The 72,089-nt window shown below is 44.9% G+C and overlaps 2 protein-coding genes across 2 annotated transcripts; one reads left to right on the forward strand and one right to left on the reverse strand.

The window, feature by feature from the left end:
• The first annotated feature begins 3,558 nt into the window (after window positions 1–3,558).
• LOC307090666 (uncharacterized protein) lies at window positions 3,559–16,159 on the forward strand. Its single transcript, XM_079757411.1, has 8 exons — window positions 3,559–3,633; window positions 3,743–3,805; window positions 4,789–4,890; window positions 5,559–5,675; window positions 8,093–8,194; window positions 8,834–8,950; window positions 11,203–11,356; window positions 12,671–16,159. The coding sequence occupies exons 2-8, from the start codon at window positions 3,769–3,771 to the stop codon at window positions 12,915–12,917; spliced, it is 876 nt and encodes a 291-aa protein (XP_079613537.1). The 5' UTR covers window positions 3,559–3,633; window positions 3,743–3,768; the 3' UTR covers window positions 12,918–16,159.
• Window positions 16,160–23,734: 7,575 nt separating this feature from the next.
• On the reverse strand, window positions 23,735–27,059 carry LOC307090539 (UDP-glucuronosyltransferase 2A3-like). The gene is made up of 2 exons (XM_079757237.1): window positions 26,960–27,059; window positions 23,735–26,074 (listed from the first exon to the last, which is right to left on the reverse strand). The coding sequence occupies exon 2, from the start codon at window positions 26,063–26,065 to the stop codon at window positions 24,464–24,466; it is 1,602 nt and encodes a 533-aa protein (XP_079613363.1). The 5' UTR covers window positions 26,066–26,074; window positions 26,960–27,059; the 3' UTR covers window positions 23,735–24,463.
• Window positions 27,060–72,089: the final 45,030 nt, after the last annotated feature.

The raw sequence follows: 72,089 nt of genomic DNA on the forward strand, positions 1-72,089 counted from the left end.
CATCTCTCAGTTCACCACACAACAAAACTAGGGTGTTACCTTTTAGTTAGGGGCTGGCAGATGGTGTGCATGTGTGTGTGTGTGCGCACACAACTGTGTGTCTTTGTGTGTGTGTGTGTGTGTGTGTTTGTGGTGATTGTGGTCAGGGTAAGGTTCTCGTTGCTCCCCACAGACCATGCACTGGGGACAGCTGGGCTAAGGTGTGGCCACTCTCATCTAAATCATGGCTCTCGTGTTCACTCAGCTCAAGTTAGTAACAAACGTGCAACACCCACCACACCACAACTGGCTCAGGGCCTAGACTCAGTGCCCACCATCCCTCTCTCTGTGTGGGAAACAAGTTGTTGTTTAATCTTGATCGCTGGCTGTTGGTAAACTCAAGGCGTGCCGGTACACTCTGGGTTATGTTTACCCGGAGATCGACAACCAGGTTACATGGAGAAACAGTTACCTTGGGAGAACAGTTACCCGGAGAGATACAGTTAGCCAGAGAGGGACAGTTACCCAGAGAGGGACAGTTACCTGGAGGGAGATAGTCATCTGGAGAGACCATTAACCGTAGAGAGACAGTAATCTAGAGAGGGACAGTAACCCAGAGAGCAGCTGTTACCAAGAGACAGGCAGTAACTCTAACCTGGAAAGACAGTTACATGGAGAGACAGTTAACCAGAGAGAGACACTTACCCAGAGCGCTGAATTAACCTGGAGAGAGACAGTTACCAGAGAGCAGAAGTAACCTGGAGTAAGTGTCTTTAAAATGATGATGTGAGAGTAAAACACTTAAAACATCTTGTTATAGCAAAGCAGTTTAGTTTAAATAATTCAGCTGAATGACAACACAATGCAGCCATCAGTAGCTGGCACATTAAATAATATATTTACCTAGAGAGAACAGTTACTGGATAGATATTTACCTGGAGAGTGTTTACCTGTAGAGAGACAGTTAATTGGAGTGAAACACTTAGCTGGAGAGACATTTACCTGGAGAGAGATGGTTACCTGGAGATAAACAGTTATCTGAAGAGAAAGTTACATTGAGAGAGTTACCTCAAGAGATATTTACCTGGAGAGAAACAATTACCTGGATAAATATTTACCTGGAGAGAGACAGTCACATGGAGAGATATTTACCTGGAGAGAGACAGTTACATGGAGATATTCACCTGGAGAGAGACTGTTTCCTGGAAAGAGTGACAGTTACATTGAGAGATATTTACCTGGAGGGATACAGTTACATTGAAAGATATTTTCCTGGAGAGAGACAGTTTCCAGGAGAGAGACAGTTACATGGAGAAATATTTACCTGGAGGGAAACAGTTACCTGGAGAGTTAGCGGGTGGGGCAATCAGGTCTGGTCCCAGTCAGTCAGACTGGCAATCAGTCTATCTGTGTACAGTCAGTCTGTCTGTGAACAGTCAGTCTGTCTGAGGTCAGTTAGTCTGTCTGTGGTCAGTCTGTCTGTCCACAGTCAGTCTGTCTGTGTACAGTCTGTCTGTCTGTCTGTCTGTGTACAGTCTGTCTTTGTACAGTCAGTCTCTCAGTCAGTCTGTCTGTGTACAGTCAGTCTGTCTGAGGTCAGTCTGTCTGTGGTCAGTCTGTCTGTGTACAGACAGACTGCCTCAGTACAGTCAATCAGTCTGTCTGTGGTCAGTCTGTTTGTGTAGATTCTGTCTGTGGTCAGTCTCTCTGTGTCCAGTCAGTCTGTCTGTGTACAGTCAGTCTGTCTGTGTCTGTCTGGGTACACTCAGTCAGTGTCACATAGGAGCCTCATGGTAAAGCACAATCTGAGATATTATAAAGTGGTTGGTTTTTTCGCAATATACTTTCTCTCTACTTTCAATTGCATTAATAAATTAATTGCTATGCTGTTTATTATCTGTTAATAATAATATTTGATATGAAATTATATATCATTTCTTGTAGTCTAGTAATCCTGCAGGAAGCATTTAAGTGTTTGTGTTTGTATTTTGTAAAACAGGCTATTTCTAAGCTACAAACTCTCTCCCACATTTATTTTCCCCCTCCTCACGTTATCCTTAACGTGAGCTTTATTTTTTGTTCTGTAAACTGTGTTTGCCAATCATGCTGTTAGCATGGCCAGTGTAATAGACATAGGCGGGGGCCTTTTTATACTTAAAATATAAATAATTATATTTAATATTTAATAATTATTTTATTATCTAATTATTATGTTAATTTATAACTTACTTTCTTGTAAATCTTGTTCAAATTCAGTATATATATATTATTTTATTATTATTTTTATTTACAAACATAAAGTACAATAGTCTACGTATGTTATTTCCCCAATTTATATTCCTTTAGAGACTAGCATTGGTGCACTTAGGGGCCCCCACATTTTACCAGTGTTACACCAGTTCTTTACTCCACAACAGATACATCACAAGATGACTGTTCGTGCTTTGCTAAGAATGGGATTAAAACACATTATCCAAGAGTAAAATTGCGATGAATGAGAAATAATAATAGATCAATAATACAATAATAAAATATTATGAATTCATATAATAAATACAAAATAGAAGCAATGTGTACAGAGGTGGATATCCTGCCTGGCCATGGAGGATATGGCGCATTCAGTAATCAGAGTTGTGTCATGTGTTCCCCGGTGTACAATCACTCCATCAACAGTTTCCTCAGACAGGAAGCTGTGCCCACTGTGTTTTCCTAGCCCCGCCCTACTCATTCACACACACACACACGCACACACACACACACAAGCACACGAACACATGCACTCACGCACACGCACGCAAGCAATCACGCACACGCAAGCATGCACACACGCACGTACACACACAAACATACACACAGACACAAACACACACACACATACACACACACACACACACACACACTTATACACACACACACACACAGACACACACAGACACACACACACACACACACAGACACACATACACACACACCCACACACAAACAGTAGTCCATAGGGACAACCTAGGAAAAGACAAACAATCTGAAAAATTGCCAATTTTACAGCGCTTCCATTTTAACCGTAATCAGGTTAAAACTTTCACCGCAACCCATAAAGATAGACTTCAAACGTTTTGAAAGAACCTAATGACTGTATGTTCTAGTGTCCTCTCTCTCTGTGTATCACCGTCTCTCGCCCATGCCTGGTTCTATCTCCTCTCTGGATTCTTCTGTTTTATCGTTTCTTTCCAAATAAACATTGCTGTGGCATTTTTATTGAAACATTCTATTGCATTACTTATATATGTAAATATCAGATTTATTATATTATAACATAATCCATGAAATACTTCCAACACATTGAAATAATGAAAAAATAAAACACAAAAAAATTAAAACACAAGACAAGTCAAAATTGCAATTGGAAAGTTAGAATTTCTCTCTGTCTCCCCCTCTCTGTCTATCTTGCCTTCTCTGCCTCACACACAAAACAACACACACACATAAACACACAACACTTCCCCCAAACACACACACATATGGCTAGGCATACGAGTGGTGCCAACAAAAGCAGGGGTGGACTAACTTCAGACCCACTCTGCTCCCAAACCCCGAGGACAGACGTCTTGGACAGGATATTGACCTTATTTAAGACTGACGGACTCAGGGACTGAGGTGACTACTCACAGATCGACTGCTGCCTATCAGTTCCATGCCTGATCATTTCTGCCTTCTGACCGGCTGCTACTGCCACTGATTGACTCCTTACTACCTGATTCAACAGTCATCAACAGCCATCTATCAACCACCATGCTTGTCCACCTGCTCTTTACCGCTCTGTTCTCAGGTACGATTTGCCTATTGCTAATTTACTACAACACACGCTCTCTTACACACACGCACACACACAGGTACAGACCCGGTGTAATCTCAGTTGAGATCAGTGTGCTATCAACCAGGTTTGGTGGGCATTTCCGGCCAGATTCCTTTGAGAGTTTGAGTAGGACTGCGTGTTTGTGTTGCTGTTTTCCTCTGAGGAGTGACCCACTGGGGCAATGTGGTTCATGTTAGAGAGATTACTTTTGATTTGTCAGTCATTGACTCATTAGTGATTAGTCCTAAGGCCTTCATAGGTCTCTGTATCTGCATTAGGCGCGTCTAGAGAGTGCCACTTCAGTAATGAAATGACTTTCAAGGGACCCCGGAATTCAGAGTTATCTACTGAAATCAGGGGTTTGTTTTTAGCGGTTGAATTTAGAACTTTGATATGTTGTTGATATGTTGCACAACGAGCATAAAAAGCACTTGACAAACACTAATGATAAATAAAGAAAATGACAAACTTTGTCTTTCTGGTTCATGTAGCTTCTCTGCCCACCGTCCAGAGGTTTTCTAATTATTATTTTATTTTGTAAGGAGGTGCACCAAGTTTGACTGTTTGCTTTGATTGTTCTGGGCCTCACTTGTAAGCTGCTATATAACTTCATGCATTGAAACCCATCTAAAAGTATCCTTTATAGCAGGGACTGCCACTTTAGAATGTTTAAAAATAATTCAAAGACCCCCGTTATGCCTGTAACAAATTTCATAATATGCATTTATTTATTTATTGCTTTACTGTAGCTTCTTGTCTCCCTGTCTAGAGTGACAATGCAAAAATATCGTCTACACACACACACACACACACACACACACACACACACACACACACACACACACACACACGCACAAAATAAAATGTATTAAAGCCTACAGATTGTGTGCGGCCCCTGTCAGGGTTGCCGACCCCTGCTTTATATTCTAATGAAAAACATGTTTTTCTCCTGGCAGGTATTCGCTCAGGCAACGTGACGAACAGCTCAGGGAGAGAGGAGCTGAGGTTGGAAGGGTCCTTAGAGGAGAGCAACTTCACCTCGGTTACAAAGCATAATGGTGAGCAGAAATATGAGCAGAAAAAATGTATCAGTCTGGCCTAGATCCTGTTGAAAGCCTTTTCAAACATTTTTTTAACGGTACGACCAAATCTCAGTTCATAATGAACAGGGAGCACCACAGTCTACCCTAATTAAAAAACGTTCCTTGCCTAAGGAAAGGTTAGCAATCTACGGAGCATGGCAAACCACGATATACCATGGTTAAAAGATTAACAGAAATCTATGTGGAAGACTTTTCTAAGAGTATGTTTTTGTTTACTTCCAACCAGATTCAGTAAGTGCCAATAGGGCAAAAACATCACTCTGATCGGCTGAATTTCTGAACTTCAGATAAGGCTGCAGCCATTTTTTAAATGAGTTGCTGCCCAGCAAGGCCCAGCCTGAGGTTTTACCAAATGCAAACATGAATATCTCATATTCATGTTCATGACGCGACACCACTTGTAAACTGTTTTGCACTGAAGATGCCCCTACCCCTAGATGAAAAACGTGCTATTGTATGCATAGCTTCTTATTGGCTGGTCATAGGATAACCCTGCTTGCTTAGCTAATGTACACCCCAGTCCTCCGCTTGTTGAAACTGAACTAAAGGGGTGTTAACAGAGAGCTGAAAACAACAGTGGCGCTCCTTTAACGTTCCCGTCACGACCAACATGAACCCTGAAGGTACGGCGGAGCCGGAGAGGGCCCCGTTCTCCAGGGCCTCAGAGGAGCTGGCTGAGCGTGAGGCTGTGCTGGGTCTGCTGCCTGACGCCAAACTGAACCTGACCACAGAGGAGGATGGTGAGGCTCATCTACCGCTTCCTCATATCATCTGCCTCCTCATACCATCTGCCTCCTCTTCCTCATACTATCTGCCTCCTCTTCCTCATATCATCTGCCTCCTCTTCCTCATACTATCTGCCTCCTCCTCCTCATATCATCTGCCTCCTCTTCCTCATATCAACTGCCTCCTCCTCCTCATATCATCTGCCTCCTCTTCCTCATATCATCTGCCTCCTCTTCCTCATATCATCTGCCTCATATCATCTGCCTCATCTTCCTCATACTATCTGCCTCCTCCTCCTCATATCATCTGCCTCCTCTTCCTCATATCATCTGCCTCCTCTTCCTCAATCATCTGCCTCCTCTTCCTCATATCAACTGCCTCCTCTTCCTCATATCATCTGCCTCCTCTTCCTCATATCATCTGCCTCCTCTTCCTCATATCATCTGCCTCCTCTTCCTCATATCAACTGCCTCCTCTTCCTCATATCATCTGCCTCCTCCTCCTCATATCATCTGCTTCCTCTTCCTCATATCAACTGCCTCCTCTTCCTCATATCAACTGCCTCCTCTTCCTCATATCAACTGCCTCCTCTTCCTCATATCAACTGCCTCCTCTTCCTCATATCATCTGCCTCCTCTTCCTCATATCATCTGCCTCCTCTTCCTATCAACTGCCTCCTCTTCCTCATATCATCTGCCTCCTCTTCCTCATACATAATATATTAATATGTTAATTATTAACGATGAAGGTTAGATGAGAAGTTCTTATCTCACCTCCTTCTAATCTAGTCTTCCTCATTATCAGCCGCATATTATCTTCTGCCTCAGCAGTGAGGAGACTGTGATGTTTACGTTCATCTAATGTGATACAGAGTTATTATTAATGGTTCAAGAATATTAATTATCACTTTAGCTAGATATTTAGCTTACATTCATCAGAGTCATGGGGAGAGAGGTCGTGGGTGGGGAGAGAGGTTAAGGTCCTGTTCCAGGGTCCTGTTCCAGGGTCCTGTTCACAGGGTCCTGTTCCAGGGTCCTGTTCCAGGGTCCTGTTCCATGGTCCTGTGTTCCAGGGTCCTGTTCCAGGGTCCTCTTCACAGGGTCCTGTGTTCCAGGGTCCTGTTCCAGGGTCCTGTGTTACAGGGTCCTGTTCCAGGGTCCTGTTCACAGGGTCCTGTTCCAGGGTCCAGTGTTACAGGGTCCTGTTCACAGGGTCCTGTTCCAGGGTCCTGTGTTCCAGGGTCCTGTTCCAGGGTCCTGTTCACAGGGTCCTGTTCCAGGGTCCTGTGTTCCAGGGTCCTTTTCCAGGGTCCTCTTCACAGGATCCTGTGTTCCAGGGTCCTGTTCACAGGGTCCTGTTCCAGGGTCCTGTTCACAGGGTCCTGTTCCAGGGTCCTGTTCCATGGTCCTGTGTTCCAGGGTCCTGTTCCAGGGTCCTCTTCACAGGGTCCTGTGTTCCAGGGTCCTGTTCCAGGGTCCTGTGTTCCAGGGTCCTGTGTTCCAGGGTCCTGTTCCAGGGTCCTGTTCCAGGGTCCTGTTCACAGGGTCCTGTGTTCCATGGTCCTGTTCACAGGGTCCTGTTCCAGGGTCCTGTGTTCCAGGGTCCTGTTCCAGGGTCCTGTTCACATGGTCCTGTTCCAGGGTCCTGTGTTCCAGGGTCCTTTTTCAGGGTCCTGTTCACAGGTCCCTGTGTTCCAGGGTCCTGTTTCAGGGTCCTGTTCACAGGGTCCTGTTCCAGGGTCCTGTTCACAGGGTCCTGTTCCAGGGTCATGTGTTCCAGGGTCCTGTTCCAGGGTCCTTTTCCAGGGTCCTGTTCCAGGGTCCTGTTCACAGGGTCCTGTGTTCCAGGGTCCTGTTCCAGGGTCCTGTGTTTCTGGGTCCTTCTGATCTTCTGCTGATCAGATGATGGGGTGAGGGCGATAGACCCCAAAATTGTGATGGTGTTAAGGGCCCCGTGTGCCAATGTTAAGGCCCCGTGTGCCAGCGTTAAGGGCCCCGTGTGCCAGCGTTAAGGCCCCGGGTGCCAGCGTTAAGGCCCCATGTGCCAGCGTTAAGGGCCCTGTGTGCCAGCGTTAAGGCCCCGGGTGCCAGCGTTAAGGCCCCGTGTGCCAGCGTTAAGGGCCCCGTGTGCCAGCGTTAAGGCACCGTGTGCCAGCGTTAAGGCCCTGTGTGCCAGCGTTAAGGCCCCATGTGCCAGCGTTAAGGCCCCGGGTGCCAGCGTTAAGGCCCCATGTGCCAGCGTTAAGGCCCCGGGTGCCAGCGTTAAGGCCCCATGTGCCAGCGTTAAGACCCCGGGTGCCAGTGTTAAGGCCCCGTGTTCCAGCGTTAAGGTCCGGTGTGCCAGCGTTAAGGCCCCGTGTGCCAGCGTTAAAGGTCCCGTGTGCCAGCGTTAAGGGCCCAGTTTAATGAAAAACATGTTTTTCTCCTGGCAGGTATTCGCTCAGGCAACGTGACGAACAGCTCAGGGAGAGAGGAGCTGTGGTGGGGAGGGTCCTTAGAGGAGAGCAACCTCACCTCGGTTACAAAGCATTATGGTGAGCAAAAATATGAGCACTTTGTCTGGTCTTTTCCAACAAATGTTCAAATGATATGACCGAACTTCAGTTCATGATCAAAAAGGGAGCATTGTCTGCCAAATTAAAAAACTTTCCTTTCCTAAGGAAAGTTTAGCAATCTACGGAGCATGGTAAACCACGATATACCATGGTTAAAAGATAAACAGAAATCTGGGTAGAAGACTGTTTTAAGAGTATGTTTTTTTTTACTTCCAACCAGATTCAGAAAGAGAGAAGAGAGCAACATCATCAGTCTGAATTCTGAAATTCAAAAAAGGCTGCGGACATATTTTAAATGAGTTGTTGCTCAGCTAGGCCCAGACGTCTTTACGAAATGCAATCATGAATATCTCATGACGCCAGCATCCTCGACATCACTTGTAAACATGCAAGTCCTTCATTGCGTTTTGCATTGAAGGACTCCCTACCTAGATTAGAAACATGCTATTGTATGCATAGCTTCTTATTGGCTGGTCATAGGATAACCCTGCTTGCTTAGCTAATGTACACCCCAGTCCTCTGCTTGTTGAAACTGAACTAAAGGGGTGTTAACAGAGAGCTGAAAACAACAGTGGCGCTCCTTTAACGTTCCCGTCACGACCAACATGAACCCTGAAGGTACGGCGGAGCCGGAGAGGGCCCCGTTCTCCAGGGCCTCAGAGGAGCTGGCTGAGCGTGAGGCTGTGCTGGGTCTGCTGCCTGACGCCAAACTGAACCTGACCACAGAGGAGGATGGTGAGGCTCATCTACCGCTTCCTCATATCATCTGCCTCCTCATACCATCTGCCTCCTCTTCCTCATACTATCTGCCTCCTCTTTCTTATATCATCTGCCTCCTCATATCATCTGCCTCCTCTTCCTCATATCATCTGCCTCCTCCTCCTCATATCATCTGCCTCCTCTTCCTCATATCATCTGCCTCCTCCTCCTCATATCATCTGCCTCCTCTTCCTCATATCATCTGCCTCATCTTCCTCATACCATCTGCCTCCTCTTCCTCATATCATCTGCCTCCTCTTCCTCATATCATCTGCCTCCTCCTCCTCATATCAACATATAATCTCTGCATAGGTTAATCTCCATCATCTTCTTATCTCCCCTACATCGTCCTTCTAATCTCGTCTCCCTCATTATCTTTATCAGCCTCATATCATCCTCGGCGCCACATCTTCCTCAACTAATCTTCTGCCTGAGCAGTGAGAAGACTGTGTTATTGACGTTTATCCACTGTGAATCAGAGGTTATTAATAATTGTTCAGGAATAATTCATTACCACTTAAAACATAGATTGCAATGTGACAATGTGTCATTAATGACACAAGGGCGGCAGTAGCTCAGGAGGTAGACCGGATGACCGGAAGGTTGCTAGTTCGATCCACGGCTCCTCCTAGTGCCGAGGTGTCCCTGAGTAAGACACCTCACCCTGATTGCCCCTGACAAGCTGGCTGTCAGAAAATCAGGGTGAGGTGTCTGCGGTAGACTCTGCCGTGGGTGTGTGAATGGTTGTAAGTCGTTTTGGATAAAGGTGTCAGCAAAATCCCCTAAATGCAAATGTAAAAATGTAGCACTTGTTAACTTTGGTAGAAACTGAGACACAGACACTGAGTAGGAGGTTTCCTGTGCCAAATGGCACAGGAAACCTCACAAACAAAGGAGATGAACATTCTAGGCTGTGAGGGCTTGGCCAAGAACACCATGCCAGGGTAGTGAGAACATTAGCATCCTTCTTTTGATCAAGAAGAAAGATGGGGTCACCCATAAACATGCTGACCCCTTGCCTCAGATAGAGGAATCCCTCATCTCCCTGTCTAGAGAAGATTGGTACTGTACCATTGATCTGTTCAGCTACTGGCAGTTAGAGATGGACCCAGCTGATCGTTAGAGGACAACTGCAGAATGTGTCAGTACTAGCCACTAGAACAACAGTTATACTGTATGCTGAGGAACAAACAAATTTGGGAGCATCCAGAGAATGGGAGGAATGCCTGTTGAAGGAAAGCTGTTTTATTAACATCACCCAGACTCTGTTCCTGTTAAAAAAACATTCCTCTGCTTCTCTCAGGAAACAAACCAATCAAACCAATCATCTCTGTCGACACTTTCGCCCTGAGAACGTGAAAGAGTTGATCTACAAAAGCATGAGAATTTGAGAATCTGGGGATTTACATTGTATTCTTATTGAGCTTTAGTTATTTTTCGTTAGTAACAAAATGATGCTTTGCTGTTTAATATTTTCAAAAATAACATTGATCTAAAATGAATATACGAGTTGAACTCTTTACAATTAACAAAGCAAATTCAAGCTAATAAATTCAAGAAAATGAATAATCCCCCAAATGTCCTCCCTCTCTGCTGCCCCTTCTCTGTCATTGAGAAGTGTTGCAGTAAGGCCCCTGTGATTGACGGGCGTGATGGACTCCCAAAACCTATCAGGGAAGAGAGGCCCTGATTGCTCAGAAATTAACCTTCAATCCAAACTGTCTCATACGGAGGCGGGCTTACAGTCACTCAGAACAGATATTGTCAGCGCAACAGATCTGGGGGTGGCATTACCAAAAAACAATACTCAAACGACAGCTATTGCTAAACCTTATCAACAGCACCTTTAAGGAGCATGTAGGGGTTAGGGGGAAATCAATTACAATTAGGGCATTTAGCAGACGCTTTTATCCAAAGCGACTTCGGTTAATACACACATTGACACACCGACGGCAGAGTCAACCATGCAAGGCGACAGCCAGCTCGTCAGGAGCAGTTAGGGTTAAGTGTCTTGCTCAGGGACACATCAACAGCTCCCTCAGCTAGGAGGAGCTGGGGATCGAACTAGCAACCTTTCGGTTACAAGACAAATGCCCTACCTCCTGAGCCAAGCCGACCCCCAAATCCTACCCTAGGATACCTACAGGTAGTGGACACGGAGATTGCGGAACCAAGCACCTTTTTACTAACCATTAACTACAAAACCCTGCCTCCTCCCACCCCTCCAGAAAATTTCCAGGACCAGGAGGACATGCATCCTCTCACATATTGCCAGCAGGAGGTTCTGGAGCAGGTCATGGACAGTGTATGTGGCTGGGAGTTTGAGAAGACTATGGAGGCCATGGGGGCCCAGCAATGGTGCTCCTTCGACCACGTGTTCAGGTGAGGAGTCATGGGGAGAGAGGTTGTGGGATGAGAGGTCATGGGTGAGATGAGAGGTAATGGCTGGGGCGATATGTTTTGCGTGAGAGGTTGTGGGTTGGATGGGAGGTCATATGTTGGGAAGTCATAGGTTGGGTGGGAGGTCATGGATTTAGTGAGAGGTGATGGGGTGAAAGGTGGGCCGAGAGAGCCCCCTCCTTCTCCTCAGTAAAGCCAGTCGGTTCATTAGATGGAGAGAGTGATCCAAGAATGACAATAGAAAGAGTAGAAGACAGGAGACGGTAGGATAGAGTAGATGGAAGGGTATACACTAGAGTTAACCAGAAAATAGAAAATCATAAACAGTCAGGGATAGAATGGAACGGAGTAGAGTAGAATGGAACTGAAAAGAACATAAACCACTGGGGTATAATAGAACAGAGTAGAGTAGAATGGGACTGAAAAGAACATAAACCACTGGGATATAATAGAACAGAGTAGAGTAGATTAGAACACAAAAGAACAGAACGGACTGGGATAGAACACAACAAATCAGATTACACGTTGATACCGCAGAGGCAGTTTCCTTCATAACACTTCCTGTATGCGCTGTTAAGTGCAGTCGGCATTAGCTTCGCCCTGACGACAGACGTTTCCTCCACTGATATGAGAGGGCCCTGAGACACACACACACACAAACACACATACGCATGCATGCACAAAGAAGCACACACACCAACACATATATTATGCAAACACACACACACACGCACAAACACGTTTACACACACACATATATAAACATATATTAGGAAACACGGACAGGCTAGTATGTACACACATTGATGCACATAAAAATACACAAGCACACACACATATACACACTTCAATACACAAACAAAACACATATGCACAGGCACAAGGATGTACACACATTTACACACATCACTAGGAAACTATTAAGGAATGATTAAATAATGTTTGCATGGATGAATTAAATAATGTTGATTTCATGTATGAATAATTGAAATAAAATGTTTGAATAAATGAGTTAATTAATTGTAATGTGTATATTGTTCCAACGATTGTTGGAATAAATTAATGTTTCACTGAAGGAATTAATGAAATAGTGTTTGAATTAATAAATAAAATAATGTCCGGTTTGAATGGATAGAATAATGCTTGAAATGAATGTATGATTGCAAAAATGTTTCAATGAATGGAGTAATGTTTCAATGAATGGAGTAATGCTTCAATGAATGAATAGAATGAAATGGCATCGGGGAGCGACCTGTCTTATTGCTGCTGATGTCCCCGTGTGCCGCCTGGCTGCAGGCCCTACAACAACCTGACCCGCTGCCTGGAGCGGCTGTGTGCCGTCCTGGGCTGCTACTACCCCAACCCCACCGTGCAGGACTACTTCCTCCACAAGCACGCCACCTTTTTCCTCCACTGCCCCGAGGAGAGCGTGGCACTTCCCGACGCACCCCACGCCCTGGTGGTGGTGCTAACGCTAGGCCCGGTCAGCCTCATCCCCCTCCTCGTCTACCTGGTGGTCCGGAAGAGCAACGGGCGGGACTGAGGCCCCGGCACCCAGCGCCTGCCCTATGGGGCACAGGGGCCCCTGATCAGGATGGTTAGTTTACTGACTGCACGGTAGCGGACTGACAACCTGACCACTAGGCTGTGTTAGTATAAACAAGGAATAGTTTGTCAAACTAATCGTATTAACCTTAATCTAAATTCTTCAAGTAAAATGTATTAGTCTGATCAAATGTAATGCATTGATCTAAAAATCCTATGCCTTCGGCAACCCTGGTTTTCTCCTAACGGAACATTACATATGTTAACTAGCGAGCTACATGCTAAAATGGTTATCATTAATAAGATTACATAGACAACGTAAATTTCTGATGTAGGTTCTGTTGAATTATCTCAAAATATTGAACAGGCTTCAAGTAAACTGTGTTGAAGTTAGAAAATGTGCTAGAAGTTAGACCATGAGTTAAAAGCATTCAGGACAGTATATAACACTGATGATGGGGAAAGCATAAAAGCTAGCACAAAGCTAGAGGAATAACTACAAGTAGCACGGGAGTTAACATGCTTGATTGAATTATTGCTAAATTAGCATTCAAGCAATCATACTGCTGTAGCAATAAGTGGCATCAAAGCCAACACATTAGCTTGGAGGGAAATAACCTGAGAGCTAGAACATAACACTGGTGAGATAACTTAATTATATTAACTCTATAAATACATACATTATGATTCACTTTGTATATAGGCAGATGGTGAACGGGTTGATACCCATTCATGTATTGTTTCATCTGATCTGAATTAGATGAATTAAGGTTTAATTCTGGCGAAAATTTAACCCAGGGTCTTTTTCGGCATGAAAACCCATAAAATAAGCCCTTCAGACACTTTTTTTCGTTGATAATCGAGTATAGAGTTTGCCCAAAGTTGCCCGGAGCAATATACCAGCCCAAATGGCTTCTATGTTATTGGCTAGGGGCACAGTGAACACTTCCAAATCTGCTTTTTTTAACCACTAATATTGCTCAAAATAGCACCAAACTTCTGCAGTAGCGTGACTAGGGTCCCTACACATAAAACGAAGAATCAACAACTTAGTTAGCATACCGGGAGTTTATTTAAAAAGACAGTTTTCCAAGTCTGTGCACACAAGTCCACACAAGTCGATAACCGGCTACAGTAAATAATATCATAGAGGCGCCCACAAATTTTACTTAACAATCTCCCTTCCTGATACTTTAAAAAAATATTATTTAATTATTATTATTTACGTTATTATTTAGGTCAAATTCCTATCTCCATCCCACTGGAAATGGGGAACTTGAAATAACATCAGTTTTATATATATATATATATATATATATATATATATATGTTTTATTTACTCTAATGTGGGGGGTTCCTTGGATTTGGATGATTTTTTATGAATGCCGATTGCTTCACTTCCTGTATGTATATGACACCCATGTTGATATTCTTTGTAACCTTTTGAATATAATTTACATCTATCAATCTTAATTGATTGCATTCACGCAATTATCTAAGATTATCTAATACAATTAAATGAATGTATAAAATTAAGCACTGGAATGGCGGAGGTAAAGTTAACATAAACTTTCGTTGTGCCCCATAAAAGCGTGTCGGACTAGTCTGCCCCAAATAAGAAGAATAAATGTCCTTCTTTGGTCACTCCAATTTTTTATTGAAAGAACATCTTCCTTTACAGTAAAACGAACACACTGCGTTACACACAATGCCAAGCCTTTGGCAGTGACGAAAGAAGTTACTAAACATCATCTACATTCACTGGACGAAGATTATGAAAGTAAAACACACATTTCTTGCTAGAAATGTTATCGAAACGTTATTAATGCCCAAACTATCTTTTCCATTTAACTCATCGATGTCAATATCTCAATATCTCAATATATCAGCCCCTCCCCAACTGACTCATACAACTTGGAAGCACAAGTTAAAGCAGCATTTAGCTGCAGCCCTGGAGAAGCCCCTGGCTTGATAGAAGATACAACAACGGAAAAACACCCTTGTTCTACCTTACCATCACCCTGACAATAACACTTTCCATTGCCATAACACAACCCTAACCATAACCCTAACCTTAACCCCTAAATCTAACCAATACCCTTACCTTGACCCCTTAACCTTCCCATTACCCGAGCCTTGTCACCTTAACCTAACCATAACCTTAAAAATAACCCTAACCTTAACCTCAAGACCTGACCATAACACCTTAACCTAATCATAATCTTAACCATAACTAGGTAGATTGGCCAGAATACAACCAGCTGGACTCAGTCCAGGGAGGTGACGTGGGAATTTGTCAAGCTCCACCCCTTTGGCTCTTCAGTGAGCACCAATTGGTCGATTCGGGTCAGATTGACAAACAACCAACAGGTTGGAGATCATTTGCTAGGACACTCTACAGCGACTTATTGAATTCACATCGCTGACATTGAACCTAGTATGGCACAGAAAATAACAGACATACATAACATACCGAGCACTGGTGAACAGAATGAAATATAATAAATCTGTAAGTGAATTGATTTTCAAACAAAGCTGTATCCTGTGAGTGAGATAATGGGTCCAAACTTCATATGCACTTTCACTATTCATAAGCAGTTTCACCCTTCATAAGCAGTTTCACCCTTCATAAGCAGTTTCACCCTTCATAAGCAGTTCCCACCTTATCGTCTTGGTCTAAGAGGAGCCAGGCACTGCTGTCCACAATCATTTCAGTCTTAATTAATGTGTGAGACACGGTGAGGGCAGGGCAGAGGAAGGGAGGTTGTTTGGGAAACAGCCAGCATTTGCATCAAGCTTCCCTGACGACAGACAGTTCCTGGCTGTGAGGAGAGAGAGCCCTGATATAAAGGAAACTGCTTTCCCTTACCCTGATGCAAACACACACACAAGCAAATATATATTAACACACATATTAAGAAACATTGAAATAGTGTTTGGGTTAATTCATCCAATAACGTTAGAATTAATGAATGAAATAATGTTTGATTGACAGGATGTAAGGTTTAAATTCATGAAATAATGTTTCAATGGATGAAGGAAATAAAGTGTGATTGAACAAGTAAAATAATGTTGGAGTAAGCGAATGAAATAACATTTGAGTTGATGGTTGAAGATCCCGATAACTAGATAACTCATGTTAATAAGAATATAAATAATACGAATTGTATCAATATGATCGATACTGATCGATCTTTTTTGCTGTGTTACATAATCATTAAAGTATGGGCTACAAAACCATCATTGTAGAATACCTTCTTGTCTTAACATCTTTCTTATTTTCGTTATTTATTCTAACATTAGTTTTTAATACTGCAAATTATATGTCATAATCATTTATAAATGAAATATATCTATGTATACACAGACACATATCGTGTGTGTGTGTGTGTGATGTTTGTGTGTGTGTGTGTGTGTGTGTGTGTGTGTGTGTGTGTGTGTGTGTGTGTGTGGTCAAGCGTGTAAGAGGAAGAGTCGTAAAGATCAGATAATGAGACTATAGGGGGCATGTTGATAATAGGGGATAGTGTAACAGAAAGATGTGACAGGTCTCCTGGTTCAAGATGAACTAATTAAGTGAGTTATTTACACAGAATAGAACCATAAGAGACACACGCACACGCTTACACACACGCACACACACACACACACACACACACACACACACACACACACACACACACACATACCAGGTACCAGGTAGGCCTAACACATTTTGGCCATAGAAACGCAAAAAAAAAAAAAAAAAAAGGCGGGCCGAGTCGATGCGAGTTGAGCTGGTACTGTCGATGGATAAGCGAAATTATTGTTGGCCGAGGAAGCCTCTGTTCACACAAACTTGCCTCCACACCGCAATCAGTAGAGTTCCTCTCAGTTAAGAGAGAACAGCCTGTTATCTGCTCCGGTTCTCTCCCGGTGACTGCGGTTCCTGCTCTTAAGCCACACTTAGCGTTGACCTGAAGTTTGAATCCAAATTGCCAACAAACATGCCGAGATGAATAAGGCAATAAGTTGCCTGTTCTCTTTTGCGAGAATTAAAGCATGAATTTAAAGGATACACAAATGAGTATTTACGGTTCACTTTTTCCACACAGCGTTGAGATCCTTCGGGGTTTATTGGCGCCGCGTCATGGCTTTTTATCTACGGAAGTTATTTATTGTATCCTGTGGCTTCCTCTATCTTATCAAGACAATCCTTAACCCTCAACCGTCTACCATAACATCTCCATGAAAACCCCTGGAGATAGTAGGCCTGCACCATTAAAGAAAACCCTACTGCCATCTGGTGGCAGAACAGCTATCATGTATTTAATTGAATCAATGCAGCCTAAGAATAAAAGGGTATAATAAACAACGTAAATCCTTAAGTAAGGGATCAGGCCTCAATTCATTACTGTTATTGTAATGAATGAAATTTGTAGGCCTGAATCAATGAACAAACGCAATAGTTCACCATATGAATGTAGATATATAACAGCCTAATATCCATTGAATGATCCATTACAATGGAGGGCTAGACCCCCACACCTCCTCTGGTCTGGACCCTCGTTCTCCACCACCTCGTTCCTCTCGGTGTTAGCACACATTGTTCCAGAGCAGATAAGACGACCACATGAAAGACTTAGCTTTGTGTGTGTCTCTGTCTGTGATACAGGGCTTATAGAGGTATAAAGGAGATCAGAAGAGACACACCACAGCTCTTCTGTTTTCCCAGCTCCCTCCACTCCCGAGTCGGAACCTTTAGGAACCACAACTCAATCACTTTCCTTGATTTATCCGCCATTTGTTTCACCTGGACAACAAGAATCCCATTTAGGCCAACAGGTACAAGCCCTACGTGAGTCCTTCGCTTTCTAAATTATGTGTATTTTGTTTTATTTTACATCTGTTTAAAAAGCTGATCTCTCGCCCTCGCTCTCTCTCTCTCTCTCTCTCTCTCTCTCTCTCTCTCTCTCTCTCTCTCTCTCTCTCTCTCTCTCTCTCTCTCTCTCTCTCTCTCTCTCTCTCTGCTGCTACAGGTAAGATAATGTAAACCTACATGAAGGAAGGATGAATCGCTGGTAGGCCTACCTGATGGCTAAACATATAACATAACGTAATTAGTTATTAAGTAGTTATACTCAGCCGGCTGGTAGTAATATACTAAGTATTTCAATAGCCTGCAGACATGAGCGATTCTTTAGTGTTGTCAGAACCTGATTTGTATTCCTGAATTCCTGAAGGGCTGAGATAAGATGGTGGGCCAGCAGTGGATCCCAGGTTTCAACGGCAGGCCGTCGGGTCCCATCAACACCGTAAAGCATGACCCGCGCACAGGTGAGGGGTAACACTCCACTGAAGGACCGAGAACTATAGCTACCTGCTTATTTAGGAAACCCAACCGTCGCTTATTAGTGGATATTTACATTAGTGTATGATAATAAGAATCATAATAAGAATTATAATTCAACTTAGCCTAATAGTAGCCTAATAGTAATCGACAAATTTTGATAATAGTAATAAAAACTAACATCATAACATTTATGAAGGTAATGGGTATATGACTATAATTATTTTGTATTTATTTATTTATTTGGTTAAACAGCAGTCGTCGAATCATCCTGGACCCTAATCTGTGTGTCTCCAGGTTCCCCTTGTGGTAAGCGAGGCCACCAGAAGGCGCTGTGTCCCGGACCTCCCGCCGCGGTCAGGACGCTGTCTGCGGTCTGCGGGTCTCTGCTGCTCGTCTGCGTCGCTCTATCCATGTTGTGTGAGTAAGCATGATCAAAGTTTATATAGAAGTCATTGGAAAAAAAGAAAGATTGATTTTAATTTGATTCAGAGGACATGTAGCCTAAGACAGGTCAAATATATTAATATGGGTACAGTGTGCGAACTATACCACTCAAAACACATCCATTATTACAAGCCTGTATGCCTACTTGCCTTATGTCAGCACATATAAGCACGTTTCGGTGTCATTGCGAGATGTATCCTCGCTTGCTGTCTTGAAGTGGCGCGCTAATGCAGGGTAGTTATTCCAGACTGCTTTTCCAGTAATAAAACTACTCGCCACCCACCTGAATACCTGCCCAATTCTCAAAATTTGCATATTGAGGTCTGCAGCCGCTTCCTCGAGCAATCGCGCATTCTTTGCGAACTGGTGATACAGAGCGTACAGTTTGGAGATGAAAAACGAAATGGTTACATCCAGCAACCTCTTTGAGAGAGTCATGGACAGCCAATTCAAGGCGGTGGGCCAGGCAGTGTATGGAGTGAATGTTTGGGAAGTCACGTTTAAGCTTCGCAATCAGTCCAGTGGTTTTGCCGGTAAGAACTGCAGCACCATCTGTGGCGATGCTGATGAGGTTGTTCCCCCAAAACTCATCATCTAATCCCGTTTGGCGCAAACTCTGTCTCAAGCTGTTGTAAATGGATTCCGCATTTGTGCCTTGTCGGTTCTGTAATGTCTAAAAATACATTGTCCACGTCTCCTTTCCCACTCACATCACACCGCATATAATGTGCGCGTCCGTGCACCGTGCTCTCATCAATGGTTATGCTGATTTTTGAATTTATCTCTTTTATGTTTGAGACTAACTTCATCCGCATATGCTTTGCAATATGGCCTATAATTTCAGCACATGACTTATCTGATTCATGCACAGGAGGAGCGCTTTTTATAAACCAGCCTTTCCTTGGCCACCATATAGGCCGATCTGAATGAAGATGCCGTTTCTCTTCTTTAAACTTGGAATTTATCTCACGTAATCTGTTTGGCAGAGTCTCATTTTGCTTGGTTTCTGTGACTTCAACAGCCCTTTTGTGTGCTATGCTATCGCGATGTTTATACACTTTTTTACGCAACCCTTTTTGTGTGTGGCTGCTTACATCTCCGTTAATACACTCTTCTGATAAGTGCGTGCCAATGACCTTTTCAGAAAGCAGAAGAGTTTTTGTGTCTCTGCCCAAGTTTTCCATCCCTAACAAACAGCCGGGTGTTGCGGGACTTCCATTCTCTCCACTGCTGGCTGGTCCAGTTAGCCGGGAGAGAGAGGCAGGTGGAGTCACCGTCATCAGCGGCCTCTGAGCTGTCGGCTGTTGGCGAGCTTTCACCGGCAGCAGTCCCCGCTAAGTGCAGCGTTGGTGGTGTCGGTTGTGTTGCGTTCTTGAAGAAAGTAGTCTAATCGGGATCGCTTTGAACTCACTTTATTTGTTAAAGTATTTCGGTATGGTAACTATGAAGCAAAAGGAGGGGAATTGTATGGACACGCGTGTGAGCGACAAACAGCAGGCCTCTCTACCTAACTCCCTAGTATGGACTGCCGGATGTTTCTGATTTCGTTGGCTCCAGGCCCTGCTTTAATACCGAGTAGGCGTGTCCTATGTGCCGTATTGGCTCCACCCTCCTCACCTGTCTAAAGGTGCTGCCATCTGTGGCTGGAATAGTTATTGCAGCTTATATGTCCTGCCCCCCTTGTGGCTATGTATAGTAATTACAGCTTATGTGTTTGATCCTACTTCCTAGTGGCTATGTATAGTAATTACAGCTTATGTGTTTGATCCTACTTCCTAGTGGCTATGTATGGTAATTACAGCTTATGTGTTCGATCCTGCTTCCTAGTGGCTATGTATGGTAATTACAGCTTATGTGTTCGATCCTTCTTCCTAGTGGCTATGTATGGTAATTACAGCTTATGTGTTCGATCCTACTTACTAGTGGCTATGTATGGTAATTACAGCTTATGTGTTCGATCCTACTTCCTAGTGGCTATGTATGGTAATTACAGCTTATGTGTTCGATCCTACTTCCTAGTGGCTATGTATGGTAGCCCATGTGCTTAAAATACGTAACAGTTGTCCCCAAGCGAGCATCTGCTGAAGAACTCGCCTCTTGCTGCTCCTCAGTCATTAGTCTTCGATTTCTTTGTAAATCCAAAATTTGCGAGTAGGTTTCCCTGTTTTCTTTTAGACATGACTGCAAAACATGTAATGCGCGGGTCCAGCGGCTCTCCGATGTCTGATTTTAAGTGACGTTTAAGACGTAGCGCCCCCACGCTTCAATGGTGAGGACAATAATTGCATGCAGGCCGCTATCTTTATGAAGTTGATGAATCACCCTCATGCGCAAATCATACATTAAAAATAGCCAAATTTTACACGTGATCCATGATTATGCAATACAAAAACAAAAAAGAAATGAATGGGAAAAAACAGCATTTTGCCAATATATTATTGACCCCCCCCAAAATTTCATCAATCATGTTTTCAGGGGATAGCATGTCTCATTAAGGGGGGCTGAGACCCCCCTGGCCCCCCCGTAGTTCGCACCCTGGACTGCAATATCATATCGCCAATCAATTTATAACGTTTTTATCATTGTAAGTACAAGATTGGGGTGCAGATGATATCACTAGAACCTGTGTTTTGTTCAGACCACAAGTCGGAGAACCAGCCAGGGATGGAGGATCTTCTCTTGGACCTTCAGAATCTGAGTGACCACCACCTCACCACCACCAAAGCCAACCTCCAACTCAGAGAACAGAACCAACACCTGCAGCAGAACAACACCTGGCTTATGGAACAGAGCACACAGCTCAACCAAACATCTGCCGGCCTCACGATCAAGAACCGGGCCTTGTCCTCGGCCATCGTCCAACTGCAGGACCAACAGACCAGACAAACCTCATCCTACGACACACTGCTCCGAGACCACGGACAGATGGTCGTGTACATCGCGGCTTTAGAAAACATGAGCAAGACCTCGTCCCAGACCATCTCCTCTCTGCTCCTCAGTACCTCGGAGCTGGAAGCCCAAATGCTCAACTTATCCGACAGCAACATCTTTCTACGGGAGGAGCTGATTCATGCCAACGACCGAAGGGATGAACTTGTGCAACTAAACTCCGAACTCGGTGCGCAAATCGAGAACCTCACCGCGAGGATTGCGGAGGAAGATGCGATCCTGACGGGAGATGGTGAAGCACAACCGGAGGTCAAAGACTCCATCATCGCCGAGCTGCAAGAGCGGAACCGCAACCTGAGCACCCTGCTGGGGCGGCATGCGAGGGGGACAGAGACGGGCAGAACGGGGGAGACGGAGTCCATGTTGGTGGACTTACGCGCAAAGGAGGAAGAATATCGCTCATTGGACCGCTACTGCCCCGTCGTCAATAGGAATACAAATGGTAGCTATATGGCAGAATTCCCTCTCAAAATACATCTGTTTAGAGTGGGCATCCAGCTAGTACACTTGTATCCAATATTGATGATATTATTGATGAACAGGCCTAATCAATGTCCAAATAGACAGCGCATTTACGTTATATTTATATTTTTCTCACCTTTTTCTGCAAAGAGCGGGTTTGTAACAGCTGTCCTGAGGACTGGCGGCTTTTCCAGACCACGTGCTACTACTTCTCGTCCCGCGTGCTCACCTGGCCGGCCAGCAGGGCCTGGTGCCGGACACAAGGGGGCGACCTCCTGGTCGTCAACACCAAGCAGGAGCAGGTATAAAGTGTGTGTGTGTGGGGGGGGGGGGATGTTGCTCCCCAACACTTTTTGAGACCCAAACCGCATAGTCTTTCACAGAAAAAAAGTTATTTTGGAGCTTACTGTATAATAACATTGACATGTTGATACAGAATCCGAGCAGAATCGAATACTACTGCATCCTCAAAAAAACTATAGTTCTTTACCAAGTCCTTTATCCAGAGCCTACCTTTCAGATCAAGTCTTCTGCAAGTTGGAAGCAGACACAACAGGACGCAGGTTTTCATTCTTGTAAACATCAGCAGTTTCCCGTGTGATCCACAGGTCCACCCTATTGTATGCCTTGTTTTTATACAGATCTAAAAAAAAATCTAAATCAAACATGCTTAAAATAATAAATCCATGTGTTTTCCCCTCTCTGTCTCCTTCCTCAGTCTTTTGTTGTGGCTGCCAGTCGGAGGCCCGAGCAGAGGGTAGCCAGGCTGTGGATCGGGATCTCAGACACTGAGGAGGAGGGCCGGTGGGAGTGGGTTGATGGTAGCCTCCTCTCCCCAGATCTACAGTAGGTTAAAACTCCCCCTCCAGCAACGTGATTGGTCGAAACAAATATGAAACAAAAGAAAGTGAGAGGCCCAGTTCAACGGGCAGTATTTAGAAGTCTGAGTCGAGCGTCGATGGCACAATGTGTTCTAGAGCCCATTTCAAAAATGTATTGGCACTTTAAACTTTGTTAATGTTTATGGTTGAGCATCTGGCTCATGGATGACTAGGCCTACAGGTTAGGCTAAGGACTTGATTAGATATACTAGACTAGGACTAGATATAAGTTAATAATTACTATTATTTATATTTCAATGATTGTCCTGTCACTTTGTGTTGTAAATGTGCTCTATAAATGCCTTGTACTGTCAAATCCTGTCAAAATATGTCCTACAGCATATTGCTTATTGTTCCCTGTAGGTTCTGGCTGAACCGAGCCGGCACCGGAACAGAACCCGATGACTGGAGCTTGGAGAACCCTCACGGAGAAGACTGCGGACACATTGACAACAAAGAGGAAGATCTATCCTCCTGGATGGATGGCTCTTGTGATTATAAATACCGGTGGATTTGTGAGAAGAGTGTTTGATGTTAGGGGACTTTTGTGGGCTTTGCATCCAAAGGTTAAAACCAACAAGGTGATTTTTTGTTATTGAAAGATTAACTGAAAATTGCTTGCCTCATGTTTATGGGTAATTATTCAACTTAAAATGAGATTGGGAAATCGATTGGGAAAGGCTGTTCCACAGTTTAATAGAATAACTGCGGTACAAAGTGGAATATTCATTAACTTTTGACAACAACCAGAGATCTGAAGCGGTTTTATGTACATTTAGCTATGGCAAAAGATTCAATTTTCAGAACATATTTGGAGCCAAACCGCCTTTATCAAAGTGAAAAACAAATAATCCTCATCTGTGAATTTAACTATTTAGATTGTACTTTCTAGTTTTGTAGGTAGTATTTACTGTCTTTAGGTTTGAGTTTTTAAACAACAGAAAAATAAATCCTGTTATGTTGACTGATTCATGGAATACATGGTATACTCTGTTCAACAATAAAAACTCTACCCCTGAAACCTGTGTGGTCAAACGTCCCTGGCCATGGCTTTTATTATGTATTGGTTATTCAATCATCCCATTGGCTTATCAGAGGTTAGGGATGTCCAGTTAAAGGTTCTCTAGGCATAAGAGAGAGCAGAAGAGAGCAAGATCTACATACTAAACAACCCCAAAAAACCCTCCTCCCACTCTGCGTTATTCAGCCATTGAGAATTGCTGCTTTCTGTTGTACCTGTTGTGGAGTTAGGACAACAATGTGTGTGTGCAAATGTGACTGAGAGGCGAGATGGATTCCCTGAACCAATCAGGGAAGAGATGCAGTCAACAAGAACAGATATACTGACAGAGCATTTCACTCACTAAGGTGACTAAGATGATCGACCACCAGATCATCTGAACGATCTATCGGAATACACATGGCATCCGTTTTTTGGATGCTCGCCTCCTACAAACAGTTAAACAGCCAATCATATTACTCTAGCTTCTGCTTTCTCCTGCACAGTTTAGAACAAACAAAATAAATTGAGAGAACCGTGACTGCTACCAGCAGGAACAGCACAGCCACCAGCAGGCACATAATGTCCAGTGAATGATACGAGTACCAAGGCAACTTATAGGACTCAGTACGCAAGTGGGCGGCTCCCTTGTTCCGCATTACAAACTCTGTCCAAAAGAGGGCGGTGTCCAGAGGGGGCATGGGCTTGTCCCGGTGGAGGTCCGACAACCGCTTCATGCTGTCCCTGTAGGAAGGATTGTGTAGAATCTCTTGGAGTGTTTCTAGAAAGTTCTGGCTGGTGAGTTTGGTGACGTCCACTCCCTTAGCAGCACCGCGCACTTCCAGCCTCAAGATGTTCTCAAACTGGTCGAAGAGCAGGGGTATGCCCACGATGGGCACCTTGTGGTATATGGCCTCATAGATGCCGTTGGTCCCCCCGTGGGCGACAAACGCTTTGACCTTGGGGTGGCCGAGAAGGTCGTTCTGAGGCAACCATTTCACCAGCATGGTGTTGTTTCCCAAGGTGCTCGGCGGCTCTCCGGGGAGCCTCCAGATGACCTTCTGGGGAAGCTGTGCGAAGGCAGTGGCAATCTGGTTGGTGATCTCAACGGGCAGGCCTTTGACCAGGGAACCCAGTGACATCACGATCACACCGTGTTCCCCTGAGCTCTGGACGAAGTCCTCCAGGTCAGCAGGCAGAGGCTTTGAGGGTTTACACTGGAAGCCGCCAACGTAGATGATGTTTGGCATGGTAGGTCTGGGGAACTCAAAGACAAAGTCCACCCTCATGAGCCAGATGTGCGCTCCCTGTAGGAGTTGGTAGAAATTGGTCCCAGGTTCTAGATACTTCTCGGCCAGTCGATCGTAGTGAGGGCTCACCACCATTTTATCGATGAGTATGTTCAGTATAAAGTGGAACATGTTTTTGACCCTCTCCGGGAAGGTCATCTTGTCCGTCACTGCACACCCGCTGGTGGGAACGTAAGAAACGGGCGAGGGCGCGACCACAAAGTGTCCCTCTCCGCTGGTGATCCACCGAACGTTAAAAACTGTGGGGAGTTTGAGCTCATGAGCCAAGAGAACCCCGATGGGCAGACCTGGATCCATTAGGACCACGTCATACTGGGCGTCTCGCAGGCTCTGCATCAACGCCTTGTCCTCGAACATCTTCACGGCGACCTGGCAAGCCTGGTGGTGAATACCGGACAGCGCTGTCAGCATCTGGCTGTAGAAGGAGATAAAGGCCAACACGGACGCTCCCTCTTTCTGGAGGGCCAGCATCTTGGACAGGAACTCCACGAAGAAGTCCTGGTTTTCCAGGTTCATGGCTTCAGACAGGGGGATGGTGATGGAGGTGTAGTGGGGGGACTGCTCCTTGATGTACCAGCTGGTTGACGTGCGGACCACCGTGACCTCGTGACCCCTGCCATGGAGACCCTCGATCAGCAGGTTCATGTTGATCCAATGGCTGCCGTCCACTGGGAACACCAGGACTTTACCACCCTGGACGCTAGCAGCAGACAGGAGGGCCAGAGCCATGGGGAGAACCACACAGCTAAACCCTGGATGGAGCCCCATAATCCAACTCTGGGGATTAAGAAAATAAAGAATGCAATGCTTATTTTAAGATGAAACTTAAGAAATGTCAGAATAACAAGGCAGTATTCTACTGTCTTGCTAGCTGTGTGCTTCAGGAGATTCTAGTCTAGTTAATGATACCGTTTCCTTAAAGGAAACATAATATACCACCAGGTTTGAGTGAGATTAGCCTTACAAGCCGTTTCAAAAATCTGCCCCATATGACACCACTAGGGGGCGTGTCCACCTAGATCTGTGCTGGATAGTGGTATAATATGTCTCCTTTTAGAAGCCTTGAATCTCCAGCCGGTTGTACAATTGTAGACTATCTTGATAACAAAGGAAATGCCCTCGTATGACCATTACAGCCATAGATAATCATCACATACAAGCTGAAAAGTAACAGTAATAAAAGTAATGGTTTCAAACAGTATAAATACAATGATAAAATACAATTTTAAATATAATCATAGCACAAAAAGGCTGTACGCTTAAATATAGTATTACTCTGAATGTTAAGGAAAGTTGGCCCAACTTTGTGAACTTTAAATATACATGCATACTGTGTACAGATTTGTTAAAGTGTTTGTCAAGATCAAATATTAAACAAACAGGACGGTTTGTGGTGCCAGCAATCTCCAGCACACCAGATAAAAACCAGTCTCAGTCACGCAAAAGTCCTCATACCACTGTGTTAATCTACCCACCGCATAGGCTGAAAGGAACGCCACCTTTGGACTCGCATGCACCCATTATTGCGCATATCCTGTTTTCCCTCCAAAACATTCGATGTCAGAGAACCGAACGTCCAATGCGCGGGCTGTGGTCTTCAGGAGCACGGCTTATTTTCAGACCCACTGAAGGTAGAGTCTAAGAACGTGTGCAGTGGCTTACCTTAAATCGAAGCAGTGGTGAGGAGTAGGCTGCCTTCCCCCGTAGTGTTCCTGTCTCGCTGAAGGCTGACGGTGGGTGGGAGGGAGCCCTACTGTGTGGTTTTGAGTTACATAATGGGGGAGAGGCATATTGTGAGAGAGAGAGAGAGAGAGAGAGAGAGAGAGAGAGAGAGAGAGAGAGAGAGAGAGAGAGGGAGAGAGAGAGAGGGAGAGAGAGAGGGAGAGGGAGAGGAAGAGGGAGAGAGAGGGAGAGGGAGAGGGAGAGAGAGAGAGAGAGAAAGAGAGCGAGCGAGCGAGAGAGAGAGAGCGAGAGAGAGAGAGAGAGAGAGGGGGGACAAGGAGGTTGGGGGGAGGGTTGTAGGATGGATTGCTGATGTGTGTGTGCCGTCGGAGGGGCGGAGAAATGGTTCAAGTAAAAAAACAAATGTTTGTTGCTCTGCCCTCTCACACACACACACACACACACACACACACACACACACAAAATGTCTGTTTGTGTACACCTTGACTCTAAAACGGTCAGGAATACTTTGCCTTAAAGACGAGGTAGTAGTCCTGCCGTGTGTTTTGTTCTGAATGCTTTGAAGCAGCTCAGGCCTTCGCTGGAACCCATCCACTTCATTCTGTTTGAATACTCCCGCCTCACTGGCGACCTTCTCGATCTCGGACGATTACAGAATTGACATTATTATTTTTTAGTGGTTGTTCTTCCTTTGGCACGGAGGGTCCTTTGGTCAACGCCGTAACACTCAGACCACCAGAGGTTTGGAGAAGCATTCCAGCGCTTGGTTTGTGCCAGCTAAGGCCCAGTCCTCACAGACGACACAAACTGACTACTATGTCATCCCTGGGCAGAACCCCGCATTCACGATCATACCATTATTGGAGGATCCCCCTGATGATCTGATAAATCTGAATCATTTCCAGATTATTGTAACGTTGCATACTATTCGTGTTATAGGGGTGCAAACTGGTGATGGCCCAAAAAGGTGACAAGAAAATAAAATAAAGAAAATGAGCACTGCACAGCGCCCAGGCCCATTACTATGATTCATGCTATCTTTTACTAAACAAACTCTGTTTAAGTGACACAAATATAGTAGGTCTGTATATATATATATATATATAGCATTGCTAACAAGAAGAAAACTCTCTCTTTTTACTTTACCTGAAATGACAAATAGATGACCATAAGTTTTGCATCATAACTCTTCGAAGGCTCGAGCCTTTGTCAAAAAGACAGCCCATTTAGGAAAACTTTTTTCTGTTAGCGCTAGAACTACAATCTCAGGAATGTCGTTCCCGGGACACCGGGAAACGTGCGTATACATTTTTGGGCTCTAAAGCTATCTCAAAAGGGCAGGAAAAGGGGCTGTGCCCTCCAACAGTAGAGTACACGGGCATATAACAGCGGGTAGTTTCAAGTTCCACATTCCACATCACATGGTACAACGGTACATCATCATCTTCTGCCATGGAGGACAGCGGGATGTCTGAAAGAACAGAACATGAGAAAATGAGAAAAACATCAAGGTTAAAGGGGGCATATTATAAAAACAAGAGACATGGAGGAGAAAGGGATTGTACTCTGAGTTGCCAGACTGCCGCCGAAGCTTCGGCGGCAGTCTGGCAACTCAGAGTACAATCCCTTTCTCCTCCATGTCGCGGTTCAATATGGACTTCAGAGAATCAAGGCCAAAATTCCTTTCCCCCCATTCTTCTCAACCATGGCCGAGATAACCCCCACTACGAGTCTTAACTTGTTGTGGAAGTACCAGAGACGTCAGACACGTCTTTATGATTCATAATATTGTAGGGAATGTCAAAAGCAGGGGCGTTATATTCTTTCAGTGACTTTATTGAATCATTTCAAGAATAAACCTCCAAGACCTAACTCAACCGAGCACTTAACATTAAAGCTAGGGTGGGTAATTTGGGAGAAAACAGCCGTTGAGATTCCGTTGTGTTCTCTCTGGTCCCTCCCTGCCACGCCCTACCTGCTGAAGCTCCTCCCTCCCAACGTCAGTTATGCGCGTTCATGTGAATTCAGTTACATTGATAGGAAGACGAAACACCATGTCAGATTCTGAGGTAATTAAACATTAGTGCAAGGCTGCTGCTAGCTTGCAACAACGTTATAACAATACATGGAATATCATATGCTACACTTCCCTCGCTGTGCTTATCTTGGCAGTTGTGTCAAAGTAGCTTTTACACAAACGTGACTCGGACATTATCCACAGTTGCGTTGAGGCCTAGGCGACGTGTGAGCACAATCTCTGTGTTATTCCGACAGGTTAGTGTGACCATAACTAACACATAAAACGGACCGGAAAAGAACCATGGGCCGATGCAAGACATCCTACGGAACCGTATTGAAACGGTTACATTACAGAACCGTAATGTAACGGTTATCATGGCTTTGCCTAGTAAAAAACCATACCAGCCGACACTTTACATATTCTTCACAATATACCATGGAGAGATATCACTATTCCTTACCTGTCTATAAGAAATGTCGCCATCTCAGCGTCCGATTTTACGTTTCTCAGGTCACGTAACTCTCTCCATCGCTCATAAGCCACGCCAATGTTTACTCTGGTTTTATTTCGAGCTCTCTCCGCCTCCCTTTTAGTAGCTGTCCTTTAAACAAGTGTCTTTCCTCTTTTTTTCGCTGTCTTAGCGGTGTTAGTTGTTGGTATCCGGGGAATGGGAAATTTAGGGGCCGTTGATGAAGACATTGTTATTCATTGTTGTCGCCGTAGTAGTGCAAAACTGTCAGACTGCTAGGCTCGTGAACGCTCACGCAGGGACGCACCAACGTCGTTGCCAAGGTGAACGGACAGTCCCACAGCCAATAAGAACGGAGAATCAGAGCCTCCCTCTGATTGGTCAAAGTGTACATGAGCGGTGGCAATTTTTGGGGGCGGCACACAGAGGCAGGGGAGAGCAAAGTAATGGGCAGATATTCTCAGAGCACTTCACCTACATATAGCTGACTGGCTATTATGACAGTTTTGCCAAATATTACAGTAAAAAAATGACCCACCCTAGCTTTAACTTACTGTCTTCACTCACTCCTCACTAACTGACTTCCTCGAGCAAAGCATGATGGGAACACATCATCAACCAATAGAAGTGGTATAAACAATACAACAAACAGAGCCCCGGCGCTACAATATCATCCGAGGCGCACATAGCTTTTGGCCGTTAAATTAGATATTATACGATATAAATACCTATATATTATCTAATATTATTATTATTATTATTATTATTATTATTATTATTATTATTATTATATTATGTTATATTATATAGATATATAGCTCCTGGAATCCACAAACGTCAACAATCACTTCTCCTCCATGATGTGGTTCACTCCGACAGCTCATTGGTCAATGGGCAGCAGCTCATTTGCATTAAAGCTACAGGCACCAGAAACAGCGCATTCTGAAGGGACTGAAACAGAGGGGAATAGCGGTAGGCGATTTTTTTTTCTCTAAAAGCTACTTCCAGCAAACAGCTTCAAAAACATGTTTTCTGGAACTCATGTACTATGTTTACTTGTTGGGAAAACACCATAATATGTCTCCTTTAATAAAGTTTGTGTTTAATAGTTGTCCCGAAGAGCCGGACATTTTGTACCTTGACGTCTTGAGGTTTTATTTATCTTCAGTGCCCAGTGGACTCTCAAGGCTACTAGGAGCACCACCACCACCGTCAGAGAACAAGTGATGATAGGGATAAGCCCTGCTGCAAAAAAAAATAATGGCACAGAGGAAAACATTTATGAATACATATTTATGTTATATACGTAGATGCAGATCTATCGGTTTGCTTACCATTTATATTGACACTGCCTGGTCCCACAGTGGTAAATAAGGTATTGTTGTCTTTATGCACCCACTGTGATAAATGGGTCCCAGATGTGCAGTTTACATCAGGTCTTCACACCTGGATGTTTACAGAGGAGAATAGAACAACACAGGAGATATATCTCACTCAGTTTCACAGACCACCTCTCACTATTACTGTAAGAACTCTCTTATTACTACTAGCATAAGAGGGATGACATTTTTGAATACAATGTGTGCCATTGCAGAGAGGATTATTATACTCATATATGTTTAAGGTTGAAACATTTAATATTTAATTAATCTTTTGATTTGATATACAGTTTCCCTATGATTGTGATATAAATAAAAATACCCTACCTTACCCCAAATACTCTCGATGATATGTGGTAATACAGTTGTGTTACCTTTTGCAATGTGACTTCCCCTATGTGGTAATACAGTTGTGTTACCACATAGGGGAAGTCACATTGTGGTGAAGTCACAAAGCAAAAGGCAGAGTAACGATAAATGATAATCAAAAACAAATGGACTCAATTTAGATCAAAAATTAAAGTACGATGACAGATTTTGGTTTAACCCAAAGAATGTTGAAATCCAACTCCTTGTTTCAATCAAAAACTACAAAGCTATAGCTGACTAAATTAAATAAAATATATGCAGATTTAAAACAATAATAATGCTATAAAAGTCTCACCATCAGTCACACCAATTAGCAACAGCAGCACAACCCCCATGTTGAGCATCTCGACCTCAGGGATGTCTCAGTGGAGTCCAGAACTTGAGCCTGTTCACAGGAAATCACAACCCAGAAGACCGAATATGAGACCCACATGTCATCACAAAAGTGGAAGTTGCACAATCGCGGAGCAAACTTCACTACAAACTACACTCACCACAACTGGTGACTGAAAGGGCCAAAATCGTAGAGCTCCAATAATTATTAATATAAAGAAGTTAGGAAAACCATCATGAATTCATGTTAAAATTCTCCAAATAAATAAGTGCTTGTGAAATGTTTTCTTCTGTCATTTAAATTTGTTCTCAGTAATGAGATGAATGGTGGGGAACAAAAGCTCAATTCAAATCTACTGTTATAAAAGCTTTGGTAAGACAGTGAGGAGGCCAGGGTGTTGGAGTATAAAGTTTCAAGGTTCAAGGTTCAAACAACCTCTACCTCCCTGCTTATTAATATGACTTAGGACAAAGAATCGGACTAAGTCACTTTGGATGACAGTGTTTGTTAAATTAATGAACAAAAGGTTAAACCTTGATTTCTACATTTCGTTGCACTGGTAGTCCTTACTTGTCAATGTGAAGCAAACTGTTCATTCTTTGCTGGTGGACCCTTGCTTGTAAATCTAGTTGTTAGGATTTGTGTTATCAGGGCAATCTAAAAAATAAGGGGGAAGTAAGAGACATCAGAGAAGCAGAAGGGTCAGGGTTAGTGTTTGCCTCTCCTAATTCTTCCTCTTTCTCGTTATTAATAGTCCCCATGAAATGGCCTTGACTATTTGCAGAGGTCTCATCACTTTAACCATTTAAGTCACAAATAATGAGAATGTTTTTTGTCTATTTGTCTATTTTCTTTAACATTTTGGCCATCATAACCATTTATAATGTTAGGTTTTATATTTTTCCCTATTTAAAAGCAATAGGTATCAATACAAGCCATTTAATTTTACTTGGAAACTTGAACTGGAGTATAATAAATCGCGTTGAGAAAATGTAGGCAGACAAGTTGCCTGTTCTTCCTTTGTCCAAATATAATCATATATTCATCAATATATATTTTTACTCCAAATATATCAAATATTATATGGGAGAATATAACACATTTGATGTTAATACATTATCTTCACTGTATATTTAGGTAGACGAAATGCCAAGGTAAAGGAACGCGCTAAAATGTAGTTGCGGAGGTTAGCCTCTATGAGGCAGTATTGAATTCTAAACGTGTCATGGTCACCATTTGTATAGCAATCGATTAGCAATTACAAGAGCGTTTTCTAGAAATATAAATATAAATAGTTGACTATAAAGATTTGCTAAAAACTTATAATCCATTTTTCTGTTGTAAAGTATCTTCTTGGTAATGTAAGATGCAAACTGTAATTTGAAACAAGAACCTTTTGATTTGAACAACTCTGACCAACCAATCATAACCATTAATCCCAGAGCCAAGGCTCCTTCTACCATCACGTTTCATCTTCAACACGGACAAACCAATCCAGATCCACATTAACATGCCAGGTGTCAGAGTTGGGTAAAGGCCTACCGGCAGGTGGCGAGAGGCATTGGCAGGACCACCGGGGCAGTGTAGACGGCCTGGGACCCCTAGGCCACATCTCCTGGATCAGAACCCGACTCATCCTCTTCAGACGGGAATTCCTGCTGAAACACAGAAAGTTGACCTGTGCCACCTCCACCTCCCCGGAGAGGGACAATAATATGGTTAGAGATATATTTCGTATATATTTATGCAGTGTCATATCATCAAATATCATATTATATCATCTCATGACATATCATTTTATCACCCTTACACAACTACACTATAAGGTCGCGAGTGAGCGATACACTATAAGGTATCGCTCACTCTCTCCCTACCTGCTCCTTAATGAGGTGTCTGCACTCCCTGTCTAACCCCTACCTGCTCCTTAATGAGGTGTCTGCACTCCCTGTCTAACCCCTACCTGCTCCTTGATGACCTGTCTCTGTGTTCACTGTCTAACCCCTACCTGCTCCTTGATGACCTGTCTCTGTGTTCACTGTCTAACCCCTACCTGCTCCTTAACGACCTGTCTCTGTACTGTCTAACCCCTACCTGCTCCTTGATGACCTGTCTCTGTGTTCACTGTCTATAACCCTTATCTGCTTCTTAATGACTCGTCTGTATTCACTCTTTTAATTATTGCCTGCTCCTTAATGACTTCTCTTTATTCAATGACTAACCCCTACCTGCTCCTTAACGACCTGTCTCTGTACTGTCTAAACCCTACCTGGCCGTTAACGATCTGTCTCTGTACTGGCTAACCCCTACCTGCTCCTTAACGACCTGTCTCTGTACTGTCTAACCCCTACCTGCTCCTTAATGACCTGTCTCTGTACTGTCTAACACCTACCTGCTCCTTAACGACCTGTCTCTGTACTGTCTAACCCCTACCTGCTCCTTAATGACCTGTCTCTGTACTGTCTAACCCCTACCTGGCCGTTAACGATCTGTCTCTGTACTGTCTAACCCCTACTTGCTCCTTAACGACCTGTCTCTGTACTGTCTAACCCCTACCTGGCCGTTAATGATCTGTCTCTGTACTGTCTAACCCCTACCTGCTCCTTAACGATCTGTCTCTGTACTGTCTAACCCCTACCTGCTCCTTAATGACCTGTCTCTGTACTGTCTAACCCCTACCTGCTCCTTAACGACCTGTCTCTGTACTGTCTAACCCCTACCTGCTCCTTAACGACCTGTCTCTGTACTGTCTAACCCCTACCTGGCCGTTAACGATCTGTCTCTGTACTGTCTAACCCCTAACTGCTCCTTAACGACCTGTCTCTCTACTGTCTAACACCTACCTGCATTGTAAAAAAAAAAGTCAGTGAAATAAACAGTAAAAACCTGTGAAATCATGACAAAAAAACTGTAAAGAGATAAACAATAAAGCCGTGTTTATGTTACAATATTTTTTTGCAAAATACTAAACCAAACAAAACTGTTAATAATAAAGTAAAAATATGTTGAAATAATAATATTTATTTTTAAAATTAACAGATAACTGTAGTTTAAACACACAAAAAACAGTAATACAAAGAGCAATACAATTTTGTCAAAGTTATAACATGTAACTGTTAAAATAATGATTTTTGTCCGTTTTTTCTTAAACAGAAGAAAACCGTAGGCGTTGTCAAATTTATGAAACAGTAAAACAATGTTAATAGGAATTGTCTAAAAAATGATGGGTTATTTGTCTAGATGATATTTGGTATGGCTCTTCTAGACCGGGATGCATACTCCCAGACATGTGACTTGCTTCGTATCCTGAGGAAGAGCCACTGGGTGTGGGTAGCCTACTGAATTTTTTTAAATAAAAAAATAAAACGCATCAAAATAAAACCGGTATAGGCCTACTGCAATGCAGTTCTGGGCTTTGGTGTGTAACACTGCTGAAATTGGATGACAGCATCTGTCAATCAAATCCCCTGAGCCAATTGGATGCAGTCAGCAGCCCACAGGCATATACCCCCTTTCCCCAGGTGAACTAAATCACCTAATCAAGGAATCAGTCAAAAGGCAACAAGACAGTCATTTAAAAAACCATTCAAGGAGAACTTTTGAAGGAGGAACTTTTAACCCTGGACACAAAACCATACCTTTCCTGAGACTTCAAGCCCCCGAGGATCTGATGTGCTGCTGCTGAGGAGGAATGTTTCAAAACTTAACACTGGTGAGACCTCCACAATGGAAAACCTGATTAACCTGCTGCTCCCAAGTTGAGCAGACTTGTGATTGGCTTACCTGGCACGCACACACACACACGCACGCACGCACGCACGCACACACACACACACACACACACACAGGTTTATACAACACAGTCTCACTCCGAGAACGTCAAATACCGACTGTTGGCAATGGCACGTTAGCGTCGGTCGCTGACGGGAAAGGTACCCTTTGGCGTCGTCTGCAGACGGAGAGGGATTCAAATCACTACAATGTAATGCCATACCCGGCGATGTTTGACGTTCAGAGCGGGTGCTCCAGCAGCCCATTCACTCCTGTATTAACCTGACAACGTCTCTAATAGACGCTGTGAGTATCTTTCCTATTGGATAGTTTAGGATATTTTCTGTGAAAATGGCGGACATACTTTGTATTCTGGGTGGAAATTATGATATTTTAGTATAGTTACGCCATTAAAAGTGTTTATGTAAACATTTTTAGCGAGAAATGTGTCTTTTACTTCCATAATCTTCGCTCGGTGAATGTGAAGGATGTTTGGTTTGATAGTTACGACGAAGAATATTTCAGGTCTCGACAGAAATATTCTTCTTCTATGATGGTTGCTATGGACGCGGAAACCAGCAGCTAGCTGATTATGTTATTTTATGTAACCATTTAATGATATTTTATTTAACAACTTTAAGCAAACTTTAAGCCCTGAAGGAAAAGATAATTCACCGCCGGAAGTCCGGAAGGCCCATGCAAGTGAACGGAGCGTTCCACAGCATTGAGAAGAGCCGTGTAATAAATAAATCAAAAGTATTTATTTATTATATACGGAGACCACCAGACTTCCTCCAAGCAACGAGAATGGTCTATTAAATTCAAGATGGGAGTATAGGCATATAGTGCCCTACGGTCCATGGCCATACGTCAACATGAATGACGTATGGCCATTTTCGAGTTGATGGTCAGTGGTCAGATACAGATCTTGTTATAACGATAATTGAATAAAAGCTATGGTCTACTTATAATGTAACTAAATAATTGTATACTGATATATAATATATATTTTGATATTTTATTAATTAAATTCAATAACGGCTTTAAACATGTGACATACACGTGTCTCTCATAGTTGCTATGGTGGTTGCCAGCCCCCCCTGCTCCTTACATGGCTCCAAACCACTTGGGCGGCAACGGTGCTGCCGTAAATTGTGTTGTTTTTGTCGTAAACGTTAGCTCTTAGCCGCTGTGACAAATAAGCACGTAAGCTGTAACATCCGCATATAGCCACAAGGGAGCAGGACCAAACATATAAGCTGTAATAACTGCTCATGGCCAAAAGATGGCAGCATCTTCACACATATGAGGAAGCCGAAGACTGGCTCTCAAAACCATAGCCAGTCAAAGCACGTAGGCCACACCTACTCCATATCTAAACAGAGCAGGACCCCGATAAGGGGAGAGATTCTCTAGAGCAGGGGTTTTCAAAGTATGAGAGTGAGCAAATTCAGAGAACAAATTTCAGCTGAGCCCCCCCCCCCCCCCCCCCCAAAAAAAAATGTTCTAAATCCCTGTTTTGAAAGATCTTTTAATTATTTTACACATTTTAAACATCTCTGATCATGTCTTAAACATATCTGATCATATTTTACACATTTTAAATATCTCTGATCATATTTTTGAAACATATTAAACATTCTAATCACCTTTGTGCGTTTTTAAACACATTTCTTAACACATTTTAACAGTGCACTATATAGGTTGCTCGCCATTTTGTAGTGCTGTTCGAATTCTCAGTGGTAAATTTCATTCACTGTATAGTGGACTTAAAATACCCAAAATTTGAGTGAACATACGATGTTCCCTACATGTTACTCCCGTATACCACAATACAATGCAGTCGTGTTTTTCCGGTTTTCGTTTAGAAATGTCAATTTATTTGGGATTTAACATAGAAAATGTTGCATTCAAAATTATTTTAAAAAAACTTGATCAAGGAAATGTTACACTCAACATCAATACAACCTCCAGCTTTCCTCATGAGTGCCCGGTTTGTTTACATGATGTGAGCGCATCTGTCTGCGTCACACAAATACCCGACAAATTTACTGACGCAAATTACGTTTAGAAATGTTCAGCGTAGTGTCTGAATTCTTGTTTGTTCGCTCCCTATATTGTGCATTATATCATAAAAACTAAATAGGGAATAGTGAGTGAGTGAATAGGGAACGATTTCGAACACAGCGCGTCTTCGTCTTTGTGTTTTTTTTGCGTTACTTTTTCTGGTATATTTTTTTCTCACGTCGCGCCCCTCCTGAAGAACTCCGGCTCCCCCAGGGGAGGCGCGCCCCACAGTTTGAAAACCACTGCTCTAGAGGCAGGGCAACCGCGGATGCTCTGCTAAGCGTCGCTTCGCGCGTGAATATACGATTCCCCTCCTTTTACTTCATAGTAACCACTCCGAAACTAGGCCAAATAAAGTGAGTTAAAAGCGATCCTGATTCGAGTACCTTTTCTAAATAACGCAACAATTCGGTGACCCCGAACGTGATTCTGAGGTCCGAGACTCGGAGACGCAGGTTAACATGACCTACTGTCTTAAAATCTGAATAGGATTAGCTATAGGAATATTTAGATATAGTGGTATTGAGACACCGTCCTGTCGCGACGCTCCGTAGTCCCGGTCCTGGGATTAGAAAAGCACAACTCGATGTGAAGTTGAACGGTCGCAGAGAACTCTGAAGGACATTTAATAAAAAATAATATAATATAGAGGAAGCAAAAGGCCATAATTGTATAGAACTTAGGACCAGCATAGTTATCATTTCGGAATCGGCCTGTGAAGGCCTGGATTCACTTCTGTAGCCAGACTTGTTTAGCAAGGGCGAACAGACGCAGGTTTTACAACTGTGCGTATAGAAATCTGTGGGGACCAGTAAAGTTATTTGTAATTGTGATAAGGTGTTGACTGAGTGCGAATGCAATATATATATTTCTAACGCTGAGGAGTCAAGCCAAATTGCAGGTATCATAACACTTTTTGTGAATAACCCTAAAATGTACTAATGCATGCTTCCCAGACAGCAAAATGTAATTGGGCCAGCTTTGGCCCAGGTCTTGTTTATCATTTGGCGCAGATCCGCTAAACGGGTCTGGGCCGGTCTCTTTCTTTCCAACGGCCCAATGCCGGAACAGGTTGGAATTTTGGATCAGGAACAGATCTGGGCCTGAACTGGCCCCATACAGTTACTAATGCCATGCCGTGTGGGGCGGATCTGGCCCAGATCCGCAACTCATATTTTACATCTGGGGCTCATCTGGCCCTGGTCTGTGATCCATATCTGGGGCTCATCTGGCCCTGGTCTGTGATCCATATCTGGGGCTCATCTGGCCCTGGTCTGTGATCCATATCTGGGGCTCATCCGGCCCCGTCTGTGATTCATATTTAGGCTATCAAGACAATTAAGGCCCAAACAAATACCCACACAATTTGTAATTTTCCAAATAATATGATTTATTTAGAAACGCAAACAGTTCTGTGCCGCATGAACGAAAATGAACAATAAAAAAATAAACAAATTACAGAACAAACAAATTAAAACAGACGCACTACGAGCCCTCAGTTGCTGGGTGTGTGCGTGCACGGCGGCCACCCCCGCGGTCCAAGCCAGATTGAACCATCTGATGGTGTGATGACTGATCACTATGTCGCTGGCTTTTTCCCCCTCACGACTCTTCCTCACTGCTCCTGTAAGACGCACAAAAAGCATACAAAAACAAAGAGTAAATATTAGATTCAATATTCAAAGATCTGTATTAGCCTGCATGACATTAAAGTAAAACGTTTGCAAAAATAAATAGTAAATATGTGACTTAAGTGGTGTGGAGTGAGTGAAAGAATGAGAGCTTGGTGATTTAGTAAAGACTGATTGAAAGGCATCTAAAGCTAATACTTACCAGCCAGAATGGCCTTGGTCGCCATCGCACTGAACTCTTTTTTGGTGTTCACCCCTTTCCAATTGATAGATTTGGCTACACAGTCTGCAAATATGTGCGCTAAAATGTTAAAAAATTGTTGTTTTGTATCTCTTCCACCAATAGAGGCCAGCATCCCCACCTGTGGAAACAAGAGACTAAATTAGCAAGAAGAGATTGATAAATTATAGAGAGTTAGAAGTCATTTGGACAGTTAAAGGAGGGGTATGAGATGCCATTTTTGCTAAATTACTTCTCCAGCCTTTTATTCAGTCATACAAAGCTTTTTTGTATTGCAAGTTTTTTTTAAATTGTATGTTTTAATATGGAAATTAGGCATTAACTACTTAAATATACGCATTTGCCTGCATTTCAGTAAAATAATTCTGAACACAGGATGCAGGTATGATAATAATGAGGAGGGCGGAACGTCAAAACCCATGTTGGCTCTCATCCTGAGGGTATATGCTTTCAGAAAAGGGTTTACCTATACACAGTACATGAGCAGTGAAGGAAAGAGGAGGGTGGGACATGTCAAAATACCATCTGCTGTTTTTTCAAAGTGTTAGTGGACTTAGATGTAATATAATCATAAATAAAACTAGTCCTCGAAGCTCTCAACCTCATCGAGGGAGGCTAGGGGAAAGGAGATCTCCGTAGGCATCTCCACAGGCTCAGCTCCCACTCCCGATCTAGCCATCAACACACCCATCATCACGGAGAGCTGATTGATCTGCTGCTCCATGTTCTCCATGAGAGTGAGCATGTGGAGTTCAGCAGCTACAAAAACAACACCAAATTTAGAGACGTTTTCGACTCATATATAGCAAAAACAGACAATTACACAGAAAACACTACATAATTGAAATCATGTTAAAGGATAGATTCAAGGATAGATTCAACATACAATTCAACATTGAGTAATTTTGGATCACAGACATGTTACTGAGTCAAACCTTAATGTCAGGGTAGGTCTTTTTTTAGAAGCATTGTTTTAACATTGAGAAACTCAATCAGAAACATTAACACCAATGTTAAAATGTGTATATGGTTCATGTGATTCAACATTGTGTAAGCATATGTTAAGTTGTTAATGCTATGTCTGCACAATTCAATAATTCACTTACGTGTGCAGATGATTGGGTCCTTCCCAGAACGCCCCATATTCAGGCTGGGCATGAATACTTCAGTGTCTTCATTGTAAGCAGGAAAGCCATCAGAGGTCATCCTGGGAGGAGTTGGATGGCGTAGAGAGAGATCAGCGTAGTGGTTCTGAGATGGTTGCGATTGGTGGCTGAACAACTGCTGAGGAGGTGTCGAAAAGGAGAGGGGCCCTGATGGGGAGAGTGGAGGTAGAGAAAAGGAGGATGGCACTGGAGGTGGTGGTAGTGGAGGTTGAGTGAAGTAGGATGGCCCCGGAGCTGGTTGGTTGCTAAACAATAAACATAAAACATAAGGGAAGGGTTATAAGGGAGATATTTTGGTGACATTTGGTTTCCCTTGAAAAAAACGCTGCACAGAAAAGTTGAGCATCCAAATGCTAATGCAGTACATGTCTTACAGTAGTATTTCTATGTATATGACAAATATGATAAAATCAATTTAAACGTGACAAATACCATAAACATCATTCTATCTTACATAGGTTTGGCTGGTCTTTTGCCTCGACCCCCTGCCTCAATTTCCTCATCGGAGTCTAGCTCTGATGTGTCACATGTCAGTGACTGTTTCATTCCCTGCCATGCTGACTTGAAGTCACCTAAAACAACATTTACAAAGGTTAATCCCCAGCGTTAATCTTGACTTGACAAATAATCAAAAAAGTAACATTAGGCTATTGGGAGACACAGTACAAGGTACTAACAACAACTAGGTGATTAAATAATGTATACCATATATCTTTAGAAGTCTGACAGGATGCCTCAACCAGTCCTGGCCTGGCACGTCGGCGAACTTCACAGCTCGGTTGATCCTCATCGCTTTTATAATTCGGCCAGAAAGTAACGCCATCATTGTACCACGATTGAGGCACCACACTTACGGACTTCTTGGCATCCAAATATTTCTCAACACAGAACATTCTTTAAAGAGAGACAGAAAACATAGCATTAGACATTTACAGTGCATTTATAAAGCCCTCTGAAAATAATCAGGTTTAAAGTATGAATGGTGAATACTTTTCATAAGCACTGTATATTGCTGGTGTGTCTATTGTGTATGCATGTTTATTAAGAAAAAATGTTTATCTGGTCTCACAAAAGTGTACTTACATGTACAGAAAGAAATTGACGTGAACGTAGAAGGATCATGCTTAGGAGACTAAAACCTAACCACAACCAAGTACAGACTACCAGCTGAAATACCACCCTACCCAAAAATTTGAAACTAGAACCTATCAAGGCAGTGGGGGTTTGAAATCAGAGTTTTCCTTCTCCTAGGTGAACTACCAACCAAGGCTAATGAGCTCCAATTGCCCAGGGATGCAGTTTAACATCATACCCAGGACAAAAGACAGCAAACCACTTTATCTAGTGTTTCACAGAATGTTGAATTGGCATCGATACAAAACCTCCCCTATGGGGGAATAATACACATTTATGTGTAACTACACACACTTTGGCAGACAAGTATTGTTCTGATAATTGAGAGACACTATAGATATTCAGAAAGTCTGAACTGAATGGGTAGGTAAAGAAGATAGACTTATTAGAAAACCTTCTATAGATTACATCATGACACTCAACAATATTGTGAATCCTACAAATGTCACCAGCAATGACAAATATATTGTCTCCTGTCGAGACTTTGATAGTCCACTGGTCAGAAACCATTTGGCTGTACTGCCCTTTAATCCTTCTAGAGGCAAGCTCATTCGGAACTGGTCCAACAAAATGGGGCTTTTTCAAAGAGACTGTTCTGTCAGGGATTTTATTCTGTTGAGTATTTTGCTCAGACAATCAACGTAACATTTGCGCGAGGGGGAGTTCAGGTTTTCTAGCAAGTTTCTTCAGTTTCCCTTAGTGGTTCTCAGGGAGAACCACTAAGGGAAAGCTGAAATGTTATCGAAACAACCATACAGTCTCACATCCTAGACCAAATGTACCAATGATTGCACATTGTACACAAGTGCCTCCTTGCCATGTATTTGGCCAAAATGGGTCACAAACATACAGAGCAATGTCTCTGCATACTGCCAGTGCAGCGAGGACAAGGTTGGACTGACTAAAATGACAATGCTGGAAAACAGCAGCAAAAAATGTTGGTAAATGTTTGTGTCCAAGTATGAAGGCAGAATGACAGGCCCGATGTACAACAAAAACATCTTAAATTCTGTTGCCTCCACCTGTCAATGTCCCTCGATGTTCTGGGTTTCTTGCAAATTCCAAAGGAATATAGCTGCGCAACCCTGTTAAACAGTCAGACATCCGGTTGACAATGGAAGCAAGTAAACGGAATCTGAGAGCTCCTCTTAGCCAAATGTTCAGAAGTTTCCTAACGACACCTAAATAAACGGAATGCATATAATCACCTGGAAACTGAGATACCATCCCTACGTTCAATCCCTGGAAAGGGTCAGGGCCCTGGTGATGTTCTTCATTATGTTTTTGGGCAAAGGATTCATCTGTCCTGAGTGGGCAAGAGTCTAAGGGAAAGGTCATTCTGCTAGATAGATATTCTCCTTGCTGGGCACATTTATCACAGCCAAAATATCCGTTGTGACTCTTAATATTTTTTACAAAAGCCTGGGCAGGTGTATCACATATGACAGAATCTTACTTAAAAAATATCCTTTTGCCCTCAAAGTCAATAGCACTCTCCAACTCTTTCAGCTCAGAAACAAAATCTTTCAAAACGACTTCCGCTGGCTTTGGTTTATGTGGTCCACAGAACAATGCAATCACAACCGGTTGTTTAATTGGAATAGTTAGTAAGCATCCTAAAATTGGCCACACCTGAATCCCATTGCTCCTGAATAAGGGCAGTCCATCAATGTTAATTTGTAGTTTAAATTTGCAGCCATTTTCAAATGACTCAAATGCCTGGTGTAGTTTCTCCTTAAAGGAGGACAGGATGCCAATATAATAATAAAGGCCCTCACATTTTTTCTCTATGTTAAATGTGACCTTAGTCTCGAGGAGGGTTCGTGCATCCTTGGGGAGATCAGGGTGATGGAGTCTCAACAGACCAAGAAGAGCTGTAAGAGCTACCAGGGAAACTCCGAAAGTTAAGGCCCAGTTACGGAGACTTACAAATAGGTTGCAGGACTGATCTGTCTCGTCTGCATCTTGGTCTGAGTCAGACTCCTCCTCAGGCAGATTCATTCTAAAGGACTGCTGGTCAAAATGTGATGTGCCCACAACAATGTTGAGAGCAATCCAGGCTGTCCTTCCACTATACTACAACACTGGGAAGCAAAGCTTTCGCTGTGCGTTTCCCTAATTTGTTGAATCCCTTGCTCAACACTGCTACGCGCTCTCCATCTAATGGCGGCACCGGAGAGGAAGGTTTCTCTTGAATCCATCGCAAGCTGTGAAAATGTGCAGAAAAAGTTAAATCCTTAAAGAATGTACATGTGTGTGGCGGAGACCATTTGTCAAGACAAAAACAGTGAAAATAACAGACAACTTACATCGCTGTTTTCAAAGGGGGGCAGGACCCGGACAAATCCTAAAGGGCACAGTACAGAGAAATGAGACACATTCAAAAGATTCACCTGAAAAACTCTTAGACCCCGTTTACATATAGGGATAGCACATATTTACATGTGGTCTGGCCTTTCAATTTCATTGAGGTTTTCATCAGAGAAAACTATTATTTCTGAAAACTTCGGCTAAAGTGGAGCAAATTCTCACTATTTTTTTAGTAACCTGAAAATCCAGACCCACATCTAGAAAGATGTAGGGAAATTCAAATTGTGGTCCGGCGAGAACTCTGGATTTCAAGGGTATCTCTGGAGTACATTTTTGTATGATAGCAATTCGAATCATGTAGTTGTGATTTAACAGCCCCTCAAATAGCTGCATCATTGAAGGAAAACTGTCAAAAGAACCAAAACTATCTATCTGGGAAGCATACATTTTTTAGATCTAATTTAACATGGGTTGAGATAAGTCAAGCCCTCTTCCACACTGTAGCGTGATGTCAGCCAATCAGTGTTCACTCCCTGCAGTCCCAGCATGGAGGAGAAAGTGATTGTTGGCGTTTGCAACTCCCTGAGCTCTATATCTAAATAATATAAAATATAATATATAAATATCTACATTATATTATATCACGGCCAAAAGCTAAGTTTGCATCCGGATGATATTATGAATAAAAGACTGCGTCGGGTTCTCGGACCTCTCTGGTACTTCCACAACAAAGACTCGTAATGGGGGTTATCTCGGCCATGGTGGAGAAGGAATTGGGGGAAAGGAACTTTGGCTTTGACTCTCTGAAGTCCAGATTGAAACGTGACATGGAGGAGAAGGCGATTATCGTTTTATGCGACAGTTGATATACCAGAAAGCCATGTTCTCTGGTGAAAGCTACCTACAGCTCTTTATAGCTAATGTTATTTTAATATTTTTTCTATTGAAGTAGTTTAAAATGATGTAATTGTTGCTTTATCAGTATCAATAAAATATATTAGTTGTAATTTGAGGCATATTCAAATAATGTATTTTATATATTATATATAGCCTATTTGGTTTGTTAAATGTCATTAAGCCTATTAAGATACATTATGTACAAATTTCTTAGAGTAGTTTATAATATAATTAATATAGCTTAATACAACTGTAAAAATAATAAAACAAATGCCATAGTGGCACAAGTGGCAGTGATGCTAGGACAGTAAGTCAGATTTTGGCAGTTCAATTCTCTCCACAGCCAAATCTAATTTTGCTCTTTTGATCAAACTTATTGACGCAATCAGCCTCTTTCATTTTGACATTATGTATGATTTAGCAGATGATATGATAAGTATACGACGTAATGACGGGCAGCGCTGCCTGGCTGGTTGGCTGGATGCATGTACGTTTTTATTATAATGACGCACATATATTCTGTTCAATGAGCTGTTAACTGATAACATAGGCTTTTCGTTGTGAAAGCGGCCAGCTACAGCTGCTTTGGTAGCAGCCATGGTGACTATGGTCATCCTACCAGAGCAAGCAGCCAGCCGCAGCAGCGGCCAGCCGTCCGTCGCAGCCACTTTTGCCTAAAAGAGCAAAAATAACTCTGATTGTGGAGAGAATTGAACTGACAACCTGTTGATTATGATTATCTCCACATGTTACTTTGTAACGTTTAACAAAGAAAATTAGGTATACATTATTTCAATACGCCGCAAATTACAACTAATTTGCAAATTACAACTAGATTTTATTGATACTGATAAAGCAACAATTACGCTTTAAACTGTACTTCAATAAAAAAATCTTAAAATAAGATTAGCTATAAAGAGCTGTAGGTAGCTTTCGCCAGAGATCATGGCCAGTGTTTCCCATACATAGACCAATGTGTGGTGCAGCACCACAGAATCCACACCGAGCGCCACAAATTTATTCTGCTTCTTTTTTTGTTGCGATTTTTAAATATAAATATCATTCCGTTCATTCGTCTCCTCATAGCACTCTTTCTCCCTGACATTCTCGTTCACACACGCATACGCACACAAACACGCACACACAGAGACAAGCGCGCATTCATGCCAGTGGTGCACGGGTAGCAGGTTATTTGGCACAGAGAAGACGATCGGCGACTGTTTTACCAAAGTTTAGTATGATATAGGCCTACTGTGCTCAAAAACACCTGCCCAAAATTGTTAACTCAGAAAAGATAATGCTAGCCCTTATGAACTCAACGTTATTGATATTGAACATCCCGCACCCTAAGTCAGCATAGATGACATTGGTAACCCAGCAAACGATGCGATTAATATGAAATGCGGTTATAGTTGAGATAGGCTACGGTATTATGCTGGGTACCCCCAGACCGTTCTGCCAGCGTTTTTAATTCGCGATTACCGATCCGCTTTGACTGGAGGCAATCACCAAGCAGGCTTTTCACCCAGCGGCTAGCAGCTAGCGGCATCCACCGCAGTGTAGCCCTAGCACATCAGTGCATGTTCATGAGTGCGGTTAATGCCTATTGATTTTGGCGAATAACAAGCAAATCTCACTGATTCATCCATATGTTCCCATTAGTTGTGGACGTTTAAAATAACCTACGATTAGTTAGGGTTAGTATTACTATTACTATTATTATTAGTATTACTATTAGTTAGGACTACTACTACTAACGACTCCCCCTGCTGGCTGAGAAGAGAACTATTCCAAGTTCTAGCTCAACGTCTCCCCCTGCTGGCCAAGAAGAGGAACCGCTCTCTGGAACTACACCCTACATCACACTTTACAACACCTGGACAACAGCAGAACATATGTCAGAATGCTTTTCCTGGACTATAGCTCTGCCTTCAATACGATCCGCCCGGGCAAGCTGATTCATATAGTTATGTTCTTGCCACTGAAGTCTATCTTTTATTGTTATTTTTTATGTTATGTTTTATTTAACTTTGTAAGAGCATGCCATAAACTATGAGTCTCACAAGGTCTTAGGTGTGATGGGGGAGGGGGGGGGGGACACTGTGGCGTTCTTGAAGAAAGTAGTCTAATCGGGATCGCTTTGAACTCACTTTATTTGTTAAAGTATTTCGGTATGGAAACTATGAAGCAAAAGGAGGGGAATTGTATGGACACGCGTTTGAGCGACAAACAGCAGGCATCTCTACCTAACTCCCTAGTATGGACTGCCGGATGTTTCTGATCTCCTTTGCTCCAGGCCCTGCTTTAATACCGAGTAGGCGTGGCCTATGTGTCGTATTGACTCCGCCCTCCTCACCGGTCTAAAGGTGCTGCCATCTGTGGCTGGAATAGTTATTGCAGCTTATATGTCCTGCCCCCCTTGTGGCTATGTATAGTAATTACACCTTATGTGTTTGATCCTACTTCCTAGTGGCTATGTGTGGGTAGCTTTATGTGTTTAAAATACATAACAACACTAACAAAGTCCAGCCATGTCATTAATCTATCAACACCTCAACAAGGTTGTCCGTTTCTATTGTTCCAGATAAGAGACTATGCAGTCTTTACAGAAAACATTATAGCGCCTATGGACAAAACCGAGTACTTTACAGATCTTTTCTAGTTAGTACTTAGATAAACACATTGCGTTGAATTCCTGTGGGGGAAAAAAAGGGTTATTATTATTATCCACAGAGCGTCAGTGGGGCACGTACTGCAACTATAACCTGCAACTACTGTCGCGTTCTTGGAGAAAGTAGTCCATACCGGATTGCTTTTAATTCACTTTATTTGTAAGTATTTCGGTATGGTAACTATGAAGCAAAAGGAGGGGAATTGTATGGACACGCGTGTGAGCGACAAACAGCAGGCCTCTGTACCTAACTCCCTAGTATGGACTAGTGTTGACTCGTTCGGGAACAAATCAGTTTTGTTGTGTTCTTCTTCAAGGAAAGTAGTCTAATCAGGATCGCTTTGAACTCACTTTATTTACTTAAGTATTTCGGTATGGTAACTACGAAGCAGAAGGAGGGGAATTGTATTACGCACGTGCGGAGCAACAAACAGCAATCCTCTCTACCTATCTCTCTCTATGGCTTGCCGGATGTTTCTCAAATTCCTCGGGCTTCAATTCTTGCTTTTATACTGAGTATGCGTGGCCTATAAAACGCACCGGTTTCGCTATTCTCACCTTTCTAAAGGTGCTGCCCTCTATGGCTGAAATAGTTATTGCAGCTTATGTGTCCTGCCCCTTGTGTCTATGTATAGTAATTACAGCTTATGTGTTTAAAATACGTAACAGTTTGAATGAACGAATCTTTAAGACGAACGAACTGAACTGGTTCCTCTCTCTCGTTCGTCTCGTTCGTTCTCGGACTCGACTCCTCCCAGACCCACTAGTGGCTGACTCGCTGACAGTTCATTCACTCACTGTGTGAGTGGTTAGGAGGGACCGACTGAGAGACGTCACGACTCACGAGAGCCAGCCAATCGTATTCTGTTCTAGGACTGAGTCTAGGACGCTCTCGTTGAATTTTAGCCAATGAGAGACAGAAATCAACCGATTTCTTGGGAAAAAAAGCAAATGGGCTTAGTGACCGAGCGTACGATAATACCATTAAATATCAGTGAAATGGTTGTGGTAGAAAATAACCGTGTTCTATCACTTCAAATAATTAAGAGAGCAAAAGAAATCGAGGGGTCCGGAGCAAGTATGACAAAAAAAACTTTATCGTTAAAAAGACAACAACAAAGCAGAGTGGTTTGCAAAGCACTGCCGGTGAACAGATCCCGGCCTCTTTTTTATCCTCACGTACAACGCTGTTTCTTGTGAGGTGTCCGCCCACGGCCCCCCATGGCCGATCAATCATACCTTCCTTCCCACGAGTGGCCGGCGACACTAATCTTAACCCCTGGCTGAGGTCATTACACTTTGACCCCATAGCCTCCGGTATTATGTTGGCTTCTTAACTCGCTGACCCCAGACTCCCTGGCACCGTGCCAAGTCCTAAATGATAGTTCAGAGGCGCTTTTAGATGCTTTCTACCATTAGATATATAGGCCTAATAATAATCATGCTTTGCCTTAGAATATAGTCATTAATTTCTTCCATATGGTAAATGCATGTTGTCTTTGTATTTTCTGTGTCATGCCAGATTAATAAAATATTTGAATGTCTCGTCAATCTGTCTCGTTCTTTCATGGTTCGTTCTGCCGCACGCGACCCGGCCGGGACCCCCACCATGGGGGATCTTGATCGATTCTTGAGTGGGGGTGGCCAATGCCATCTTCACAAGAGTGTTGTTACTGTTAACCCAGTAATAATCAAATATGCCCAGAATAAACACAACTGTACATCAATTACTTTTAAACTCCATCATTGCTAAATCAAGTCTATTATCTTGCTGATATGTTAAACATCCGATAATCAACTACACCCCCCCCACCCCCCGTTTGGTTTGTCTAAGCCGAACTTCACCTTGAATTGGGGGAAGGGGGCATTTTGATCCATAACCTATTAATTTAAGGACATGTCATTATGCATACATTAAATAAAGCTGTTGAATAACTCAAAGGCCATTAAATACAGATGCTAACATATTTAACCAGACACAATGTTGTATTTACTTTGTATGTTGTATTTGACACCGCAACGGCAGAAAACCCTGGACTAAAAAAGAAAACTGGTGAGCCATTTTCATTTGTGAAGGACAGGGGCTTCAAGGCCTTTACAAAGGCCCTTAATCCCTCCTACATCCTACCAGGTAAGAAGACCGTCTCCAAGGTCCTGGTTCCTCAACTTTATGACAGCTGCCATGCCGGTGTCAAGGAGAGAGTGGGACACGCTGCAGCTGTGTGTCTCACAGTGGACTGTTGGACATCCAGGACGACCCACAGCTATATGTCCATGACATGCCATTTCCTTCAAGATTATGACTTGGTCAGCTGTCTCCTGGACTGTTTCCAGTTCAGCGATCGTCACACAGCTGACAATTTGTCTGAACATCTGCTGAGGATCACGCGGGAGTGGGAGATCCAGGACAAGGTGGTCGCCTGCGTTACCGATGGAGCGTCCAACATCACCCTGGCGATTCAGAAGTGTCGATGGAAACACCTGCATTGTTTCGCCCATACGCTCAATTTGATTGTCAAGGGGGGGTTAAAAAAGCTGGCCGAAACCGTGGAAAAAGTCAAACATATAGTGGACCACTTCCATCAAAGCTCCTTGTCGGCAGAGAAGCTAAGGGCCACCCTCCTACAAATGGGTCTGCCAGACCTGAAGGTTCTGCAGGATTGCCCCACTCGGTGGAACTCAACCTTCTACATGCTGAAGCGTTTTGTTAAGCTGAGGGATGCAATCATCACCACCCTGGCTTTGGTGAATCCGGCATTGACCACCTTGACCCATGAGGAGTGGGAGGCCATTGAAGAGGCATGCAAGGTGCTGCAGCCATATGACGAGGTGACAGTGGAGATCAGTGGAAAAGGGTATGTATTTAATTTAATTTATGTAATTAAATTCATTGGGGCATAATAAATGACATGACATATATTGCATGACAATACATGGTAAATAGATAAATGTAAATAAATTTCAATGAATAGATAAAAACATGGTCAATAAATAGATATACATAGTATTTAAATAAATAGATGAATACATGGTAAATAAATAGAGTAACAAATTTCGAAATATTTTTATTTCAAACACATTTAAAAAGGTTCCACATAACAAAGATGACCCACTGTAACTGTGTCCTTTCTGTGTCCTATCTGTAGCTACCTGACTGCCTCCAAAATAATTATTTTGGCACGGGGTCTGCAGAGGCTTATTGCAAATCACCTGAGGACCGGCCGCTTCAAGCAGCCTGTGGTGGTGTCCCTTTTGACTGCACTCAGCGCTGAGATGGCCAAGCGTTTCCACAGGATTGAGTTCAACTCCTTGCTGTCTGAAACCTCAGTCCTTGACCCCAGATTCAAGAGGAAGACTTTCTCTGATGACCAGGCAGCAACCGAGGCCATCCAAAGGCTCACAAATGCTGCCACACAGGCGACCATCTCCAATCCATCCCAGCAGGAAGCTCTGGTGGAACAAGGAGCTGTGGGGGGATGACCCACAGAGGAGAGCATGATCTGGGGTGACTTTGACGAGCAGGTCTCAGGGCTCGTCAGTCACATCAGCGCAGGTGCGGAAGCGACCCTCGAGTTCCGGTCCTTCCTGCAAGAGGCACTGATCCCTAGGTCCTCCAAGCCACTGACCTGGTGGAAAAGTAGATTGTTGATCTATCCGCGGCTCACTCAGCTGATGATGGAGAGATTGTGTGTGGTCGCCACATCAGTGCCATCTGAACGCGTGTTCAGCAAGATGGGGCTGATCATTTCGGAGAGGCGCAGCCGTCTGTCTCCCTCCAAGGCGCAACAAGTGATGTTCCTGAATGCAAACCTTAAGTGAACATTCAGGCTTCTCCAGTTTCCCAGAGGTTCCTGGGTTTTTTTTCTGCCATCACTGTTGGTCAAAGAACAAAAATGTTAAATAGCAATGTTCAGTTTCATTTATTTTTTTATGTTTGTGTGTGTGAATTATTTCATTATTTAGATATTATTAAAACATTTGTTTGTTCAAATCTATTTGATCTCAGAATGATTTCATAGTCAAAAAGAGATGTTAAAGTCTGTGTTACACAGTTGACACAGTAGCTCATTCAGTGTTGAGGGATAGGCCTATTGTAGCCTAAGGTTAAAAAGGAAAACTCAAATGTATTATATTGGCTTTGATAAAATAATACACATACACATACTATTGCGTTCTTAATAGGGTAACTAACTTGTAACCTTATCGAATTACATTTCCAAAGTAACCTTCCCATACTGGAGCTGAATAAATGGCACACACTGTTGCATGCACTGCACCAGGAGTAGGTTATATATTAGTTATTACTACTTATTTAGCTTCAACGATACTGTTGGGAAAAACGGTCTGTCTAGTTACTAGACCAGATGAAATGAGACGGAGAGGTAATAAAGTCTATCGGCACGAGGACCTTGGATTTATTAAGTAAAGTGGCAACGGTTATACAGAGTCATAAGCGTGAGAAATCGAATATGTCTAAGTCCCTAATCAGCGCTGATGGTTCGTCCGGAGCTTCGCCTCCGTGGAAGGTCTGCTTCGGAAGAAGGTGAAGAGTCTCAGAGTGATACAGTCTTATGCTGTATCTCCTCGTGATGAGGTGTGTGCGTTTGAGATGTGTGTGGTTCTGTGTGTTTTTACTTGACCTTGGTTCCCAGGCACTAGTGTATGCATGTATATCTTCTTGTGTTCCTCCTTACGGGGGAGAGCTTCAGAGCATTCATCCGTTGTGGTCCTCCCGTCCTTGAGGATGACTGGTGCATTGTCTGAGTGTCTACTATCTGCCGGGAGGAGATATGGGGCCCTGGCTCCGGCCCTGACCTGACTATATTCTCATGTATGTGTTATGTGTTAAAAGTTGACTATATTATAAGGTGACTGCCATGTGATGTGCTCATTAAGCTAGGGTAGGAGTTAGCTATATTTATAATGTACATGTGATGTGCTCAGCAGGTTATTTTGCCCAACATATCCCCCTCAAGTCGTCGCAAGACGACTTTTACTCATTAGGGGTACGAGGGATAGGACTCCAGCGCGGGACTACCATCATAACATTATTAAACAATAACAATATAAACGCAACAATCACAAATACACTAACGATCACAGGAAAGAAATGTAACCATGAAACGTGTCCCTAAATAATAGCGAAGATATGAGGCAGATAACGAATGGCAATCCCCCTCAACCCATCCCTAGAGGACCACACACTAAGGATGTGAGGAGGAGTTGACTGGTCGTGTTACCACAAGCAATCACACGCATGGGGCATCCAGGGTAGGCCCGGGGCACGGGAACAACTGAAACCATGGAATAGTCCTGAGCGTCATCATGGGCAGGTGGTCGCAAGGCGCCACCTGAGCATTAGACCCTTTTATTCAACTGCGCTCAGGACCTCGTCTGATAAACGGGCAATCAAGGCCCCTGGAATCTCGCCCGTGTGAATCCCCGAGCTCCATCTAGTGGGACAGCGATATAAACAACAACATTTACGTTCCCGGCGTCGGTTGCGTAGACGCGGGCATAGATATGGGACAGCTAAAAACAGTGAAGCGTACAGAAGCGAATACAGCCAGGGGTGCCCTCAAGCCTTAAGGGAGCGGGCCGCAGCCCCTGGTACCGGAACGCAGATCCCTGGTCCGGGCGTCGTGGGTGCTTCAGGTGGGAGGGGGGGTGATGCCGTTGGCGGGGACGGGAATGGGGCAGCCCACCTGGAGAGGTTACTAGCACGTCACAGGCGGGGGGGGGAAGAGGGAAGGGGTGTTGCGGTGGGGTGTCAGCCGACGGTGATGGAAACAGGACGCCGGGGCCGTGCATCTGGAGAGGCCACTCGCACTCACGGGTAGATGTCCGGCTCGGCGGGGACACAGTCGTCGGCGGGGGCTGGGAGTGTCTCTTCGGAGGCGTAGGTTGGGAGTGTGTAGGGGAGCTCGTCCTCAAAGTCAGAGGCTGCAGGGCGAGGGAGGGTCCCTTGGAGGTCTGGTCGTGCTCGGAGTTCCGACAGGATGCGAGGCGCGCAGTTGTGGGGGGTGCCGTCTGTGTCTGCGGGATACTCTCCGGTCATATTTACTCCTTTTGTTGAGTAGCTCACCGAGGGATCTGTCAGGGCCTCGGTCAACCGGATCTGGGTAATGGCAGCCGACAGGGTGAAGAGTGAGCTCTCCACTGCAGCCTTGACTCCGTGGGTGGTGTGCACTACCGTGGGGTTGTTCATGGTGAGGAACTGTGTCTTCCGTAGGGCGATGGCGATGGCCATGAGATGTCTGGCACAGTGAGGGAGTCCTAGGCCCGGAGTGGGTAGGGCCGAGCTGTGATAGTGGAGGATCCTTCGGGTGCCGGGCTTTGCCTGCCAGAGGGTGGCCGCTACATTTCCGTTCCTCTGTGTGACGTCCAGATGGAAGGGGGCCGTATAGTCGGGGGCTTGGAGGGCGGCGGCTGAGTGGAGGGCTTGTTTCAGCTGATGGAAGGCGGTGTCTTTTCCTGAGTCCCACTCCAGCGGGGCCCGTAGGTTTCGGGCCCCGGCTGTGGTGACCATCTGGCGGAGTTCGGACGTTCGCTCTGTGAATTCCGGGAGGTACTGGCGGCTGTAGTTGCACAGGCCCAGGAAGGCCAACATTTGGCGAACCGTGGCGGGTTTTGGGTAATTCAGGATGGTTTCTCGGGTATCCTGGGTCATGTCTCTGGTATCTTCTCCGATCAGCCTCCCCAGGAATTTCACCCTGGGCCGGACAGCCTGTAGTTTGGGCCGCTTGACCTTGTACCCTGCTTTCCCTAGGGTTTCGAGCAGGGTCTTGGTAGCATCCACACAGGTTTGTCTGGTAGGCGCGGCGAGCAGGATGTCGTCTACATATTGAACCATAACCACTCCGTCGGGAAGTACAGTGTCCTTGAGGTCCTTCCGCACACAGTCGTTGAATATGGTGGGGGTCGATCGGTACCCCTGTGGCATTCGGGTGTAGGTGAGTTTTTCTCCCCTCCAGGTAAAAGAGAAGATGTCTTGTGAGTCTTTGTTCAGGGGGATGCAGAAGAAGGCGTTGGCCAGGTCTATTGCAGAGAACCAGAGGTGGTCGGGGTTAACCACGTGGAGCGCCACCTGCGGGTTTGGCACCCTCTCGGGGGGTCCTTCCGTGGCGTCGTTTATTAGGCGGAGATCATGGGCCATCCTCCACGTGAGTCCGTCCGCCTTCTTCACTGGGAGAATCGGGGTGTTCCAAAGGGACTGAGAGGGCCGGAGCACTCCTACCTCTTTGAGTCCCTGTATGGTGGCAGTGATCCCTGCTTCTGCCTCGGGTCTGACCTTGTATTGGGGCTGATGAATCGGGGTTTGATCGGGTTTGAGAGGTATTTGGATGTTGTGTTGGGGGGTAAACCCCATGTCGTAGGCGCCGGTGGCCCAGAGATTCTGAGGGAGGCCGTCTAGCATGATCTTTACGTCGGGGTCTTCGGCTTCCAGGGGGCTGGGCATGTCGACCTCCTCAGGGGCGAGCGGTCGGTCGCACTCCACTCGTTCTGCCACCCCCCAGGAGGCCGTTTGGGGGAAGGAGACCCGGATCAAGCCTTTGTCAGGGGCTAGGTGAATGTGTGGGTTGTCGGTGGGGGCCCACTCTCGTACTTGAGTCGCTCGGCAGACCATGGGCCCCAGCTTCATAGCCGTGTGGTGCTTGGCTACTGCCAGGGTCACGTGTGGTCGGGACTCGGGTTTGAGGCGGTACCAATATTCTTGATCCGGGGTGAGAAGGGTGAGGGCCGCCACCCCCTCAGGTCCGATGAACATTGTTTCGTAGAGGCACTTCTGGCCGGTTCCCTCCATGGTGCGTCTCCATTGTTCGTCGTAGCTTTCGTCTGGGTCTCGAAGGACATTGAGGGTCGTGTGGAGGGGGTCGTGCGGTGGGTAGAAGTCCCCCTGTTGATGGATCCAGGGGGCCCACTCTCGGTATGTTTCTTCTAGGGGCTTGAATCCGTCCGGGGTAGTCATGTTCCGGATCCAATATACGTCTGACGGGGGGCTTCGGGGCGGGGGTTCATGCACCGGCATCATCTGGAGCGGTTGGTCGGCTTCTGTCGTCATTGTAGTCCCTTCGGGGGAACAGCTGATGAGGCAGTTGATTTTGCTCAGGATGTCTCTACCCATGAGGTTGGTGGGACACTTGGGGGCATATAGGAGGGAGTGGTAGAAGGTTTGTCCCAGGATGGTGAGCGGCAAGGGGGTGGTGAAGGGGTTGGTCTTTTCTATTCCTGAGAACCCCATGGTAGTCAGGGTTCGAGTGGAGAGGGGCGGGATTTCATGGTTCAGGTCCCCGATGGTGGATACTGTGGCTCCGGTGTCGACCATGAAACGAATTGGTGTTTGGTTTACGAGTCCGTCCACCATTGGGGCTCCCGTTCCCAGGTTCACCACCTGGGTCCCTCTCGAGGCTCTCGGGTCCCGTCAATATTGGCCGTTGTATCCCGGGTCCTCCCAGAGAGGGTACATCGGGGTCCCGGGGTTTGAGGCATGTGTCGGTCCATTTCCAGGGTTACCGCGGGTCGGGCCGGGTTGCTGCTGATGATCCTGTTGGTCGTGTTGCATCGCTGGCTGTCCCGTTTGGGGGCACTCCTTCGCCCAGTGTCCCATGAGCCCACAAATGAAGCAGGGGTAGGACCGGGGGTTTGTGTTTGGGGTCCGGCCTCTTCCTCTCCATTTGAATCCGCCTCTTTGTTTGGACTGTTGGTTCTGATACATCCCGGGTCCCGTCTGTGTTGCTGGGTTCGAGGGTGGGTGTGTGGGGTATGGATACGATGGGTACGGGTACGGGTACGGCGGGGGCTGGGGCCCCCATGCTTGAGCGGGAGGGGCTTGCATCTGGGTCGGAGGGGGTCCGCTGGGCTGTACCAAGGGGTTGGGGGCAGGCAGCGGGGCCGGAGGCGTGGCCACTTCGAGGGGCATGATCTCGGAGGCGTGGTCTTTGTTGGACTCCTTCTTGTCCCGGTTGTGTTCCTGGGTTGCTTTCTTGACGTCCATGCGCAAGAGTCGTTTCCTCAGGTTGCGGTCTTCTTTGACGTCCTCGTCCTCCCGTTCTTGCTCCAGGTTCACGTGGTGTGTAATGGCCTCCTCCCAGTCCATGGCGTTCATTCTTCCGAGTCCAATCACTGTTTTGAGGCCTTCGCGGGTCTTGGTGCAGAGACCCGTCTCAACCGCGATCCGGAACATGGCCTCGGTGGCGGCGGAGGCTCCTGGTCGGGTTCCGAATCCGTCTTTCCATCGTTCAGTGGCTCTTGTGAGGTATTCGCCCGCTGATTCACTGGGTTTTCTTTTCAGGCCGGTCATGCATGCTGCTGAGTTCTGAGGGGGGTATAGGCCCCTCAGGGCCTCCCACCATATGGGGCGGAAGGGGTCGAAAGGGGAGTCGTCCGGCTCTCTGGTGGTTCTGGCTGCGGTTTCCACGTCGTTGACTGCCCGGGGTCCTTCTCCTCTCATGAGGACCGCTCGGATGTCCCCCATGGTGAGCCGGTCAGCTGTGGTCAGTCACTCGAGGTTTCTGATCCACTTGCCCGCCCCCTGTTTGATCGGGGGAAGGTCTTCCACTAGTCCCTTGAGGTCGCGGTGGGTCCAGGGAACGTACATCGCTCGTCCTGCAGGGGTGTCCATTAGCGGGAACATCAGTCCTGGACCCTCATCCAGGTCGCGGTTCGTCCGGCGGTCGAGGGCTTGGCTCCGTTGTGTCGGGGGGCCAGCTTGTGGAGTGCTGGTGATGGCCAGGGTCGCGATCGGGGTTGCGGTACTTCGGGCTTGTAATCTGCCCGGGCCAATTGTCCTGTGGATTGCGCCTCTTCCCCACCTCTGATCTCTTTCCTCCGCTCCTTTCCCGCAGCTGTCGAGACAGGAGATGGACTTCTGTCTCGATGCCGAGGGACATTTTTTTTTTTTCAGCGCTTCTTCTTTCCATCTCGTTCCCACTGGGTCCCACTCCACGGTGTCTGCGTCTTCTTCATCTCTTTCGTCTCTTTCCTCGTGTCTTCCGTGTCTCCCCTGGGGAATCCCGGAGTGTCTTCTCATTTCTGTTGTTGCTACTGTCACTTCCGTTTCTTCTTCTTTAGACGATAGGTTGATCAGGAAGGAGGCCAAGTCCAATGTGTTGGCGCCAGGTACGCCGATCCGCGTACGCATCCTTTCTGCTTCCGGTTGGGCTTCCCCTGGTGTTGGTGGCCTGGTTTCGGGGGCCTGGGCTTGGCTGTAGCTGGAGGAGGGGGGTGTCCAGTTCTCGGTGCTGGATGGTTCTTGCCCCAATGGCCTGGCCCTTCCTGGTATCATCGGGCATGGGGAGGGAGCTGTTGTCAGCTTCGGGCTTTCCTTGCTTTGTGGGTGGTTTGTCCTTGTGAAGTGGACCCCTTCTTTGGCTCGTTCCGGTTCCGGGGGGGGGGGTCTTTGCCAGGTCACCGTGACCGGGGACTGAGATGTGGCGTGGGTTATTTCGATAACTGGGCACATGAGATGGGGGGACCCGGGGACCTGGAAGTCGGTCGGGGCATAGGGGAGGGAGTGGTTGTACGGAGGTGGGCGGGCCTGCTCATCGGCCTTCGGTAGGGAGGGATAAGGTGAAGCTGTCAGGCTCGGTTGGGTAGGGGTTACTTGGTCCGTTAGGAAGGGATTCCTGGAGGAGGGGGCTGGTTTTAGGGTGTGGGGCGGGAGGCAAGAGGCCAATGCTTTTAATACTAAGATTCTCTTTTGTCTTTTCCGGTCTTGGGTTTCGAGTGCATCCTTTCGTCCCGTCTTGGCTCCTGCGTTGTCGCGACGGACCTTTGCCCGCTCATACTGGCTGCCAATGTGCGCGTGTATGGCGGCCCGGCCGGTCTGGTCGAGGGGTCCCATTCGGATCACGCCCTCTTTCTGCCAGGTTTTAATGTAGACATCACATTGGTCCTCCCATTTCTTCCGGTCTTGGCCTTTCAATATTTCCCCGGTTCAGCGTTGAGGCACAACCAGCCCAGCGCTCTGGTCCGTTGCTCGTCCGACATGGTGGGTGTGTTCGCCGTTCCTTAGCAGCCTGGTGTGGGGGTGGTCGGGGTCGTGGACGCCTTTGCACTGGAGGCCGGGTGCGAGGAGGTTTGTCTTTTTATCTTTGTTAGTAACCGGGATAATTCTTCTAGCAGGGGGTGATCGAGAGTCGGGGTTGGATTGGTATTGATGTTGTCCAGTGGGGGGCGCTGTAGTTGGGGAAGGGTAAGGTTGGAGCTGTCCAGCAGGGGGCGCTGTAGTTGGGGAAGGGTAAGGTTGGAGTGGTCCAGTAGGGGGCGCGGTAGTTGGGGAAGGGTAAGGTTGGAGTTGTCCAGTGGGGGGCGCGGTGGTTGGGGAAGGGTAAGGTTGGAGTGGTCCGGCAGGGGGCGCTGTGGCTGGGGAAGGGTAGAGTTGGAGTTGTTCAGTGGGGGGGCGCGGTGGTTGGGGAAGGGTAAGGTTGGAGTGGTCCAGCAGGGGGCGCTGTAGTTGGGGAAGGGTAAGGTTGGAGTGGTCCAGTGGGGGGCGCTGTGGTTGGGGAAGGGTAAGGTTGGGGTGGTCCAGCAGGGGGAAGTCTAGTTGGGGAAGGGTAAGGTCGGAGTGGTCCAGCAGGGGGCAGTCTAGTTGGGGAAGGGTAAGGTTGGAGTGGTCCAGTAGGGGGCGCGGTAGTTGGGGAAGGGTAGAGTTGGAGTTGTCCAGTGGGGGGCGCTGTAGTTGGGGAAGGGTAAGGTTGGAGTTGTCCAGTGGGGGGCGCTGTGGCTGGGGAAGGGTAAGGTTGGAGTGGTCCGGTAGGGGGCGCGGTAGTTGGGGAAGGGTAAGGTTGGAGTTGTCCAGTGGGGGGCAGTCTAGTTGGGGAAGGGTAAGGTTGGAGTGGCTCAACTTTTGGCGGAGGGGGAGGTGTGGCTTCGGACTGAGCGAGAGAACTCAAAAAATGGCGGCCCTGATGCTATAACTCTGTGTGGCCTGTCTAACACACGAGCGGATGAGAGACTAGGGGGTAACTTTTGTCACTCTTGGAGGAGGAGAACGAGAAAAAGGAGGAATAAACAGGGGGGAGGGAAGCAAAAAACAACAACAGGGCCTATAGACGTTATTCAATACATCCAGATATTCTTTATAGCCAATAATCGTTATCTATCTTTATTGATTAATCTGCGTCAATCAGACTAAACCGTCAACCAACGCGGCAAAGAGATGTTGTTTAGTATTGTGGTTTATCTATGCGACAGGTCCGGCAGTAATTCAAAGAAACACAGTAAAAGAGATATCATTTATCCTTGTCAACTTGTCTAGGTCTAGTTTTAACGGTTCAAACAGTAAATTGAAGCGACACAGTAAAAAAGGTTATTTATCATTGTCAATTTATCTATTTCCGCAGGTTACGCCATAGAGCAACGCAATACGTCAGAGAGACATTTATTCATTATTATCAATCTATCTATTCCTACATTTTAACGGACAAAGATAGAGCGGATCACGCATACACACCCACTGATTCACTCACAGATTATCACGCATACACACCCACTGATTCACTCACAGATTCCCTCTTTCTCGCAGACGCACCCAGAAACATATCGACAGACTTCTCATTCTGTGTCCCGCACCCACAATCATCAGACACAGCAGAATAGCGTTAAGCATAGCAAAGCAAGCAAGCGTTGCACACATATTTCCATATTTTAGCCGGCCCAAAAATACGCTCGCTCTCTTTCTTTCTCTCTCTCTGGGCCTCTTACACACACACACACACACACACAGCCACTCCATCTCTCTCTCTCTTATTCTCGCGCATACACACACTGCCTCTCGTTCACTCGCGCATACACACGCTGTTTCCTTTGCAAAGGGACTTTAACCCTGATAAAGGACTCTAAACTTCTCACCACATAGAATTATTTAATACACAGATTATTCCATCTGGGTTCCGAACCCGGCCCAGGCATCCCTCTGAGTCCACTCAATGGCTCAGGCATATATTCCATCTGGGTTCCGAACCCGGCCCAGGCATCCCTCTGAGTCCACTCAATGGCTCAGGCATTAATTCCATCTGGGTTCCGAACCCGGCCCAGGCATCCCTCTGAGTCCACTCAATGGCTCAGGCATATATTCCATCTGGGTTCCGAACCCGGCCCAGGCATCCCTCTGAGTCCACTCAATGGCTCAGGCATATATTCCATCTGGGTTCCGAACCCGGCCCAGGCATCCCTCTGAGTCCACTCAATGGCTCAGGCATTAATTCCATCTGGGTTCCGAACCCGGCCCAGGCATCCCTCTGAGTCCACTCAATGGCTCAGGCATATATTCCATCTGGGTTCCGAATCCGGCCCAGGCATCCCTCTGAGTCCACTCAATGGCTCAGGCATATATTCCATCTGGGTTCCGAACCCGGCCCAGGCATCCCTCTGAGTCCACTCAATGGCTCAGGCATATATTCCATCTGGGTTCCGAACCCGGCCCAGGCATCCCTCTGAGTCCACTCAATGGCTCAGGCATTAATTCCATCTGGGTTCCGAACCCGGCCCAGGCATCCCTCTGAGTCCACTCAATGGCTCAGGCATGTATTATTTTGGCCATCGGTAGTCTTGTATCACTGACCGATTCTCATAGGCCCTATGGTCTCGAGGGTATTCTTTCACCATGCAACGAGCCGATATTCGATGTGTCACGCATTCGGGGTCAATCGGGTTTTACGGGGAAATGCTGGGGTGCAGTCCTATTAGTCCCCACGAGATATCCCGTAGCGAACCGTTCTCACAGTCTCATCTCCTAATGTGGTTCCTATATAACTATGCAGAGTTTGGATTTTATCAACAGGTTCTGCCTACCTTTTGTTGGGCGATCGCGAGGTGAGACTGCAGGAATCGGTCCGGTTCTCCGGGGTCCCGAGGCCGTGCCGCTCTCCGTCTCTCGTTTCCCAGTTGCGGTCCAATTCAGAAAAAATCACGTCGGGGTCACCAATTTGTTGGGAAAAACGGTCTGTCTAGTTACTGGACCAGATGAAATGAGACGGAGAGGTAATAAAGTCTATCGGCACAAGGACCTTGGATTTATTAAGTAAAGTGGCAACGGTTATACAGAGTCATAAGCGTGAGAAATCGAATATGTCTAAGTCCCTAATCAGCGCTGATGGTTCGTCCGGAGCTTCGCCTCCGTGGAAGGTCTGCTTCGGAAGAAGGTGAAGAGTCTCAGAGTGATACAGTCTTATGCTGTATCTCCTCGTGATGAGGTGTGTGCGTTTGAGATGTGTGTGGTTCTGTGTGTTTTTACTTGACCTTGGTTCCCAGGCACTAGTGTATGCATGTATATCTTCTTGTGTTCCTCCTTACGGGGGAGAGCTTCAGAGCATCACCTGTTGTGGTCCTCCCGTTCTTGAGGATGACTGGTGCATTGTCTGAGTGTCTACCATCTGCCGGGAGGAGATATGGGGCCCTGGCTCTGGCCCTGACCTGACTATATTCTCATGTATGTGTTATGTGTTAAAAGTTGACTATATTATAAGGTGACTGCCATGTGATGTGCTCATTAAGCTAGGGTAGGAGTTAGCTATATTTATAATGTACATGTGATGTGCTCAGCAGGTTATTTTGCCCCAACAAATCCCAGCGACAACAGGTGGGCCTTGCCCCACATGGTCAGTCTGTGTGCCAACGTGTGCATTTGAGGGGAGCGTAGCCCCCCCTGACGGTTTATATTGTTGGGAAAAATAGTCTGCCTAGTTACTTGAACAGATAAACTGAGACGGAGAGGAGATAAAATTGTCGGCACGAGGGCCTCGGATTTATTTAGTAAGGTGAAAAAGGTTATACTGAGTGTAACGCCCATTGAAATACTCGAGACTCCGGCTCCTTTTACTGATGGTTTAATCACACCGTAGAACTACAATACAATACAGACATGAAATTAGTTTAACACACAAACAATTACCCAAGAGCACACAAATCCTCCACGGCAAACAAAAACAACACTAACCACTTTGCCTGCTTGTAGCCAATCGGGTTAACTTAAATCTCTTGTTGCCTGCTTGAAACGTAAATCCTTAGAACGTATATAGAACGTGGCTTGTCTGCAGCTGCGACACTAGCTTCTAGAAGCTTCTCGGCGAAAAAACGAAGGAATAAAACATACATTTACGAGAAATAACGAGTCCACATTGAGGTCAAAGACCGAATTACATATAATACCCCACAGAGCAGGAAAACACTGCCTGCAGTTACACTGAGCTAGAGAGCGTAAGAGATCGATCGAGCGAAAATGTCTAAGTCCCTAACAGCGCTGAGGTCGTCCGGAGCTTAGCCTCCGTAGAGGTTCTGCTTCGAATGAGCGTAATGTCCTTCAGAGTGTATCAGTCTTATGTGTTTTCTTCTAGCGAATTGTGTGTTGCGAGTTGTGTGTGTCAAGGCTGGTGTGGGGGTTTCTCGAGAACACCTGCCTGGCCTTGAGCACCCCGGGCTGTGGCCGAGTGTTATCAGCATATAGATTCGAATGAGTGTGTGCATTGTGTGAGCATCTGAAGGCCTCTATTGTTGGGACATGTCTTCACCATGAGCCTTAACGTGTGCCTATATCTGTACTGTATATGTGGTGTGTTTGTTAGGTTATTTTGGCCATCAATATGGACGGTGGTGTTGTCCGTCCTGACTACAACATGTTGCCCTCTCCGAAAGGGAAGAAAATGTTTCAGCGCCAGTGACACCGCCTGAAGTTCCAGGCAGTTTATGTGAACTGCATATGTGAACTCCACGTGCCATTAATTGTTCTGCCCTCGTACATGGCTCCCCAGCCCGCCCAAGAGGCATCCGTCGAAAGGACCTTCCTTGCCAGGATAGTTCCCATGGTAATGCCTGTAGTTAAAAAGGATGCGCATCCCCAAGTGTGCAGCGCCTTGACGCACGCCATAGAGATCAAAACTCGGCGATGGCCATGGCACGTCGGGTTCAGTCTGAGTGATGCAACCCATCACTGAACCGGCCTCATATGGAGGCGGCCAAGTGGGACTACTACCAGCGTCGACACCATCAGACCCAATAGTCTGAGGCACGTTCTGAACTTCAACATCGTCCCCCTGCGAAAAAGTGCCAGACAAGCCTGAAAGGCTTCCACTCTCTCCGCGGATAGACGTGACTAAATCGAGGCACAAGCCTATGAACGTTATGCTTTGAGTAGGGACCAAAACACTCTTTTTCACGTTTATTGTGAAACCCAGGGACATTAGGTGCGATATGAGCAAGCTGCTTTGCGCCTGATTCTCCTGGGGTGACTGTGCGGCTAGAAGCCAGTCATCTATGTACGTTGCTAAACGCATTCCCTTCAACCTTAGGAGCGCGATAGCAGCCTCCGTGCATTTCACAAACACCCGTGGACTTAACGAAAGGCCGAACAGGAGAACCAAATACTCGTACGTTATGCCCTGGAAGGCGAACCTGAGATATTTCCTGCGATGGGGATATGGAAATAAGCGTCCGTCAGATCTGTGCTTGTGAACCAGTCTCCCGGCCTCACGAAGCGCATGAGAGTGGCATGTGTCAGCATCCTGAAACTACTGTCTCATGTATCTGTTCAGAGGGCGTAAATCTAATATCGGCCGGAGGCCCCCTCTCTTCTTCGGGAGTAGAAAGTACCTAGAGTAAAAAACGCTTTGGTTTTTCTCTGGTGGCACTATATCTGAATTGCCCTTTTGTTTTTTAGAGAGGTGATTACCTCCTGTAAAACATGAGCTATCTCTCCACGGGCCTGCGACTGCAGTATCCCGTTGAAACGGGGAGGAGGCAAATTGGAGCCTGTAGCCGGCGGTTACAGTTTTTATAACCCAATCTGACGCACCACATGCATGCCACTGTTGAGCCCAGCCAGACGGGCATGGTGGGCTGCGCACCTGCGCTCATGCCCACCAGGTACCGTTTTATTAAATTCTGTTCCTTTTTTTTTTTTTTTTCTCTATTTTTTTTTTATTTGGAAATGATTATGAGCAGATTACACTGAGCATACATTTGAGCAGACATATCCAAGTTTTTTTTATTTTTTTATTTTTTTATTTTTTTTACGTACATATACAAACAACAGTATCCCACCCACCCCACCCACTTGAACATGTAGTACACACACCTAGGATAACAAAAAGAAGAAAATATATAAATAAATACAATAAAAGTAAATAAATAAAATAGTTAGCAAGGTTACCATACTTAGTAGTGACAAATGTCACCATGTACTTGTTCGCATACATACTCACAAACACTTTACATTATAGGCTGAAATGCCAGCATCAATCCACATTGATGCTGCATGCAATTACACATCCAAAAATAATAAAATAAAATAAAATAAAATTGTTTTATAATTTGATTGGCCCAGAAGTGACCAAATCTGTTTATAGGGTCCTAATGCAAGAACTATTGCTATGGGGTATCAGGTATAGTTTTGAGTTTCCCTATGTATTTCAACACCGGATCCCAAGTGGAGTGGAATTTGTCCCTTGACCCCCTAAGCGAGTATTTAATTTTTTCTAGTTGTATAAAGTGCATCAGGTCACACATCCACAAAGACGCTTTGGGAGGGTTTTTTGATTTCCAATGTAATAATATTCTTCTGCGTGCAAGCAGAGTCACAAAGGCTAATATATTTTTATAACTTTTCCTTACTATAGAATGTCTTTGATCTGTGATACCAAATATAGCTGCTGCTGCATTTGGTTGGAAGTCAGTATTGAGCGCATCAGACAATGTTTTAAATATCATAGACCAGTAAGTGACCAGGGCAGGGCACGACCAAAACATATGGGTTAAATTGGCAGGGGTGTGGTGACATCTGTTGCAACTAGCATCTGAATCAGGATATATTTTAGCTAATCTTGCTTTGGAAAAGTGAGTCCGGTGTAAAACTTTAAATTGTATTATACTTAATTTTGCACACGAAGTGCTGTCATTCACTCTTTGTAAAGCACAGTTCCACATGCCATCTTCCATATCTTCCCCCAGTTCATCTGTCCAGTCCGCCCTTATCTTCGCGATGGTTATGGTTTTAAGAGAGGCTATACAATCATGTATTCTAGAAATTAGCCTTTTCGAATTGAACGGGGATTCTAGCAGATCATCTAAGCTTGATACTGAAGATAAATTTGGAAAGTTGGGGTCATGGCTCGTAAGGAAGTGGCGTACTTGGAAATATCGAAACAGACTAGATCGAGGAAGGCCAAATTTTTGTGATAGATCATTAAAGCTGGCAAATACATAATTTATGTACATATCTTTAAATTTAGAAATGCCTTGTCTTTGCCAAAAAGAGAATGTAGCATCTAATTTAGCTGGGTGGAAGAGATGGTTATTGCATATAGGGCTTAAGCTAAGAATTAGTTTGAAACCAAAGTGCCGTCTCATTTGAAACCAGATCTTCAAAGTATTGATGACAATAGGGTTGTTTGTGAACTGGGTAATCGAAACTGGAAGACTGGAAGTGACCAGAGCTGTGAGAGATGTTGAGATGCACGATGTAGCTTCAAAGTGGCACCAGTCTGTATCTGGAGCGTGAAGCCAAAACATTATTTTTTGAACATTTGCAGCCCAGTAGTAGTAGAAAAGATTAGGAAGAGCTAGGCCTCCCTGTAATTTAGGCCTCTGTAGAAGCTCCAAACGTACCCTAGGGTTCTTGCCATTCCAAATAAAAGAAATAAAAGCGCTATCAATACCTTTAAAGAAAGACCTAGGAAGGTAAAGTGGGATACATTGAAACAGGTAGAGGAATTTTGGGAGCACACTCATCTTGATGCAATTCACTTTACCTGCTAAGGACAAGTGGAGTGTTCTCCATTTCTTTAGATCTAATTTGACTTTATCAAGTAGAGGAGCAAAATTTTCCTGGTAGAGGTTTTTCATATCTCTTGTGATGTTAATGCCCAAATATTTAAAACTGTTTCTAGACATTTTAAACGGTAAAACATTATCCTGGATTTGAAGAGCCAAGTTGTTAACAGGGTAGCATTCACTTTTACTAAAGTTCAGTTTATATCCGGAAAATTTACCAAATCTTAACAGAACATGGATTATATGAGGTACACTAAGAATAGGGTCCGATACAAATAGTAGTAAATCATCGGCATATAAGCTTAGTCTATGCTCTTCTCCTCCTCTAAAAATTCCACTAATAGATGGCAATGATTTGAGTGCGATGGATAAGGGCTCTATGGCCAAGGCAAATAACAGTGGACTAATTGGACATCCCTGACGGGTCGCTCTCGACAGGGTGAAGTACTGAGATTGCCTGCCGTTTGTAACCACAGAGGCCTTGGGTGAGCTGTAAAGAAGTTTAATCCATGAAATAAAATTAGGACCATACCCAAATTTCTCCAAACACGTGAATAAATATTCCCACTCAACCCTATCAAAGGCTTTCTCTGCGTCCAGCGAGATGACCACCTCTGGTACCCCACTGGGCGCAGGGGAGTGAACAACATTCAAAAGCCGTCGGATATTTGCAAATGAGTGTCGACCCAAAATGAAACCGGTTTGGTCAGCAGAGATCACATCAGTCATTGTGGTTGCTAAGCGCAGGGCAAGAGCTTTAGCTAGGATCTTCACATCGCTGTTTAGGAGGGAGATGGGTCGATATGAACCACATTCTGTATTCTCTTTACCTGGCTTAAGCAGGAGAATAATCGATGCCTCAGTGAGAGTTTGTGGTAATGAACCACGGGACATAGAATCTATAAACATTTCAAGTAGAATTGGGGATAGTTTCTTAGAAAAAGTTTTAAAGAATTCTATTGGGTAGCCGTCGGGGCCAGGAGTCTTACCACTTTGCATTGCCATTATTGCGTTAATAATTTCAGACTGTTGTAATGGGAGTTCGATCTTTGTCTTATCCGTTACCTTTATGGAAGGAGCCTCAAGATTGCAAAAGAAATGTTCCATATCAGTTCTATCATTGGTCGCCTCTGATGTATACAGGTTAGAATAAAATGAGGTGAATGTTTCATTAATTTCTCCCGGGTCAGTAGTTAAATCCCCATTTGGTTTCCTTATTTGTGAGATTTGTTGAGAAACAGATTGGGCCTTAAGTTGGTGTGCTAGAAGGCGGCCAGCTTTTTCTCCATGCTCATAGGTATATCCACGTGATCTTAACAACATTTTTTCTGTTTTACCGGTTGACAACAGGTTGTATTGAGTTTGAAGGTCAAGCTTTTTTTTATAGAGTTCAGGGGATGGAGACGAAGAGTACTGAGAGTCTATTGTGCTTATCGATTTAATAAGCTGGTCTTGTTCAAGTCTTCGCATTTTATTGATTCTTGCTGAATATGATATAATCTCACCTCTGATCACAGCCTTCAGTGTCTCCCAAAGCAATGAGGAGGAGATGTTATCTTTTTTGTTGGATACTATAAAGTTGTCAATTACTTTGTTTATCAAATCACAGAATGAGCTATCAGCCAGTAAGGTTTTGTCTAATTTCCAAGGAGGACGTTCCGAATTGTTAGGAGGAAACACGAGATCTAGTAAAACTGGGGCGTGATCAGATTCGACTATGGTTGAATAATCAGCTTTTGTGACAAAGGGAAGAAGGTTTCTATCAATAAAAAAGTAGTCTATTCTGCTGTATGAGTGGTGAACCGGGGAAAAGAAGGAGAAGGATTGACCAAGTGGAAAAAGAGAGCGCCAGGGGTCGACTCCACCTATTTGATCCATAAGAAAAGATAAAGATTTGGCCATTTTAGAAGGGTCTGTAGATTTAGGATTAGAGCGGTCCAATATTGGGTTAATGGTGCAATTCAGATCACCCCCTAAAATTAATTGTTGTGAACTTATGTCTGGTATTAATGAAAAAACTTTACCCATGAATTTATCATCATCCCAGTTTGGGGCATATATATTGACCAAAACGACTGGTTTGTGGAAAAGTAGCCCAGAAACGATGACAAAACGCCCCTGTGGGTCAGAAATAACAGTGGTAGCACTGAACTGGATTTTTTTATGAATTAATATAGCTGTCCCACGTGTTTTGGAATCGAAACTTGAGTGGAACACATTTCCCACCCAAGCTTTCCTAAGTCTAATTTGATCTTTCAACAACAAATGAGTTTCTTGAAGAAATGCAATTTCGCATTTTAAATATTTAAGGTGATTGAATATTCTAGCTCTTTTTACAGGCCCATTTAAGCCTTTTACGTTCCAGCTAATAAATCTTACATCAGCCTTACTTACATTAGTTCTTTGTTCCATGTTTCATCAGGGAAAGGATATAATTGTATTAATAACTGTAAAGCAAACAAATGGTCGCAACAGAGATGTGTGCAGCTCCATGGATAACCTCACTAGGAAAGAGTTAGTTAAAGAAATAAAAAATATAAGAAAAAATATAGTGGTGTACCATCCCATAACCCTGTCCCAAACCCCAGACATAAACACATACATAACTAACACTAAGCCTATACTTGTTCCTTTTCCTAAGGCAAGCTGCAGGCGTAACACTTTTTCCAATAACTTCTGGTGCAACATCATCTTCTTGCTTCTAGCTAAGAAGGCTCCCAGTAATATATGTATAAACAAGCTTAACACATAGGCCATGAAGGCAAAAGCAGGGCTGAGGGGACAAAAATATTATAAAATAATAATTAGGCACATCCATGTAATGGAAAAGCTATGTGTCCCCCTCCCTTTATTTTTTTTGTTCCCCCTAATTAGCCCAAACATAACATGAATGAAAGCAGTAGCACACAGTAACACAAAATCCGGGCCACTTTTTTTCCCCATTCTTCTTTTCCCCTTCTAAACATGTTATCCCCAAACGTAGCGTGGATGAAAGCAGTACCTTAAAATCCGGGGCGCATGTCAGAGTAGTTGCAAAGGCCGTTACGAACGTACATAGAGTATGCGTTATTTACCGTCCGTCTCTAGCCCATATAGTGAATGCGAACGCTACCGAATTATTACTCTTTAGCAATTCTCTGATCGTAGAACCTCTGAGCTTCATCAGATGAGTCGAAGGTGAGCACGTCGTCCCCGTATGTCACGCGCAGCCTGGCGGGGTAGATCAGGTGGAACCGGACGTTCTTTTGGTAAAGGGCTTGTTTTATTCCGTTAAATGCAGCTCGCTTTTTAGCGAGAGCTGCGCTGTGATCTTGAAACATCCTTATGACAGTTCCTCCGTACCGCAGCTCGTGATTTCTCGCCCATCGCAGCGCAGCCTCCTTCTGTTGGAATCGGGAGAAACAAACCAAGAATGTGCGCGGAGGTTTTCCTTGTCCAGATCTGAAGGTCGGGGATCGGTGGGCTCTCTCCAGTTCGGGCGGTACAGTGAAGACATCGGGGCCCATCACCTGCATCAGCAGCTCCGACATGAATTTAACCGGGTCCTTGCCGTCCTCGCTGCCTTCTGGTATGTGCAATATACGGAGATTCGCTCTCCGCGATCGGTTTTCTAGGTCATCAAGCCGAGTGAGGAGAGATTGGTTTTGGGCTTGGAGCGTCTTAATGCTAGACTCCGCAGCGCATACACGTTCAAAGTTATCACCGGACACTGACTCCACTGATGTGAGGCGCTGTTGAAATGTGTTCACTGTTGTTTGGAGTGAGTCCAGCGAGGCTTGTAATGGCTTTGTAGATTCTTGAATCAGAAGAGAGACATCATCCCTTAGTGTGATTCTCTGCTTCGCAAATTCTGCAGCCAGTTGATCCTTAGACATGACAGCGGCATCCATGGTAGCTGAAGTTTTTGTCGCTGTCGGAGGGCTGTTAGCTGAGAACGGTGCTAGCTTACTTGCGGCGCTACTAGCAGCACGTGTAGCTTGGGTTTGTGCACTGCTGCAAACTGATTTAGAAAGCTTCGATTTGCTCATTTTAAGTGGAAACACTTGATTAAACACACTACTGATGGTTTGTCAAAAACACTGGGAAGAAAGCTTGGTAAAAGTCGAATATAGCAAAAAATAGACTGGGAGCCTTCACTCGTGCGTCCGCTCACCACATTTACAACCGGAAGTCCCAATTCTGTTCCTTTTTTATGTTTATTATTTTTTCTGTTTTCACAAGCAGCTGCGCCCTCGACTCGGAGCCTGGATGCGCGCTGGCAAACATTTTTAATGAACAATGATTTGGGGAAGGGGGACACGTGTGATGTTGGGCAATGGCATGTGCTTATAATCTTATACATAAGCTCTCTGCAGGTCCGACCCTTCTCTCCTTCGCGTTGTGAACTGTAAAGGCCGAACGGCCTTCTGCACGCTGTTACGTATTTTAAACACATAAAGCTACCCACACATAGCCACTAGGAAGTAGGATCGAACACGTAAGGCGTAATTACCACACATAGCCACTAGGAAGCAGGACCCGACATATAAGCTGCAATAACTATTCCAGCCACAGAGGGCAGCACCTTTAGACAGGTGAGGAGGGCGAAACCAATACGTCACATAGGCCACGCCTACTCGGTATTAAAGCAGGGCCTGGAGCCAACGAGAGCAGAAACATCCGGCAGTCCATACTAGGGAGTTAGGCACAGAGGCCTGCTGTTTGTCGCTCACACGCGTGTCCATACAATTCCCCTCCTTTTGCTTCATAGTTACCATACCGAAATACTTTAACAAAGTGAGCTAAATGCGATCCGAATTAGACTACTTTCTTCAAGAACACAACAACGCCTTTTGCAGGGCTTGGAACGTGCCCTCTGTAACCCTTTTTGGAACCGGGTTTGGAACAGAACATCTAGGGGCGACGGCGTCTGGCCGGGCCTGCCGTACCAACGCTAGAGGTTCTAATGGCCAAAACCTTAACAAGGAGAAATGGTCTATCGCCAATGACCAATGGGTTGCCTGAGGTTATTGTGGGAGCAATCAAAACTCGATTTGCTGCTACAATTGATTCCAAAGCTGGGCTACTGGCTTCCGTCTCACTGCCCAGGTTTAAGTTGCACTGGGTTAACCCATTTGTCCAGGCTGCTGCGCGGCGCAACATATCTACCGCCGGTAGATATGCAGCGTAGCGCAGCTTTGAATCTCCTGCCGGCTGCTGCGTAGCGCAGCATTGTTGATTTGTCGTCATTTTCATGACGAATGCAGCATATAATACATTGTCATTGGTTCAAATACACATGAGGTGGGTCTTGTTGTTTTCTTAAAACCACGTGACCAGCCAAACGTCGTTGTTGGCCGACAATCCCATCAATCAATCAGATAAACACGTGCAATGTTGAACTTTTTTCCTCTGCAAAAATGGATGCGATGGCAGCGATTTGGAGTTGGGAGAGAGTGAGGAGTTTGAGAGGGAGGTGGAGGTAGAAGGGTTGGTACCTGATGATCCTTTGGATTGAGCCCAGGAGTGGTATTTGTGGGTAGAAGGAGAGGAGGAGGAGGACGACAACGTCTTTGCTGGATTTCAGGGGGACTGGAAGACGGATGGATACTTGCCCCAAAATCCCAAGCAGTTCACTCGCAAACCGGGACCGAAGCAGTCGATTGCCGTGGATGAAACCCCCCTGGACGTATTTTCCACGGATATTCACTGATGAACTTTGGGACATGTTGGTGACCTAAACAAATGTTTATGCTGATCAGACACGCGGCCAGACCCCATCAAACTCAAGTGGAACCCCGTCTCCAAAACCGAGATGAAAGGTGAGGCTCTGCCTCACTTTTGGTATCCTGAAACTGCCAGCATGCTGGGATTATTGGAGGCAGACAAAGTGGCTGTACCAGACACAC

The sequence above is a fragment of the Pollachius pollachius genome, assembly GCF_949987615.1.
Source record: "Pollachius pollachius genome assembly, chromosome: 19".
Classification (NCBI taxonomy): Eukaryota; Metazoa; Chordata; class Actinopteri; order Gadiformes; family Gadidae; genus Pollachius; species Pollachius pollachius.

What these genes read in the sequence shown, in the direction of transcription:
- LOC307090666 (XM_079757411.1), top strand. Translation starts at nt 3,769, where the DNA reads ATGCTTGTCCACCTGCTCTTTACCGCTCTGTTCTCAG. An exon ending in CTTTACCGCTCTGTTCTCAG is followed by an intron (nt 3,806 to 4,788) that starts GTACGATTTGCC and finishes TTCTCCTGGCAG; the next exon opens with GTATTCGCTCAGGCAACGTG. An exon ending in CTCGGTTACAAAGCATAATG is followed by an intron (nt 4,891 to 5,558) that starts GTGAGCAGAAAT and finishes TGAACCCTGAAG; the next exon opens with GTACGGCGGAGCCGGAGAGG.
- LOC307090539 (XM_079757237.1), bottom strand. Translation starts at nt 26,065, where the DNA reads ATGGGGCTCCATCCAGGGTTTAGCTGTGTGGTTCTCCCCATGGCTCTG.